A 72,089-nucleotide genomic window follows, 5' to 3' on the forward strand; every position below is an offset into this window, starting at 1 on the left:
AAACCTCAGAGAGTTTAAATAACATGCCTTTGGGCACAGTGTGGAGAAGAGATCTGGACCTCCCCTGGCTCCCCACCCAGGGCTCTGCACTACTCTCTGTTGCCTCTCATGACTAACCTTGTTTTGATGCTTAATGATTGTAGCATTGGCTTTTTTCCCCAAGGTATTATCTAGGAAAGAATACCAGAATTCTGTCCTCTTTTTAAAATTTTCTAATGAATACTCATGCATCAAGTTTCTAATTAAACCTTTTTGTTGTGTCTGACTCTTTATTATTATTATTGTTATTGTTGTTGTTGTTGTTAACGGTGGTGGTGCTTGTCAAACTTACATGGCACTCCTGTTGACAAATTTCTCCAATCTCCAATGCAGATCAGTGATTGTTCTGTGATTTACAGTCCTGGAGAGTTACCTGGGGCAGAGAGAAGTAAAATTACTTGTCTTACTGACATAAATTTGTTAAAGGCAGCTTTGAACCCAGGTCTTCCTGACTTTGAGGCCTACCACCATCTATTATTATTATTATTATTATCAATTTCTTTGATATTTCAATGTATCTGTGACCTTATAGATGTTCATTTTCCATACTCCAGTGTTGGTCTTAATCTTAATCCTTTCATCTCTGGAATTCTTATCCATGACTTCCTGTAAATCTGCCCTAAGAGTTCCACTCAATTGCTAAGGGACTTTGAAATTATTGTTGTTATTCATATGACCATTGTTGTTACTATCATGAACAATTTTTAGCTTCCCCAAAGAAAGTATGTCTAAGTAGGAAAAAGAAATTTATTGTGACTCAAATGAGAAAAATAATAGGTTCTCCCTATTGAGATATTCCAAATGGGGAATATATTCTTTTTTTAAGATTTAAAAGGCTGAAGAATGGAATAAATTAGCTTTGAACTCAGACTATGGATGAAGGCTAATTGTAGCACTAATCAGGACTAGAATTAGACTAGAATCCAATTGTCCTGTTCCTCATTCCTCTAGAGTTTGTAATCTCCAAATTCAAAATTCTCAAAATCAAGGTTTCTTGACTTTTCATGTGTGCTATGGACCCCTTTGGCAGAATTTGAAGCCCTTGGACCCCTTCTTCAGAATTATGTTTTTAAATGCACAAAATAAAATACATAGAATTACAAAGTTATATTTAAATACAGTTATTAAAGTATATTTAAAAGTTCATAATCCCTAAGCTAAGAACTTCTGGTCTCAGTGGTTTTCAGATTCTCCACCCCCCCCCGCCTATTTTCTATAGAGCTGCATGAACCCTGTAAAATTGTTACTTCATTGTTTGAGTCCATAAGGCCAACTTTGATTTTAGAGAATATGGTGAGATCTTGGAAAAAAGAAATTTGTATGAATGGTGAGCACTATTGATACCTTTATGTTTGAAAGTGATATTATTGACAGTGGTCTTTTTTTATATGTGCACGCATGCACACACACACACACACACACACACACACACACACACACACACACACACTTGCATGAAAGCCAGTCATTTGGTTGGTTAGTCACCTAGCATTTATTAAGTACTGCCTATGTTCCAGGCACTGTGTCAAGTCCTAGAGATACAAAGAAAAGCAAAAAACAACCCCTGCTATCAAGGAGCTCACATTCTAATGGAAGAGATAACATTCAAAAAACTTTGTACAAACAAGATATGTAAGGGATAAATTGGGAATAGTCTCTGAGGGAAGGCATTGAAATTCATTAAAGAGGACTGGGACTTTGGGTGAGACTTGAAGAAGCCTGGGAAGGCTGGACGTTGGTGGGGGTGAAGAGAATGATATGCACCTCAAAATCCTCTTTATGGCCTGCCCACATTATTGCTCTGTGATTTCTTCCTGCTGCCCTGGTTGAAACCGTCTCAGAGTCACAGGCTTTTCTCAGGATGTGTTCCGTTCCAGACTGCCCCACCCCATGCACACAACAGACCATCCTGTCTTTCTGCCTATCTGTCTGTTGTCTGTGTGATATTTGTCCATCTGTCTATTGTCTTTCTATAGTCTCTCTGTTTTCTGCCTGCAGTCTCTCTGTTTTCTGTCTGTGATCTTTCTATCTGTTTTCCACCTGTGGTCTATCCATAGTCTTTCTGTTTTCTGCCTGTAGTCTGTCTGATGTCTATCTGTCTGTGATCTGTCTGTTGCTTCTTCATTTCTCCCAGCGGATGGCCCAGTATTTTAAGCTGTGCTTCAAAATGTCCTTAAAGCAAGGATTCTTAACGTTTTGGTGCATCATCGATACCCTTTGGCAGTCCAGCAAAGCCTGTGGACTCCTCAGAATAGCATTTTAAAATACATAAAATAAGATATGTAGGATTAAAAAGAAAGTTAATTATATTAAAATTCAGTTATCAAAATATACATATTTTAAAAATAGGTTCATAGATACTAGATTAAGAACCTTTCCAAAGCATGTCTGTATTCCTCTTATTGATTGTGGGGTCTGGATTTTCAGACATCCTTGATCACCCAGTTGAATTCCTCAGGGTTAGTGCCTTGAGGGTACTCATGTGAGTTCATGGGTCCACATGTAGAAAAAAAAAACTTGGAATGCTGGAAATGTGTATTCGGAATCTAACCCTACTATGGGATATTTTTTTCTTCCCCCTCCACATTGATAAGATTCCAGGTCACTTTTTTTTCACTCTGGGCTACATTGTGAGTTTGCTAGCCTGAGTAATTCCCAGAAAGAAAATGCTTCCCCACAAGTGATTTTGAAGGAACATCGACCATGGCGAGTGGCACCCCAGGAAACCAATAATTCTGAGTAACTGCTAACAATCTGAGTAGGAGGTCTTGGCTTAAGGAGGCTGACAGAGCTTCTCTTCTCACCTAGGTTTTTTATATCTCAGTGTAAACTAAGGCCTGAAGATGGTTGGATTTCTATTTTCAGTGTAGAATTCTGTCTCCTTATATTACCAGGGCATTTTTTATTGCTTAACTAAGATGGAAACTTGTTTTGGGAGGTTGTGTGGCACTGTGGAAAGAATGTCATATAAGAAGTCAGAGGACCTGAATTCAAATCCTAGTTCTACTTTTAATTCTTATGTACCATGGATGAGCAATTTAGCCTCACTGGGCCTCAGTTCCCTCAGCTATAAAATGAGGATTGGGCTATATACATATCCATCCCCTTCTTTTCACCTTAATTTAGGCATTCAACTTCTGTCACTTGGACTATTAGAAGAGCCTTCCAACTTGTCTCCCTGACTTGTTTCTCCCCCCACACCCTCACGTGTCCTCTATGTAGCTTCCAAAGTGATTTTCCTACACGATAGATCTGATCATGTTACCCCCTACTCAGTAATTTCCAGTGGCCCCCTATTACTGCTAACATAAAATATAAACCATATAAATATGAATATAGAATCAAATACAAGCTATATAAATATGATGTTGATATAAATACAAATATAAAATCAAATATAAACTCTGTGGAGTTTGAAATTTAAATTTAATTCCAAATTTGGAATTCAATTTGGAATTCAAAGATCTTCACAAGCAGACTCTAACCTATCCAATTTTTCCAGTCTTCTCACACGTTCCTCTTCTCCATGCACCTTTGGGTCCAGCCTCATAGGTCTATGAGCTGTTTCTTGAACCTGATGCTCCATCTACTGTCTCCATGTATTTGCACTAGTTCTCCCCTATGCCTGGAATGCCCTCTCACCACACCTCTGTCTTCTCTAATTCCTGGCCAGCTCTAAGACTTAGCTCAAATGACAACTCAGACAGGAAATCTACCCCTTTTCCCTTATTGATTAGTGGCTTCATCAATCAGGTTACTTTGTATCTGCCTTATATTTATCAATGTGTATATCTATATATGGACATGTAGTGCCCTCCAAAAGAATGTAAGCTCTTTGAGGGTAGAGATTGTTTTCTTTTTGTATCCCCAGTGATTAGCATTTAGGAAGTGCTTAATCAAAGTGTGTTGATGATTGATTTGCTCAAGGTCACACAGATGTTAAATGTAAGAGCTAGTACCCAAATTCATTTATCCTCAAATCTAGCACTCCTTCTAATGCATCATGCTGAATGAATCCTAGAGAGTGGCCTGAAACAGATAGATGTTAAATGGGCATAATAGGTAGAGCCCTCAACCTGGAGGCAGGAAGACCTAAGTTCATATCCAGGCTCAGACACTGACTAGCTGTGTGACAATAGGCAAGTCACTTAATCTCTCTCATCCTGTTTAATCATCTGTAAAATGGGCATAATGATAATATCTACCTCCCAGAGTTGTTGTGAGGATCATGACATAATATTTATAGGTGCTTTGCAAACATTAAAGCACAATATTAAAACTAGTTGTTGTTGTTGCTGTTGTTGTTATCAATGAATGGGGCAGCTAAGTGGTGCGGTGGATAGAGTGCTGGGCCCGGAGTTAGAAATGCCTGAGTTCAAATCTGGCCTCAAACATTAGCTATACGACTCTGAGTAAGTCACTTAACCCTGTTTGCCTGTTTCCTCATCTGTAAAATGATCTGGAGAGGGAAATGGCAAACCACTCCACTATCTTTGCCAAGAAAACCCCAAATAGGGTCACAAAGAGTCAGACTTGACTGAAAATGGCCAAACATTCCCAGGAGTAATGGCCACCCTCATATGGTTTTGAAACTCTGCCTAATAAAATCTTGAAGAAAAATAAGGACTTACTTAGCTATACGGACTTCAAAAGTTGCCTGAAACATTTAGAGGTTAAATGGCTTACCCAGGGTCACCCCCTTTAGTTACATGTGAGAGCTAAGATTTAAGCACGGGTCTTCCTGATAATCAAACACCCCTATATCACATATCCTTGAAGACAAAGTTGTTTGTGAAGAAAGGAAGAAAACCAGCTATTTCCTTCATTCTTTTAAAAAATATCAGAACCTCTCCCTCCCTCCCATTACAAAACCAACTTTCTTGATCTCAAGGAAATTCTACTGTGTGGCCTTGGGCTCACAGCTGGTACCACACGAGACAATAAGGAATTCGTTTTCTAGTCCTATAGGAGTTTAAGCCATTTCCTTAAGTTCGGCTCTCCTGAGTCAATTTCTCTTCTTCCGTAAGAGTTTCAATTGCAAGGCTCTATTTCTCCCAGTTCTTTAGCTTCATTGCATATTAAATCATTCCCAGAGCATTTCTCTTAAAACCAAGTTCCCGGCCCCAAACTAGATGACCCAACAAAGCCTAACATTATGCTCTCCTTGTAACATAAATGGATGACTTTGTTTCTCCTTCCTGCAAGGACTGTTTGCATCAGCTGGGGGTTTGGATGCCTTCCCAACCACCAACATTGTGGAGGAATTACCACCAGGGCCCAGTCTGTGAACTTTACCACAAATTCTTCAAGCTCATGTCAGACTAATAAGGAGTATGTTGGCATGTGGGAGTGTATGGCTGGGGGAAGTGGGGGAGAGGGAGAGTGGTAGCTCCATTTTAATCCACTGAATTGTTTCATTTTGGAAGTCAAATTAAAAAGAGATTTTGGGTTACAGGCACCAATTAGCTAGTCTGGAAACACCTGACTAATTTGATAAGAAGTCAATTTAATTAATGTTCACACTAATAAGGAAGGAGGAGGGACTGTCCCTGCTGTATCCATGCCCTATTCAAGTAGAATAGCAGGATGTTACCACCTGACTGTCGAAGAGGACTTCCTTTCCCAAGAGTTTTCATTGCTATGATCTCATTTCATGCTCATGAGCTGACATTCTGTGAAATCACTGGGGTAGGGATCCTTATATCTATTTCACTGAATGATTAAAAAGTGTTTGTTAAGCACCTACTATGTGCAAAGCTCTGTGCTAATCCTGGGGATACAAATACAAAATTGAGACCATGCCTGACCTCAAGGAGCTTACATTTGAACCTAAGAGACAAGGTAGTGGAGGTCACTGCAATGTAGTGGAAGGGACTTAGGGTGTGAGAAGTCATAAAGTCATAAAGATCGTTTAGATGAGAAAACTGAGGCATGGAGTGGTTAAGTGACTTGATGAATGCTGGTCACACAGTTTTTGAGAGAATTAGGTCCAGAGGGCAATGCTGGTTTTCTGATGCTCCATTCACCTTTTCCACTTGACAATCCTGAGATGATTGTGCCATTTTAGTGCCTGGTTTTGAGGTCAGTGGATAGAGCACCGGGCCAGGGGTCAGGAAGACCAGAGTTCCAATTTGGCCTCAGATACTTACTAGCTATGTGGCCCTGAGCAAGTCACTCAACCCTGCTTGCCTCAGTTTTTTCATCTGTAAAATGAGCTAGAGAAGGAAATGGCAAGCCACTCCAGGATCTTTACCACATAGACCCCCAAAAAGGGGATCGTGAAGAGTCAGACATAACTGATAATGATTGAACAACAGCAACAGTGCCTGCTGTTCTAGAGTAGGGGCCAATAAAATAGCAAGGAAGTAAAGGGAGTATGGGAGGAAAGGTAACAAAGGGGTTCAATGGGGATGTACCTACCTGCCTACATGACTTCTTATTCTTTTCAAGATCCAGTTCAGTTACCTCATTTGTAGAGGTAAACATGTAAAGGCAGAAGCACAATCAACCCCCTCTCACCGCCCACATACAGTTGGTTTCTAGGCTCTGGGCCCTGACTTGATCTCGTTCCTTTACATCTACCTCAAGCAAGTTGCTTCTATTCTTTGAGCTCGACTTCTTTCAGCTGTAAATAGAGGGGACTGGCCTAGGTGATCTCAGATGTCCCTTTGAGCTTTAAATAAATGGCCCTATGATCTCCCAGGCCCCCCTTTACTCTGAGCCTAGGATTCTTTAATCCAAAAAATGCCAAGGCTGATGTTTTTCCACCAGGTGTCATTTGAGCCATCGCATTTACCTACTATCTCATCTGTTTTCCATTCCAATGTGAAAAGCTAATTTGTCTTTCCGAAAAGGTTCTATTCAAGATTCTTCTTCTTTATATAAGCAAACTGAGCTCCCAACCAATTAGAAGTATGAGCTTGAATATTAAATACTTTCTCTAGTTCCTTGTCACTGTATATGTATTTGCTATAAATTTACCCCAACAAAAATCCCCCACAAACTACAAAGCCGTCATCCAGAACCCTTTAGACATTTATTTTTTATTTGAAAAAAATCACCTATTTTTGCACCTATTACCTGCTTGCTACTTGGGATTATGATAAGCACTGGGGACCCAGAGACAAAAAAATAAAGTTATGTTTACCCTCAAGGAGTTGGCAATCTTTGATATTTTCTACATTTCAGCCGGGGAGACACAGACAGGAACCTTTCCTGGTTGGCTTCTCTGAAGAAGGAGACATTTCCACAATGGCACAAAGTCAGTTGGAAATTTCAATCAAATGTTAATTAAGAAACTAAGTATGAATAGCACGGCTCCTAGGTCAGGTGTGGATGCAATGAACAGCACCTGCTCTCCAGTTTACAATCAAGTCTAGCTATCCTGAAGGCACCAGGAAAGGAATAAAATCCAAATGAGATGGGTTTAATCAAGCAATGATGGGTGGGGATGGAGGAAAAGAACACCTCATGCAATCAAAGATTTGGAGCTAGAAGTGACTTAGAGTACAAATCTTTCATTTTATGGATGAGAGACTGAGGCCTAGAAAGGTTTTGCAACTTGTCCAAGTTCTCTCCAGTTGTCAGGAGCAAAGCCTAGCAAAGCCAGGCCTGGTGACTCCAAATCCAAACAGAATATTCATCTCTGAACTCTGAACATTTTGTGGCTAGAAATGAGCTAATACAGATGAAAATGGACCTGGTAAGAGAATCCGAAAACAGGTACTAGGGTGGAGTGGAAAGGTCACTACCCTGGGAGTTGGAAGACTGGCATTCTAGAGAGGTGGAAAGATAGATAGATTGATAGAGATCAATGGAGAGATAGATGATAAATAGATAATAGAGATGGAGAGATAGAGGAATAGCTATATAGATGATAGATGATAAATGGTTGATCTCCTTAATTCCTGAAGAGGACCAGAATGACATCACTATGTCAGAGTCAAGTTACGATGTGTCTGACTGTGGCTGATCAGAACAATATGAGCTCAGAAGGCTTTACCGTACACCAATAGTCCATGTGAAAATTTGGGGTGGATTATCTAAAAATGTTAAAATTGTATGGGTGATATCTTTAGATATGATAGCGATAAATAGAATATATATGTATATACGTAAATGTATGTGTATGTGTGTGGATGGATAGATACATAGATAGATAAAGGGGCAGGTAGGTAGCTTAGTGGATAGAATAGAAAATTCATCTTTCTGAGTTCAAATTTGGCCTCAGACACTTACTAGCTGTGTGACCCTGGGTAAATCACTTAATTCTGTTTTCCTTAGTTCTTCATCTGTAAAATGAGCCAGAGAAGCAAATAGCAAACCACTCCAGGATCTTTGCCAAGAAAACACCAGATGGGGTCACAAAGAGTTGATAAATGGATTATAAATAAATAGATGCTAGGTAGATAAATATGTAGCGATATATGGTGAGATAGATATATAGATGATCAATTGATGATAGATATAGAGAGCTAGATGGAGAGATAGAGAGATACATAGATGATAAATAGATGATAGAGATGGGAAGATAAATGGGTAGATAGATAGGGTAGGTAGGTAGGTAGATAGGTAGATGGATGGATGAATAGACAGACAGATATGTAAGTAGACAAATTAGATGATAGGTAGATAGATGATAGAGATGAAAAAAAGTAGGGAGAGAGAGAGAGAGAGAGAGAGAGAGAGAGAGAGAGAGAGAGAGAGAGAGAGAGAGAGAATGAGAATCATTTATTAAGCACTTACCACACCAGGCTCTTTGTGAAGTTCTGCAAATACAATATACACAAACGCAACAGTCTCTCCCTCAAGGTGCTTACATTTTAATGGAAGAAGACATACATATAGGAGAGCTAGAATGAGGGGCTGGGTGGAGAGAGTAGGTGATAAGGTGAGGAGGAGAGAGTGAGTCTGGGTCTGGGCCCTTCCTAAAATGGCGGCCCTGGGGAGGGAATAGCTGATCAGGGTAACAGGGCTCATGGCAGATTTTTCTCCAGGGTGTGGTGCTCAGTGGGAGGAGAAGTTCTTTCACATTATAAACTGGATCCACTTGTTTTAATTGTTTCATTTTCTTGATCTTGAGTCTCTGCAGCTTTAAAATGGGGGAGTTAGACTAGATGACCTTTTAAGCCTCTTCTGACTCTGAAAGTCTGTATGGTTTCTGTCCTCGACTCATTGAGATGGATAACACTATTTTCTTCCTGATAATACTAATAATACTTCCTGGAGTTTGGGAGACCTTCAGAGAACCAGGAAGAAATCTTCCTTCTTTTATGAAGTAATAGCTTCAATTCAATAAAGATTTATTAAGCCCCTACTACATGCCAGGCATTGTGTAAAGTACAAAAAGAGGCAAAAAACAGTCCCTACCCTCAAGAAGCTTACAATCTAATGGGTTAATTTAAGAGATTTAGAGCTAGAAGGATCTACAGAGTCCAACCCCCCACATTTTGCAAATGAAGAAACTGAGGCTCAGGAAGAGTAAATTAGCAGCTAATAATTTTCTAAGGTAAAATCTGAACTCAGGACTTCAAGACTCAAAGCCTTGTACTATATTCTCACCATCCTATGGCCCCTTTGGGGGTAGCTTAGACTGCTTGTCCTGATAATTTTCAATCCCTGGATATATTTGCTTATTTACTCGGCAGTTCCCTACAGAGGGTAAGCTCCTTTAGATCAAGGATTCTTAACCTGGGGCCCACAGACATGAAGGGGTCAATGGACAGATATTAGAGGATGGATGAACTTGGAAAAAAAAAACCACATTCTTATTTCAAATATAATTGGTTTGTACTCCAGTTTATTTCATTTCATGCATTTAAAAATATGATTTTGAGAAATCCATAGGCTTCAACAGACTGACTGGGAAAGGCATCTAGAACACGCAAAAAGGTTAATTACACCAAGCCCTAGAACACTTCAGAGCTTCCTGGATTAGAACCATAATTACTTTTACTAGTTAAGTCCAGCTAGCTACACTCCAAAAACCAAGTGGATGAAGAAGCCCTTTGTCCAAATTAAAACATACAGTTAGATATACAACCTGTAGAGCTCATCCATATCCACACATATGTATGCATGTGCATATACATAAATACATATAATGTATATATCCATATACATCTGTAGAATGTAGATGTAGAGCTCATCTATCTACATATCCAGAGCTTGCCTTTTACTGGTAGAACATTTGGGAACCCAAAGTCATCTGTAAGTCATGTTGAGACATCAAAGAAGGACATCAATGTAATCCAAAATAATTTCTATTCCAATATACCAGAAGCATTGAGTATCTCTGTATTACTATAAACATTACATGAGACCTAGTTTCTAGTCAAGCTTAGGCAGATTAATGGTGTGCGATATGACAAACAAGTCTGGTCTACAGATGTCAGCTCCAGATGTCAACTCAATAATATTTATTACAAGTGTGCATTTGGATGGGGCATGGTGCTTGGCACCATCTAGAAGTTAATCTAATAAATGACAGGCTTTTTTCCACTAGAGATTATGATGGAATGTGAAAATATCAGAGACAAAGATAAGTATTTTCTCTAAAAGAAAAGGAACTAATTTTTTCCCTAAAGTTTTACTGGCCCTCTAGGCCAGAATTTTTCCCATTTACACTCCTATCTACTTGGGTATCTGTGCTGTAAGTGAACAACCCTCATAACCAGACCACAGATGATTGACCAATGTATAAGTCACTCACCTCCTCTGTTTTCCTCTCTTGTGGCTAACATGTTAATAATTCAGAAATAAAGGCATTTAATTAGATGGAACATTGACCTTTCACTGTACAAAAACTACTTATCAATCAATTAATAAGCCTATATTAAGTGCTTATTAAGTGCCAGGCACAGCGAGACAGTAGATAATGAGGAATAAAAACAAAACATTCCTCTCCTTAAGGAACTTGCATTGCTGTTCATAAAGTGGTGGGTAAGATCTCTGGAGGGTTCATTCTCAACAAAATGTCCGAGAGGCCCTTCCAAAGGCTGTGCTAGCTTCTGGACTATGAAGAATCAAGGCAGAATGGACCGAAGGGGTAAGCTCTCCCAGGATGCAATATGCAGATGCTGCAGGTGTGCAGGTTAATGAGTTGTTAATTGGGCTGCAATTGCACGTAAAATGAGATGCTCACTGGGCTATGTGAGAGCCTGGGGGAAGGAGATTTCACCAGTCATATCAGTAGGAACAAACTAAAAACAAAAACAGACAACACAGTCTTGTAAAAACAGGTCTATCACCAGGAAAATGAAGAGCTTTCAAGGTGAGTAAATTATTTTAAACAGGCAAAGAAATGAATGTGCTGCCAAGGAAATGTTTCCCTCTCAAAGCCAGCAGAGCATCGTGTTGAAATAGGAGGAATGGAGAATTTTTTTGTCTTCTCGGTAGTTATAGGAGAGTGTCCGGCACATAATAGGTGCTTAATAAATATTTTGATGGAGAGAATGAAACAGAAAATCTTTCTTATCTAGCTTTATTCCTAAGAAAAATGTCAAAGAATTAGTAGATCAGAATGTCACCATGAAAACCTCAGAGAGGCAGAGTTTGGCAGTTTTAACGACCCGAACAGGTTTGCTGACTGAAGTGTTTTGGGAGTAGATCAAAAGGAAAGGTCTGAAGTTTACAGGGGATTATATTCGTTTTTTTTTTTTTTTTCTGAGGCAAGGGCTCAAACTGACAGGAGTCTATAGGTCTGTAGCCCAAAAGAATTTGGACTACAAAGCAAGAATCCTTTATTTATAAAAATAAAAAGTCTAGAAAGTCAATCCTTGCACCAGGCCTGGGGGGTTGGGGAAGGGAGGTAATCCAATCTGAAGCTGGCTCGTGATAGACACTGGAAAATGTACCCTGGTAAAAGTTGTTCCTAACTTATTGTTCGGTCGGTTCATTCCTGTCTGACTCTTGTGACCCTATTTGGGATTTTCTGGGCAAAGATACTAGAGTGGTTTGCCATTTTCTTCTCCTACTTCTAGATGTCTGTAAATCTCTCAGCTTGACCCTGAAGTAGGTCGTATCCTCACCATAACAAATGGCATTTTATATAGCATTTTAAGTTTTGCAAAGCGCTGTATATACCATCTGGCATTTTAGCCTCATGAGAGCATCTAGTTCAATCTCCTTATTTTACAGATAAGACAAACCGAGACACAGAGAATGGTTTGGCCAAGGTCACACGTGTAGTAAGTAACAGAGCAAGCATTTGAACCTGAGTCTGTTGACTCCAAATTCAGTATCTTTTCCACCATATTATGTTGCCTTCCTATGAGGTCATTCCTGAAAACTGTCCCCATTTTGAAGATAAGAACACTGAGACTCAGGGCAGTTGAGTATCACAGGGATTCCATATCTTTGACCTTACACAGAAACCTAAAAATCTAAGGGGGAAGGTGGCTGGAAGGGCCATGACACAGCTCTCAATCTTGAAGTGAAGAAGTAAAGGTCAGAGGTGAGAGAGACACTAGGACAGAGGAGTGGCAGGGTGTCCTTATTGGAGCCTGTCATGGAGTCAGTCTACTCCCTTTGCTCCACAAGTTGGCAGGAGCAAGGCACAGGGAGCAGTCACAGACAGCTATGAACATGGCTCACCAAAAACATGGGTCCCTTGTAACCCACCCCAGGAAGAAGACCCAAGACCTGGGTCCAACATTCTTGCATCTTCAAGGAATAACATTTTGAGCTAAACACCAGCTGGAAACCATCAGATTGTATTGTCTACACTCCTATGGCCACACTCAAGAGCAACAGCCATGGGGATTAAACAAATCGAGTTGTGTACTTTCCAGTAGAGCCTGGATGGAGTATTGTTCCTAGGGCTGCTGGATTCATATCAGCCTTTGGACTGTCTAGGGAGTGTTAGGGATGTATAGCCACAAAACAGTAGCTTTTTAAATTAGGTGTTGTTTTGTTGTTTTTATTGTTTTTATGTTGTAAGTGTATGTCCCTTATGCTAAGATCACATGACTCAGGTTCGATAAAACATAGCATGATCCAGAAAAAGAGTAGGCAAGATTATGGGGACAGAGGGTACAGCACTCAGAGTTAGTTTGACTGGGTAAATACATATTTACCATCCTATACCCCAGATTGATGTCCACTGCTTACCACAGTGCCTGGTACATAGTAGGCTCTTGAAAAATGTTGATTAATTGATTGAGATGAGGCAGGTAAGGGGGATAAAGACCATAACCTTCAGGATGAATGTGCCCAGACCTTTGTAAGAGTTATTCAGTAGGATGAGGTTGATAGCTAGCAGCACCACCAGGTGGTAAAATAAAGGAGTTGCCCGTGGACACATCCAGCTTTGAATGGGTCAGATACCAGAGTTTTTCTGACTCTGGGCAAGGCCTCTATCCAGTATGACACAGTGGAAAAGTGCTAAGTGAATGAATGCCTGCTGCTGATAAAGCAATGTTTGAAAATGAGCCCTGGCAGCTTTTATTTTGGAAATGAATGGTTTCCTTCCTTTTTACCTTGAATAAGGAAAGAGCACTTAATTAGAACCCATCTCCAATTTCCTAGGCCTGGCTATGCCACTAACTAGCTATGTGACATCAAGTCCCTTTCCTTGTGTGTGTCTTTCCTCACCTTTAAGATGAGATTGGATTAATTAGGACTTCCTAAACTTTTTCTACTCACCACCTCTCCAGCACTTCTTAAACTGTGGGTCAACCCACAGGTTAAGAAGCACTGGGTTAGATGACTCATAAGGGCCCTTTTTGACCTTCACTTCTGGTGGTTTTATGGCTTGATATCAAATGAACCCACTTTGGCCTCTTATGAATGTTTCTTTCTCCCTTGTCACATCTCTGTGCCTTCATGTAGGTGTTCCCTGAGATTCTATGTCTTCCTTGTCTTTTCTTCTTTCTTTTATCTCTATTCTCTACCTCATCTATTCCCTGGGCATTAATTTTCCCTGTGTTCCAGCCAAACGGGTTGTCTTACTGTTCTGTTCACACAAAGTTCTGTCTCTTGCCTCCAAGTCTTTGTACAGAATGTCATCTGTGCCTGGAATGTTCTTCCTCTTCACCTCTGCCCCTTGGCATCTCTGGCTCCAATGAGGCTCCATTGTGGTGCCACCTGTCTCCTAAGGTCCTCCTGGTGTCCCCTGCCTCCAATAGCCTACTTGCAGCTCTCTCAGCCTTTAGTTTCTCCCGTCTTACCTAGTCTCAGAATCCTTCAGTGGCTCCCTAATGCATACAGGATTACTTCTTGCCATTTTCTTTCATCTTCTCCCTCTATACAATGAGGGCATTGGACCAGATGCCCTCTAAGGCCTCCTCCAGTTCTAAATTGTTAATCTTATAATCCTATAAATAAGATTTATAAACACTTAAGAGAGTTTTCTCTAACCATTCAGATAGAAAATACCGTATGGATAAAGAATTCTTATTGCTGAGATTTTGACACGTAGTTGTTGCCTAGATGAGCTATCAAGCAGAATCCAAAGACTGGATAACTTTTGGACGGTTGAAAAGTGCCTTTAATTACCTAAGCTTCTCTCTGAAGCAAAGGCCCAACTTTTTAATAACAAAATTCTTCCAATAATGTATGACTTCAAGGAAGGGAATCCTATAGTCTCAAAAGAATTGAAATTGAGGGTCTCCCGAAAGGCAGTGGAGAAGTTCATAGCAGGGATGGGCAAGCTGTAATACATTACCAACACAGACTTACACAAAAGGATCCCAATAAAGGATGTGATGATCAAAAAAGAACAAGATTGGTCATGTGGAAAGAGTAAGGCAGAGCTGATATACAGACAATCTATCGGCACCCTCAAGATGACAGAGGATTGGGAAGAAAGCCCTGAGAACTTCAAGTAATTCCCCCCTCCCAGAGGCAAACCATTAGATGACATGCCTCCACATAGGAGAGGCAGGTTGAGAACTGCATCCTTGAAGGGAATACCAACACTGAGAAGATCCCAGATTCATCAGAGTATTGGAGAGACTAAAGAAATGCATTGTGAGATGGTAGAGCCAGAGGACCTGGTTCAAATACCACTTCTGATTCTACCTGGGCCTTAGTTTTCTCATCTGTATAACAAGAGAGCTGGACTAAAGGGCCTTTAAAGTAACTTCCAGCCCCAAATTTATGATCTGCTGGATAATACAGGCTGCCCTTTGGTTACGAGTTTCTGGAAAAGATAGCAAGTACATTCCTGTGGAATCATGATAGTTACAACTTTGTCACAGTTTCTCGAAATTCTTGTAAAACAGTACTCCTTAAATAGGCTAAATTAATTCTAAGTTGTAAATAAATCAACCTCACTGTTAACACATTTGAAAAAGTAGGACGTTTTAAAACATCAACAAAATGAATGCCAATTTAGTAAACCATATGCCAACCCTTCACACAAAAGCATCAGCCAACACAGATATATTTTACTATATTACATAAGTCCTCCCACTTCCCTCCTCCTTCATCTCTTCCCTCCAGCCTTCAGCTCAAGCTGAATAGAAGGTAACATGTTACATCTTTTCTCCTTAACTCAGATTCATGTTATTTCTCTGTGAGTACCTTCCATCGAGACAGAAAAACAGAATAGGCTTTGAGGAATACCTTAAAGATTATGTATTACATGGATCTTTTCTGCTATAGGGTGTGCATTTTGCAGTTCTTAACATAATTGAAGATGTCCCCACCCCTTTCATTGAATTCATCAACATTGTTGTTGTTCAGTTGTTCATGACTCTCCATGACCCCTTTTGGGGTTTTCTTTTCAAAGATACTGGAACATTTTGCCATTTCCTTCTCCTGCTTGATTTACAGATGAGGAAACTGAGGGAAACAGGATTAAGATGACTCTTACTGATTCCAAGTCCAGTGATCTATCCACAGATCCACCTAGCTGTCTTTCATCAATGAGCATCTACTACAAGACCTACAATTGGTGGGGAATTGTGTTAGGTGCTGGGAAAGATCCAAAGTTTAGATTCAACATGATCTCTGCTTTCAGAGAGCTTATAGCCTAGTTGGGGGAGAGATGACACTGAGAGAAGGGGCAGTGTGGGGTAGGGGGTAGAACATTGGACTTGGATTCAGGAAGATTTACAGTAAAATCCTGCCACAGATCTTTGCTAGCTGTATGTCCCCGGACAAGTCACTTTCGCTTCTCTCATTTTCAGTTTCTGTGACATGATCACGATATTAGAGAGGTGTAGAATAGAACGCTAGACTCCTGGGCCTGTTTCTGGCTTCTGGACTTTCACATGTCTCGTCCTGGAACTTCCCTCATAAAAGTGCCTTTTATAATCTTGGTCATCCATTATTTGGGCACAAATTCTACCAACAATCCCTGCAGCCTTCTAGGTCCTGTAGGCCCACCCCCTTCTAGGTCCTGTAGGCCCACCCCCTTCTCCCATTGATGAATTTCTCCTGGAGCTTCCATATTGTAGAAGGGCCCAGGAAATCCCTCATTCCTCTCCTGGCCATGTCCTTGGACTGTTCATTTCCCCACTGCCCGCCTCCCTGCCAGCTTTATGAACCCTAATCTTAAGTGTGTATTGTCTCCTCCCCTCAGAATGTAAACATCTCAAGGGCTGGGTTTGCCTTTCTTTTTGCTTGTATCTGTATCCCTAGGGTTTAGCACAGTACTTAGCACAGGTAAGAAAAGGATAAACTAATGTTTCCTTCCTATTTAGCAGAATAGAAACTCCTTGAGAGCAGGAATTATCTTGTGTCCCGAATGCCCAGCACAAAGGTTGGCCATAATAAGACCTTAAGGAATGCTTGTTGATTGATATTTGAGGTCTGAGAGAGACGGTGTAGTATAAGGGACAGTGCACTGGACCAAGAGACTAAGGGAAAGATATTTAATCTCTCTGAGCTCCAGGGAGAATTCTCTAGGGAGAGATAATTTCTATATGAAGGAAATGTGAGTTCCTTGATATATGTGAGGTCTGAAAGTGGTCATTAGCAGCGGGAAATTCTTTTCTCTTCTCTCTCCTTTTCTCCTCTTTAACGAGGGAATAGTCCCAAGAAATGAAGAAATCAACATGTCAGATTATATTGCTTGTATGTGACATGTTCTATGTTGCAATCCCTTACACTCAGCTCAGGATCCTCAGGGACCAAACTGGATTAGGTGCATATTGCATTTCTTACAAGATTAGGAACAAGGCCTCTAAGAAATCCTCTTAATCCTTGCTCAGGGTATAAATAGACTATTGCCAAGATTTCCTCTAGATCATTTGGTATATTCTCCTCTTTTAATTTTTCTTCAGATAGGGTTTGCTAATTGAAGTACCTACCATGACACCTTAAATTATGAAAGTGATAATGCCAGGCTAAGGGGGAAATAATGAGCTTTAGACAAAGAGCTAAGAGAGTAAGAGGTGGTCAGATCAGGAACGCTCCTGCTTACTCCAAACACATGGAACAATTTGCAGGAATGGATTTTTAAGTTTTTTTGATTCAAAGAAACCTTTCTCCCCCTGGGAAGGGAAGGCAGAATAATAAAAGGCAAATATCTCTAGATGATGTCCCATGGGACTGACTGTGATCAGTTAGAAAGCATTATAATACAGCTGTGCATATTTTAGCATGGCCATTCTCCAAACTTTCTTTGATGACTCTGACTTGAACATCCTCCTAAAAAACAACTTGAAATGAGCAGATTTATGATCAGATAAAAGATAATAAAGTAATTAAAACCCCCCTTAGTTACACTATCATTTGAAAAAGAAATGATTCCCAGATGAAAAAGCTGAGAGTCGATGTCCTACCAGCATTGTTTAGCAATTCCAATTGAGTAATGAGATAATAAAAAATACCAGGCCCCAAAGGTCTTACAACCTATCAGATGTGCTCAATGTATTATGTACGTATTCTTTTTAAAACTCTCTCCAATGGTATCTCCATAATATAGAACATTTCTACCAGAGGCAATGTAACATAGGGGAAAGATCATGGAATAAGAACCAGAAGACTTAGCTTTCCTGCACTAAGGCACTAAGGAATTGGGACTTTGAACAAGTCCCTCACCTTTTGAGCAGAGCTAAGATTAGTAATTTTGGTATGCTAAAGGCATGCTCAGAATGGATAGGATTGTGAGGTCTCAAAGAAACATTTCAGATCTTCAAACATAGGCCTTCATGGTGCAGGGAAAAAACAAAAACAAAACAAAACTAAGCCACCACCCATGGGGGAGCATAAAGTCCCATGGATAGAAACCCAGGTAATGGCAGAGACACTTGGAAGCTAGGGGTGCTTACCCCCTGGGAGAGGACAGGGTGAGGTAAGCCTGGAGAGAAGCTCACCTGGGGTAGCTATTGGTGGTTGGAGGTGGAGGTGGAGTAGAAACCAGGGAGAAAGCAAACCTCGTACTAATTTCCTATTTTAGTTAATTACTCTTGATACTTAGACTTTCTACCTGCTGAAGGAATACCTGTTGTCGATCTCCTCTAAATTCTAATTATTTGGAACAGAAACATCATGACTCTGCCCAAGTTAAGACTCTATCGGAGGTAAAGAGGTCTGAATCTCAGTTTCCTTATCTGAAAAATGAATGGACTAGATCTCTAAGGACTCTTTCAACTCTAAAATTTGGAAAATCTAAGTGCTCACCTATTCAAAGAGAAAGTTATGATAAAGTGTTACCCCTAAGGCTAGCTTTGAAAGCCTACCTCTGGGTTTGATTTCAGGGGTTCTCAAGAGCTTTCCCACAAATACCTCACTTGCCACTGCAGATGCTGAGAATTTGTTTACTGAAGAAAAAAAAAAAAAGGTTATCATTCCCTAATTTGAGGTGAGGCTGAAAACAGAGCTACAACCTAGGAGAAGTAAGAGTGATTTAAATGCAGGCCAAGATAAACACACATGTATAGGTGTGTCTGTATTTACATGCTGAGTGTGTATTTAATCTCAGTTAATTTCCTGAATAAATTTCGATAGGGAAAAGGGCGCTGGGTCTGTCTCCAGAGTGGGGAAAGAACGCACCAGGAGGATTGTGGGAAAATAAAGACCAATTTCATCATACTTCACAATTTGATCAGGCTCCATTCCTAATTATGATTTGTGATAAAATCACTGATCTTCCCAAGAATAAATTCCATGTTAGGAAGGATTCCTTTTCCTCAGGTTTTTCTTAGACTGGGCTTGGGGTGGAGACTGTTCTGGGATTTGCTGATGTAGGGAACCCCTGAAAGAAGAAATTCTCTCTATCAATGCAGGTCAGCACCTTCTCTGCACCCTGTAGTCCTAGAGTTACCTAGTCCAAGGAGAGTGGCTTGTCTAGGGTCATTTAGTCAGTATGTGTCACAGAGGCCAGCCAACCTCAAGTTTTCCCAGCTCCAATACAACTCTCCATTCATTAAGTCATGCTGTTTCTCCAAGTTTTAACTATCTTATTTGTTATTTATTTGTTTATGTTTATATGTATATATTTATCAGCCTCATATGACATAAGATATTTGACTGCTTGGAAAGAACAGGTTTAAGCAATCCCAACAGTACAATCCTTTTCATAATTGCATTATTGAAATTGAAGTGCAGTGCTGAAAAGTCATACGTGAAACCAATTCTGTAGATGTCAACCCCAGTTGAGGGAAGAAAGTGATGCCTTATAAACTCAAAACAAGAGAATTGTCTTTAGGCAAGACTCTTGAAATCTCATATGTAGAGGAGGTAGCCTTGTGCTTTGGGGGAGGGATTATTCATTCCTTAATTTATTTAATAACCTTTTATTAAATGTTTTCTCTATGGCAGGCACTGTGCTGGCCACTAAGGTCACATAGATAAAATTGAAACTATCCTCAAGGAGTTTACAGTTTACTGGGTGGGGTATGGGGTAGGGTGGGTTGGGGAGATAAAACTTGAGTCTCTGTTCAAGTAAGCAAATACAAAGTCATTCCAGGAGGGAGGCGTTCAATATTAGGAATTTAAGGAATCAGCAATAATCCTGTGAGGGGAGAAGGCTTCTTATTATGAGACATTAGAGGCTATATATAAATCATCACTGATTCCTTAAATTCTACTAGAAATCCATTTCCTTTGTTAAGTGTCATCTTAGATTCCAAAGGAAGTGCCTGTGTACACATAACTGGTGCTGGATATTTGTGAATGTGTTGGCAAATAGCACATTAAACCTCAGTAAGCATAGTTGTGAGGAACCCCTAGGAAAGGCAGCCAAACATTTTTGAGAATGGGACAGTAGATTTGTGAGAAGGTAGAACCTACATAGACATAATAGGGAGCCAGAAGCAACTCAGGAGGCATACTGGGTACATGAGTAGAAAGAGTCAGAGAGAGTGATAGGAAATCCAAAATTCTAATCTATTCAAAATTTTGTTTTGAGCCAGTCCGGGTACGTTTTCATGAAAAGACAAAGGTAGTAGTAGTGAAAATAAGAGTAATGGTAATGATAAGAACACTGTTGACCCTGTTTTTGGAAAATCTCCTTTCTCTTGGCTAGAGAAGCTAGGTAGAACAGTGGAAAGAGCACTGGGTTTGGAATCAGGAAGACTCATCTTCATGAGTTCAAATCCAACCTCAGACACTTACTAGCTGTGTAACCCTGGGCAAGTCACTTAATCCTGTTTACATGAGTTTCCTCATATTCCTTGTAAAATGAGCTGGAGAAGGAAATGCAAACCACTCCAATATCTTTGCCAAGAAAACCCCAAACGAGGTCATGAAGAGTTGGAAACCATGCCAGAATCTGGCATGACTGAAATGACAGAACAATAACAACAGCAACGAGAACAAACACATCCCTTTGCTCCAGTGACATAGTACTGCCATGGACACTTTCCTCCCAGAGCTCCTGCACTAGTTCCCTTATTCTTCCTGTTCCTGAAATGTGGTTGCTTGCTTCTAACACTTTAATCCTCAATCCTCTGCCCTTCTGTCTCCTCACACTTTCCTTTAAATGCTTTACCAATTTCCAGGGCTTTTGCTACCACCTTTATGTAGATGACTCCCACATTCACATTGTTATCTCTTAGCCCTCTCCTGGCCTCAAATTCTGCATTTCTACCAGCTTCTTGGATATCTCTACTTTTGTGTACCTCAAAACTCCATGTGTCTACTCACTGAGGTCTTAACTGTATCTTCCCCCAAACCCTTAATAGATTGGGGACCATGAATTTGACCAGCCTCAGGGGATAGCCTAGTAACTAAGGAAATGTCATGTCTTGACCTAACCCTTCTCTAAAATCTCAATAGATTAGGGCTCATGAATTTGACCAGCCCCAAAGGACATCCTAAAAAAATTAGGAAATTTGGTGACTATGGAGTAGGGAGAGGCCCAGAAGTGAAAATTCTATAACTTGGACAGTAGCCATGTCAGAGAAATGTCAGGAAATTGAAATATTTTCATTTGAATTGTCTTAGGAAGATTATGTCAAAGATTGAAATGTCCTTGAGGGCAGTCATAGATTCATTTTTGTCTCTGAGTCCCCAATGTTCGACATAATGCCAAGCATTCAAACTACTACAGAAAGTGAGATTCTGATGGTCTCGACACATTGTTCAAATGTCAAACGTATGTTTGCCTAAAAGACTATTTTATAAAGAACATACACAAGGCTAGTGCTCACATGGAGGTAAAGAAGTGATACAAGGATACTCTCAAGATCTTGCAGAAGAACTTTGATATTAATTATGAGACATGGGAAACACTGGCATAGCACTGTCTAACATGGTATGCCTGCATCAAAGAAGACATTGTGCTCTATGAGCAAAGCAGAATCATAGTAGCACAAACGAAGCATGAGATGTGCAAATCTAGAGACATCTCTATCTCAAATGTTCTCATGTGGACTATTTGTGCCCGACCTGTGGCAGAACCTTCTGAGCTTATACTGGTCTGATCAGCCATCTTGATTATTAATGTGAAATGAAAATAGATATTATGTTAAAGATATTGAAGAGATATTAGTAGAGATGATTTTCATCAGTAATTAATAAAATACGTAATCAGAGATATTAAAGAATTTCAGATCTGGAGAGGAACTTAGAAAGTCTTAGTGTTGGAAATGATCTTAAAAAAATATAAACTATTAGACTGTTAGAAGGAGAAGGGCCTTTAGACTAATTTGGTCTAATGATCTCATTTTAGAGATGAGGAATCTGTTATCCAGAGAGGCTATGGGACCTGCTTAAAGCCTCACACTTTGTGAATGACAGAGTTGGGTACAAAATTCAGGTCTGCTCCTCACATCCCACCACCCCCTCACATAGTGCTTTGTGTGTGTGTAAGGGGGAAGGTGATGCCTCTTATCCCCCTCCTCTTGATTCTTGTGGATGAATCACTTTTTTTTTAATTTGGTGAGAATCTGTTAAGCAAAATTATTTAGGGAATGATTCAGTTCAGTGGTATTAAATTCAAATAGCAAATGGGGCCAATAAGCCATACATAAGGATCCCCATAGGTTGCATGTTATCTAAGAAATGCATTTATTGGCATTATCTATGCTTTATTGTATTTTCATTTATTTTGTGAAATATTTCTACTTTACATTTTAATCTGGTTCAGCCCTATTGGAGTGTTGAGGGCTGTACACCTCTAATTTAGTTGATCTGATTATATTTGATAAGATTATGTGCTGACAGTTCAAACTTTCCTTTTTTCTCCCATTTTAGACCACAGAGACTTTGACAATATGGAAACATATGGAACTGCTTCATGATGCAGTATGGTCATTTTTATGAAGATTTTTTAAAAGAAAGAACTTGAAATTGCCCATGATAACATTACTTCGTAAGCTCATGAAGATTTATACAAAGAAAGATCACTCGGATGACAGACACAGTGGCCTCTCTTCTGAGTCATCAGGAGGGTTGAGTATGAAGTAAGACTCTGACACTATTTCTCTGTGTGACCTTAGGTAAGTCATTTAACTTCTCTGGGTCTCAATTTTTTTCAACCTGGAAATAAAGGAACTTTACTAAATGATCACCATGGTCACTTACATTTCTAAAATCTGGCAGCTCTGTAGGATTACACAATGTGATCCTTGGTATTTCAATGATTTAATGGTCAATGAAGATCACAATCTCTATATAACCTTGCAGAGAATGTAGTGATGTCACTCTTGGAGGATGGAAGAGAAAGATTGCCTGCCATCTCCATTCTTTTCACCCCACCTCTGTGATCTGCATGGACCAAGACTGGGAACATTATAGTGGAAAGGACTTGCAATTAATTTTTCCACTTCTAAGTCAAGAAGATTTTTTGACTGAGACCCCAACAAGATGCAACAGATACAATGGGGTTCAAAAGATAGACATATGACCAAAGGCTTTTCTAACTTTCCCAGTGGGTGTAATTGACTGAGGTCAGCATCTCAAAAGATCTGAAATAACCTGAGTCTATCAGCTTTCCAGATTCAAGGTCATACCAACTGTAGGTGCTAGGTCCCAATTGAGTATCAGCAAATGGGAGCAGAGAGTAGAAACTCAGAGTTCTATAAATATCTCTTCCATCATGCCTAAAATGTCTTGGGTTCCAGAAATCTGTGAATTTTTCTCTTTGTCTTGACTATCTGGGCAAGCAAGAGCCTTCCCTACTGAACCTCCAGAGATGAGTTTTAGGACTTTTTACTCTGAGTTGTTAGTAATGTCTTCAGTGACCCTACGCTTCCATTAGATTTGAGTGGTACCAGCCCTTGGAAGGTTAAACTAATCCTTCACCTATTGATTTTTGCTATTTTGATTATTTTTCCTGAAGCAAATTCACTGGTCACTTAACACAGGTCTTTTCATTTAGGTGAAAGTTAATTCCATTAATTCATATACCCCTCTGGTCAAGCCCTCATTTCATCTAGCCTAGACTATTACAACTGGTCTGCCAGTCACCATTCAATCTCCTTTCCAATGCATCTGCTACTCACATGTCAAAATGATTTCCTTAAAGCTCAGATCTAATTATGTCACTCCACTACTTCAGCTCCTCAGTATCTCTTGATCACTTCTAGGATCATAGATTTTGAGCTGGAAAGGACCTTAGAAGCCATGGACTCCAACCCTCTTAGAGATCAAATAGAAATCCTCTGATTGGTATTCGAATTACTTCCCAAGATGGTCCCAATTTACCTTTTCAGACTTTTTGTACTTTAGTTCCTTTCACAGACACTCCTCATACTCTATGTTCCATCTCCATGCTTTTGCCCCAGCTGTTTCCCATGCTTAGAATGTCCTCCCTCCTCTCCAGTGCCTCCTAGAATCCTTAGTTTTCTTTTGATATTCACCTCAAGCACCATCTTCTACACAAAGAATTTCCTGTTAACCTTCTCTCAGCTGCTAATGCCATCTACCTCCCAAATTACTTTGTATACAGTTTGTACATAGATACATGTGAACGTGTTTGTCTCTCCTGAGACTATGTAAGTCCTTTGATGGTAGGAACAGCTTTGTTTTTGTCTTTTTGTCTCCATTGCCAAGCAGAGTGCTTGGCATATTAGTTGGTGATTAATCGGTGCTTGTTTTTTAAATAGTATTTTTTTCCAATTACCTGTAAAGACAATTTTTAACATTCATTTAAAAAATTGAGTTCCAAATTTTTCTCCCTCCCTCCTTTCATTCCTTCCCTCCTCCTTAAGATGGTAAGCAAATTGATATGTTATATATTGCAATTACATAAAACATATTTCCATATTACTCATGTTATAAAATAGGAAACAGACTGTAAGGAAAAAAAATGCAATAAAAATAGAGAAAGTGAAAATAGTATGCTTTGATCTGCATTTAGTCTCCATTAGTTATTTCTCTGTATGTGGATACCGTTGTGGTCTAGGGAGTGTTAAGATCCCCAAAATGACAAGGTAAAAGGGCATAGGTCTGCCTCAAAAGAATTCAACCATTCAAGCCTTCTTTCAGTCAGAGACAAGATGTATCATCAATGGAAGGAGGTGAGGTTTTAAGAATCTGTGCAATTTAATGGGGGCAACATGGACACTTTTATACAGAAACTATGGAAGGATCTGGATGGGATTAAGAAGTGGTGAATAGCCTGGGGGTGGGGCCAGGTGCAGACAATGAGGGCCACAATGGAAAGGCAGTTAAAAGAATTATTGACTGGAAAGGGCCAGGTGCCTCAGGCAAATGCCAGAGATCTGGGTTCAGGGGCTTTGGGGCCCAGGTCCCAAAGACATGGTCTTTTCCTTTTAGGGTTCCAGCATGAATCCAATCCTTCATCAGATACCATTTTCCATCATGAATTCTTCTGAATTTCTTGTATCACTGTATTGTTGAGAAAAGCTGAGTCATTCATAGATGATCATTGTACAATATTGCTGTTACTGTGTGTAATGTTCTTCTGGTTCTGCTTACTTCACTTTGCATCAATTCACTTAAGCCATTCCATGCTTTTCTGAAATCTACCTGCTCATCATTTCTTATAGCACAGTAGTATTCCATTATATTCCTATACCACAACTTGTTCAGACATTCCCCAATTGAGATGGGTATCCTCTCAATTTCTAATTCTTAGTCACCACAAAAAGGGCTGCTATAAATATTTTCGTACATGTAGGTGTTTTTCCCTTTAATCAATGCTTGCTGATTGATTAGTTAACTGATTGATTCCTTCATGTCTTATTTTAGATAAGCAGTTAAGTTTCATACTTTTTGAAGTTTGTATGTGGCCTGGAGTCATACCTGGTGCCTATCTTCTTGAGCCTTCTTTCTCCATACAGAGCATCCTGCTAACTGAACTCCTTTTCATCTTCAATGTCTCCTTGCTCCTATTGGACCTCCCACCCAATTCCCAATTCTCAGAACTCATGGAGTTCCAACTCATTGGCAGAGTGGGCATAAGAGATACTCCTTGAGACAAAACTACAATTCCTATCTTTCCCTGGTTCTGATGGGGTATCATTCAGTTTCAGAAGCCGAGACCTTTGCCCCTTTTTGCCAAAAGGAATTTGGCTCCCATTTGTTTACAGACCCAGGAAGACCCTTAAACTTTTAGATTCCTTATAGACTCCCCTTATCTCCCTTTGAAAGCCCTAGCCCCACCTTCTGATCCTTTCAAACTTCTACCTTCCAGTTCCCATTGTTTATTCAATCCCTCAGACCTTTCAATCAGAATTCTCACCTAGACCCTTTTCCCAACCACCCCCCCACCTTCCTCTGGCCACCCAAAGTTACTTTAGTGTATATAACATCCACCCTGGCCCCCATTCAAACGTTGAGATTTTCTTATGCCCAAAAGGCTGAGACTCTCGTGCCCGCTCATCCCCACAGGCATTACTAATGTTCAGATTCCTTAAGAGTCTGGCCTATATGATTTATCTCTAATAAACTTTTTCTCTGGCTGGAAGAAGATTTGAGTTGAATTCATTCAGGCAGGGCCTGGCATCGCAATCTTGGGGTCTGAGCACCCCAAAACTTCTAGACCTCTTCAGTTCCTTTGACAAGTTCACCCATTTCTTCTTCTTCTCAGATAGATGACTCATTCTTAAATTCTGTTCTACCCACACATGTTTACAATAGAAATATATTTGTCATGGACAATAATAGTAGAACAATCCCTCCCTCCATCAATAAGAGAAGATACTATCAGTGATGGGTATGGGATCTGGACCCCAAAAAGGAAAAACCCCTGACTTTCCCACAGGTCCAAATCTCTGGAGTTGCCCGAGGCTATAATCCTATCAACTGGCCTTTCATTATCACCTGAGCCCAATCTCTCAATTCTGTTACCAAGCCCTCCATTGTCTATTACCTCCAGATGGCCCCTGGCCACTTCCCACCCTTAATCATATCTAGACTCCATTCTCCCTTGACCATGTGGTTCAGGTCACAAGCCTTCTGTTCACCCCCTGTTTATTGGCCAATCCTATCCATATTTTCCTGAGACCCCTTCTCCAGTCACCCCAAACTACTTGACCATTCCTAGATCCCTCCCACAGTCTTTCTGTATATGAGCTCCATCTTGTCTCCATTGAAATGCTCAGATTCTTATAATCTAGTAACTGGCTCAGTAATGTTCAGATTCCTTAGGAGTCTGCCCAATATGATGGATGTTCTAATACAACTTGTCTTAGGCTGAAAGAAGGCTTGGGCCATTCATTCACAAGACTCACTTGTGATTTTGGGGTCCCAGCACCCCTAAATCCTTAAACCTCAACATCAGGACAAAACACAAGATACTTGCCTAGAACACAAGTGATGGATTCTATTCCATTTAGAAAAAAGAATGAGAAGGGACAAAGTAGGCACTTAATAGAATAATGAATGAAATTAGGTTGTATTAGACCATGAAAGTTTTGAAAAGCCATAGGCTAAACTTGTAGTTTCACCAAAAAAGATAATGAGGAACTTTTGGGAAGCTGAGAATAGAAGTATACAACATGGGAGACATGTACAAAGAAAATTTAATAGCAATTTAATAAAGAATGTTGACTGAGACCCCATAAGTAAAAGCAGCCAGAAAATATCACAGTTAACATAGAATGAAGAAAGGATAGGGGATGGACCATCGTTAAAAGGGTAAAAGGGCTAAAATTCTTTGATTTGTTAGGCGTTTTTGTCCTAAGATTACTCCAACAAAAATATACAATATAAATAGACCAAGATGGCCGTGCTGATCATCCAGTTGCAGGGTATCAAGAACAATGTCCTGTGGGGAAGAAGCCAATACCACTTTGGATTACTTAAATGTATATTATTTAGAGGCCTGTGTTTTACATTTCCCTTATAGGATGTGCTTATGGTTAAAAATGGAAAGAAAAGCTTTTGGTTCAAAAAGTATTTGGGTTTTGTGGAATTTAAAAAATTTGAAAAATTGTCTGGAGGGGTTGGTAGCATTTGGCCACACATTTCTGCCAAGAAATATATCTTGTCAGCTCTTTCTAAGTCCTTTTTGACCCCAGCTACCCTTTTGGTCCCTTCTGTCTTATGGAGTCATTCAATCTTCAATGTAAGAAAAGATTCAAGGTTTAACTGGTACACAACAGTACACCAGTACACAATAAGAGGAGCTGTGAATTGGTCTCTCATTCTGGAAAGTGTTTGAGAATAGTGCTGAGAAGGGGATGAAAATGTCCTTATTCTTTAGCCCTGCGATACTACTGGAAGATGTATTTCATGATGAGGTCAAACACAAGAAGGTAGGTCCAGGGGCAACTGGGTGGTGCAGTGGATAGAGCACTGGCCCGGAGTCAGGAGGACCTGAGTTCACATCTGACCTCAGACACAACATGTACTAGCTGTGTGACCCTGGGCAAGTCACTTAACCCCAATTGCCTCACCAAAAAAAAAAAAAGATCCAGAATACCTGATAATATTTATAGCAGAACTTTTTGTAGTAGGAAAGAACTGGGAACAAAATAAATGTTCAGTGATTGGACAATAGCTAAATAGCTTTTGGTGTAGGGGTATAATAGAATTTTAGTGCTCTATAAAAAGAATAAATATGAAAAACATAGAGAATTATATGAACTGAGGTCAGGTAAAATAAGTAGAATTAGGAAAACTCTATACATAATGACTACAACAATATGAATGGGAGCAACAGTCACAAAATGGAAATTAAACTGTGTAATTATAATGACCAACCTTGGCCCTGAAAAAGAGATTGGAGAATATATATCCTCTCTCTTCTTTGCAGAGGTGGGGAACTGTGGATTTGGAACACTACATGTAATGTTGGATTTGATTTATGTTTTGAATAGTTTTATTGAACTGCCTTTTATCTCTCCTCTTTCCTTTTTATCTTTGTTATAAGAGATGCCTTTCAGGGTTGAAAAGAGGGAAGGACATATTTGAAAATGGAGGTGATATAAAAGGTAAAAAGATTATTAAAAAAATTAATTGGTGACACCATTAAGGAACTAGTCTCCTGCCCTCCTTGTCATGCACCCCACCTCCCATCAGAAGGTTTTTAACTCTGAATGCTCAGACTCTTTTTTTCCCTTTGTACCCCCAGTAACTACTGAAGTGCCTCGAATATAGTTGGCACTAATATATGCTTATTAAATTGTTTTGATAAGTCAAGTTAGAAATTATATTCTGATTGGTCAGTCATAATTATTGGGTCTACATTTAATAAGCTTTTTTTTTTCTGTCAATAATCCTGCCAAAGGTTAATCAACTTGTTTGAAACCTAGTTGTAATGCAAATCACCAAGTTCCACAAAGACCCAGTGAAATTTACATGCTTGTGACTCTGAATCTCAATTCACATTATTTTTAGCAGATACATCAACAAACTCATCTCATTTACAGACGTGAAGGGCAAAGAAAGAAAGAATGGCAAATTGTTCTTGGTGGTTTTGTTTTTACTCTGTTGTTCCTCATTTCAAAGGCTTGTAACTAGTTTTTAATTTAGAGCACAATCTTTGACTGCAGCTGGTTCCCTATTCTGAGTTGCTAAACTAAATAATAATCAAAGATCACTTCAGTTGTCCAATATTGGCTATCATATTTGTAATTTTATCTTGATCACAATAAGAACAGCTGAACAAAAATTGACTTAGTATTTCTTTTGTTTTTAATATTAAATTTGACAGTAATGGCAGATTCTGGACATGTCTTCCTTCACCTCTCACCCTCTAAAGATGATGAAAACAACTTCTTGTGCCTTAGGAAATAACAGAATGAAGAAAGAAAAGAGTTAGGATGCAGACAGAGTCAGGGTAATCTATTGAATTTTCCACTGGTGGATTTCAAAAAGAATAATTTCACACAGTGTGAGAAAAGGTTTGCCTGTTAAATCATCCCCACACCTAGTTAAATATGCTTTCTTTACCTAATGAGGTTTTATTGCGAAGCAGTCTTCTGCTTCTGAGATAAGGGGAGAAGATGCTGCTTCATCATGTGAGTCTCTAGCTGAATCTCCTGCCTGGTCTTTAGCCTCCCAGGAAGAGGAGAAACATCATTCTATTACCCCACTCCACTGAGTACTAGGATCTTCTCAGGGAAGAGGGGAAAGGCCATTCCAGTAAGTCTCCACCCAGGCCTCTTGTTTGGGGGAATGGGAAATTACACTATTCTTCTAAGTACCTGTTCCTTTGCCTGAATTCCTAACACCCTTAGAGGACTCCACCCCAAGGAAACCAAATCCCTATGGACAAGGAAAACCTAAACTCTTTCTTCAATGATTGACAAACTCCCCATGTCATATCTTTCCTATCCCAGTGATTCTGAATCCCCAGCAGGTGGTCATCATTCAAACCTCATTCTCCACTTCCATTCCAATCCACCCTCCAATCCACTGTGCCCTCTGGAATGCCTGCTTCATGGGCAACACAGTTGCTTTCATCCTAAATCTTTACCTCTCCCACTCCATCTATCTTCTGACTCTCACTGAGACCTGACTCCCTCCTGATGACACAGTTTCCCTTGCTGTCCTTTACAGTGTTGGCTGCACTTTTCTCTCACCTCCCCCAAATCAATGGTCAAAGTGGTGGAGTTGGAATACTCCTTGCTCCTCAATGCCACTTTCAGGTTCTCCTCCTGCCACCATTACTCAGTAACTTCTTCTCCTTTGAGGTTCACTCAATCCATGTCTACCATCCAGAATGAATTCTGATAGCTGTTGTTTACCATCCTCTAGGACCCTCACCTTCTTTCCTTAATGAAGTCAGTGCCGGGCTCACCCTTTCCTCCCCAGATTCTGCCCTCATGCTATAGACTTAAGCATATATTGATACTTCTTCAAGAGTTCCACAACTTATTTGTTCACAACAGATGGTCCAGCCCTTGAGCTTTCCATTACCTACAAATGCTTGACTTCCATGTTCATAAACTCTGGAGTTCTCTTACCTGATCACAATCCATTGTCATTCCAATTCTCTTTCTACTTTTCAAACCCAAACCTGGTTCTTCATTCACACTTTGACCTCCAGTCCCTGATCCCTCAGATTTTTCCAATGCTATCACCCTTATACTAGCTATGCTCTCCTCCCTTTCCCACCTTGATCCTTTGGTCAACCAGTTCAACTCTACACTACCACCTTTTCTTGAATCTCTGGCCCCCTTATTGTATCACTGATCTTCCCCTACCAAGTTTCAGCCCTCTATCATTTCCACCATCTGTTGATTTCACTCCTACACACATGTTGCTGAAAAAAACTGGAGAAAATAGTGAAACTGTGCTGACTGGATCCCCTATTAATTTGTTATGTAACTCAACAGAGCCTTCACTGCTTAAATACAATACATTTTAGGACTCCTTATTTTATATAATATAATATATACATCTATATTATAAAATTTATATAAATATGTATAATATGTATAACTCACTCTTTTACTTGCCACAACAGGTCTTCCAAACAGTTTCATCCCTCCTCAAATCTCCCATGGCTCCCTTTTTCCCAACCCACTCAGCTGAGAATGTTGCCTCTTACTTTACTGAAAAAAAAATGAAGCCATTCATTAAGAGCTCCCTCTTTCCCCCTCTTTATCTCGTATCACTCAGATGCCTTCTGACATTGTTTCCAACTTCACCCACCTCACTCCAGTATCTTTGCCAAGAAAATACCATGGACATTATTAAAATGATAAAAGAGATGACATCAGAAGGTCCAAAGGTGTTCAGTATGATATTGGAGAAGAATAGAGGACAAGTATTTCCAGTATTAATGAAGCAGTTAGGCCACAGCTGGGAAGGAAGTAGGGAAAACTATCAGACCATATAAGTATGACCTAAACATCCCTTATGCATATGATGTGCAGGTTAAGAATAGACTTAAGAGATTAGAGCTGGTGGATAAAGTACCTGAAGAACTGTGGACAGAGGTTCACAATATTGCATGGAAGGCAGCAACAAAAAAAGAATCACAAAGAAAATGGAGAGCAAGAAAGCAAAATTGTTGTTTGATGAGGATTTACAAATAGGTGAAGAAAGAAGGAAAGCAAAAGATAAAGAAGACATGAAAAGATAGAACCAATTGAATACAGAATTCCAGAGAATAACAAGAAGAGATAAGGTTTTCTTAAATAAGCAATGCAAAGAAAGAGAAAACAATAGAATGGGAAACGTGAGATCTCTTCAAGAAAATTAGAGATATCAAGGGAATGTTTCATGTAAAAAATGGGCATGATAAAAATGGTAGGGACTTAGCAGAAGTAGAAGAGATTAAGAGGAGGTGGCAAAAATATACAGATCTATACAAGAAAGATTTAAACATCATCAATAACCATGATGGTGTGGTTACTGATCTAAAGCCAGACATCATGGAGAATAGCATTGCTAACAATAAGTCTAATGGAGGTAATGAAACTCCAGCTGAGCTATTAAAAATTCTAAAAGATGATGCTGTTGAAGTGCTGCATTCAATTTGTCAGCAAATTTGGAAAACTCAACAGTGGCCACTGGATTGGAAAATATCAGCTTATTTCCCAATCCTAAAGAAGGGCAATGCCAAGGAATATTCAAATTACCAAACAGCTGGACTCATTTCATATTTCATCGGGATTACACATAAGATTCTGCAAGCTAGGCTTCAGTAAAAGTGAACCAAGAATTATCAGAAAAGCAGGTTGGTTTTTGAAGAGGCAGAGGAAGTAGAAACCAAACAGACATTTGCAGGATTATGGAGAAGGTAAGGCAGGTCCAGAAAAACATGTACTTCTGCTTCATTGACTACATTAAAGCCTTTGACTGTGTGAACCACAACAAAATGTGACAAATACTCAAAAAGGTGGAAGTATCAGATCATCTTACTTTTCTCTGAGGAACCAATGAGATTTAAGATAGTAAAGGAGTATGACAAGGCTGTGTATCATCACCTTATTTATTTAACTTATATGCACAGTACATCATGTGAAATGTCAGGCTGAATGAATCAAAAGCTGGAATAAAGGTTGTCCAGGAGAAATATCAACAATCTCAAGTATGCAGACAATACCACTCTGCTGGCAGAAGGTGAAGAAGAATTAAGAAGCCTGTTAGTGAAGATGAAAGAGGAGAAAGTAAAAGCTAGCTTGCTGCTTAACATCAAAACAAACAAGCAGAAAAAGGTGCTGGCAACTGGTCTCATCCCTTCTTGGCAAATAGAAGGAGAAGAAATGGAAGTGTCAGACTTGATATTCTTAGGCTCAAAGACCACTGCAGACAAAGACTACACCATGAAAATAAATGACACTTGTTCCTTGGAAGAAAAAGCTACAGCAAATCTGGACAGCATGAAAAAAGAGAAAGAGAGAGACATCCCCTTGCCAACAAAGGTCCATATAGTCAAAGCGATGTTTGTTTGTTTGTTTTTTTCCCACTAGCAACGTATGGCTGTGAGAGTTGGACTATGAGCAAAGCTGAGTGCTGCAGAATGGACACTTTCTAATTGTGGTGCAAGAGAAGACTTTGGATAGTCCCTTGGACAGCAAGGGGATCAAATCAATCAATACTTAAAGAAACTAATTCAGACTATTCATTGGAAGGGCAAATACTGAAGCTGAAGTGTAAATACTGTGGCCACATAATGAGAAGGCAATACTCATTGGAAAAGATCTTGATGTTGGGGAAGATTGAAGGCAAGAGGAAAAGGGGATGGAAAAAGATGAGATGGATAGATGTTGTCATGGAAACAATGAACGTGAACTTGGACAGACCTCAAGAGATAGTGGGAGGTAGAAGGGTCTGGTGTGCTATGATCCATAGGGTCGCAGAGTTGGCCACAACTAAATGATTGGACAGCAAACAAAAATCTCACTATGTCCAAAACTAAACTCGTTTTCTTCCTCACTCCCCCAAATCATCTTCTTAACTTCTCTAGTGTCATGATCCCCACCCCCAGTCACTGAGTCTCAGAGTCTAGATGTCATTCTCAACTGATTAATCTTTCTCACTCCTCTCATATCCAATCTGTTGCCAAAGCCTGCCAATTTTGCCTTTGTGACACTTCTCATATAGATCCCCTTCTCTCTTCTTCCACTACTAACACTCCTTTGCAGACTCTCATATCCTCACTCCTGGATTATTGCAATAGCCTACTGGTTGGTCTGCCTCCCATATGTCTCTCTCCATGGTAGTCCATCCTTCACTCAGCTATCAAAGCATACATCTGATTATGTCATCCCTGTACTCAATACACTCCAGTGCATTCTTATCACTTTCATGCTCAAATATAAAATCCTCTGTTTGGCACTCAAACCTTTCATAGTATGTCTCCCTGCCCCTCTTCCTAGCCCACTTTCAGTCTTCTTACAACTTACACCCACTCATATACTCTGCCAGGGCCTCAGTGACTGTCCTTTTCGCTGCTCTTTCCACAAGCCATCCTATCTCTTTATGTGGTATATTTTCACTGGCTGTCACCATGTCAGGAATCCTTTCCTTCCTTGTGTCCTCTGTCTGACTTCCTTCAAGTCCCAGCTAAAATCCCACCTGCTATGACGAGCTTTTCCCAATCCCTCTTAAATCCAATGCCTTCACTCTTGCTTGTTTTTTCCGATTTATCCTGTATATAGCTTCTTTGTACATAATCATCTTCATTTTGTCTGCCCCATTAGCCTGTGAACTTGTAGAGATCAATGACTTTTTTTTTCAATCCTTTGTATCTCCAGAACTTGGCAAAATACCTGGCACATAGTAGGCATTTAATAAATGTTTATTATTGACTGGCTGATGTGTGCCTGCCTTGAAGAGTTTTCTAAAGCCTATGAGTTATCGCTGTTGCAGAAAAGGTATAGGGAACAGTCATAGCTTATAATTTTAGCACTTGATAAGCAGCTGGAATTCTGCCTTCAGAAAGGCTAGGGATGTGTGATTTCATTGGTATAGGGAGCTCTTGGGTGAGGAAATTCCCTCAGCCAATGCAGGTTGGCATCTTCTCTGCAAAGTCATCAGAAGGTAGTTGCCTAGAACACTGCCTTATTAAATGGGTTTCTCAGAGTCTCATAGCTAATATGTATTAGAGTTGAAACTTGAACCTAGGTCTTTCTGATTTCCAGGTGAGTTTTCTATTCACTACACCTTGCTGCCTGTCATATTTCCAAATACACAGTATAATTCATGCTGTGAAAATGATACAAGAAGTAATTTTGACAAATTCAGAAGAAATTAGTTGCTATGCAGTGACTGTTAAATGAAGAACAGAAAAATTGACATTGACTATACTACTTTGATCCAGAAGTCTAACCAATGTAAATTAATTGCCAAAATGAAGTGACCAAAGCATGCTACAAAACATCTGAGACAATACAACTGACATGCTTGCAAAATAGAGAGAGATCATTGACAAAGTAGCACTGGGTTAGAACAACTGTAAAATCTCACAAAGAGTGATGATGAACAATTTTGAAAGTATGATCTTATAAAGGGGGGAAAGGCAGTGGAGGGTAAAACGAGTTTAAAGAAAGCTTGGGGAAATATCCAGCCAGGCAATGGGATTCCAAGGACATTCAAAGATGAAGATGGAGAGAAGATTACACAGCAGAGAAGTGAAAAGGGAAGTCAAAATGCCACTAAAAAGAACAAAGAAGGAAAAAATGTTGGATTGAATGAAGTATATATAGAGATATGTGCTTGAAGTGACACAATTGTAAAGGTGTTGAGGAATTGGCATAACAGATAGCTGACAGAGGTGAAGAGATTAAAGACATGGAAAAAATGTCAGACTTTAGTAATAGCAAAACCCAAAGTGAACAACTACTGACCTATATCTCTACTCTTTCATCTATAAAAAAAAAATGTTGGGGCAGCTAGGTGGCACAGTGGATAGAGCACTGGCCCTGGAGTCAGGAGGACCTGAGTTCAAATCCGGCCTCAGACACTTAACACTTACTAGCTGTGTGACCTTGGGCAAGTAACTTAACCCCATTGCCTAGCCAATATATATACACACACACATATATATGTGTGTATAGATCTATATCTATATATATCTATACCTATATCTATATCTATATCTATATATATATATATAATGTTTGTGAGTCAACTCTATATGATGAGGATATAAGTAGGGACCCAGCAGGATTTTGCAAATGACATTGACTTATGCACCACATCTTTATAATTTCATAATTAACTGAAAGATATAGAAAATATAAGACCCTGTTTTACTGGTTGTTTACTGGTAATGGAAATGTATTTGATTTAGAAGAGTGTAATACTCACATGCTCTTTCAATCAAATTGACTCTCATCCATACAATAAAATCATTTAAGATTCCTTTAAAGACCTTGTTCAATGACCTACTCATCACAAGAATCAGGAAAGGAATAAAACAGGCTGCTTCATGCTTATGAAAAGCCTTTGCCACCACGACAGAGGATCCAACACAGAATCCAGATTAAAGAGGAATTCCCTGTTGATGATGAGGTCCTCCAGATGCTTCTCTTTGCAGATGGCATTGTACTGATTGCATTGAGCTCTAGCACACTGCAGAGCATGACATTTACTCACAGGATTTTGGCCTGTCTCTCCATGTAAGAAAGAGCAAGATGAAGAATGTTTATTACCCAGATTTCAACATGCATTTAGATGAACATCGTATAGAACTTGTCCATTAGAATATATAATGGGACAGACAATGAAGACAAAGTGGGACCAGAGTAGAAGAGAAAAATGTGTTGGATTGTCTTTGGAAAACCGTAAAGCCTTTTTTACTTCAGTTTCTTCCATAGTTCTTTCCTGGAAGACATATCTTCACAATCTAGACTGTGGTACTAACCCCAAATTTTCCATGGAATCCAAGGTAGTAGCCGAGGCTATCATTCTTCTGATATTGCTGCATAGTGGTAAGCCAAGGAAACTGCTTGTAAAATTTAAAAATGAGTATCACAGAGCAGATTTGGAGAGGCATATGAGAATGCTGTATAATATTTAGCCGATAAGTAACTCCAAAGAACAGGAGTACATCAAGGAATGTTATAATAGGAAAAGAATATGAGCTGATCTTGGGGTAAAAATGAAAGATGACAGGCAAAAAGTCAGAATGTTTGACTAACACTCTCACAATGTCGAGAGAGAGAGAGAGAAGAAGACCTCTAGCATGTTGGGTAGACTTCCTGTGGCAAATTTTTGGAAGGACATGGAAAAGAATTGCCTAGGATGGGTAAGCATGAACAGGCTGTGATCTGCATCATTGGAAATAATTAATGAATTGTTGAAATTGTAGTTATATTTGAAGATTTTTAGTTTAGGGTTGGTTTTTTGAGTGCTAAAAGAATGCATGTGTTAAATTATCATACCATAAACATTTTGGTATTCTGGAACAAAGTCCCAGTTGCCTTACCCTCATTGTGCCTCTATAAAGAGGTAGACTAACTCTTCTTCTGACTTACAATATGACATTGCACAAATTATATCCTCTTTCCATTTGAAAAAAAAATAAAAACAAAAACAAAACAAGCTCATCCTTTTACTCAAAGGAACATTGTCAGTTCAACTTGAAAGTACTACACTGAGGTGTTTTGGACCTTTGAGTTGTTACAGGGAAATGACATATGTGAAATATCTTTTACCTTTGTGGCAAACATCCCTGTGTAATTCTGTGGGGGAATGGTGAAAGATGACAATGTAAAGATGCCATTTTCCATTTCCATCAATGTGTATAATCTATACTTATCCCTGGTGTGATCCACAATTAGAAGTGGCATTCCTTGAAAGCAGGGACTCTCTTGCTTTTTATTTATAACATCAGTCCTTAGCCCAATGCCTGACATGTATTAGGAATATAATAGCTGATTGTTGGTTGATTGGGCTAGGGAAGGATCAAATGGCTATGTTAAGCATGCTGCAACATTTATAATCATATAGCCTTATCCTTAATTCAATAAGAATTTATTAATTGTCTTCTAGGATCAAAGCACAATTCTAGATTATGGGTGGAATACAAAGTTATATAAGTCTGAAACCTTGACATCTAGGAGTAGAGAAGATAAGTCAAAGGTATAGCCTGGCTTTTGGCCACTCCTCATCTGTAAGGTTATCAGTAATCTTTTATGAAATACATGTATATTTAATCTTAGTAAATATTCGCATTAAGTGAAAGCAGTCAAGCGTCATTATCATTTTCCTAATTATAATGAGTTATTTAACCAATGAGACCTAGATGCAAAGATCTGTCTCTTTCACACATCCTTTTTCCTCTGCCATTAGAAGCCATTCATTTCTTCTATTATTCTATTTTTTGAATCAATCAGTTGTTAAAGAGAATATTTAACTATTTGTGCTGTCTGTAATGGAATGAGAGGCAGTGAAATTTCTGTCACTACAGCTATTTATATAGAAGTTGGTCTTGCTACCTGTTTGGGGTTTTGTACATGGGATTCCTGTCTGGATGAAGAAATGAAAAGAATGAAAAAGAATTTTTCCAGTGATTACTACATGCCAGGCTCTGAGAACACAAAGAGAAAAGTAATATCCTTGATCTCAAGAAGTTTATACTGTAATTCAAGGACAAATAGAAAACCTCCAGGGTCCTAAAGATGCAGCATCATCACTGATGGAAAGAACTATTGGTCATTAGGAAAAAAAGGAAGGAAGGAAGGAAATAAGGAAGGAAAAAAAAGAGAGAGGAAAGGAAGAGAGGAAGGAAACAAGCATTTATTGAGGGCTTATTATATGCCGGGCACTGTGCTAAGTGTTTTACAAATATCTTATTTGATCTTCATAATCACCCTTGGAAATAGGTGCTAATATCATTACCATTTTACAATTGAGGAAACTGAGGCAGACAGTGGTTAAGTGACTTGCCCAGGATGAGACAGCTAGTAAATCTCTGAGGCAGGATTTGAACTCAGGTCTTCCTGCCTGAAAAAATCTAGAAGGTATAACAAAACGACAGATGATAAGGTCTGGAGGCCCTGAGGATTCATTGGCAGGCACATAGTAAGACCCAGAGTCCTCCATTTTATCAGAACGATTGAAGCTGGCAAGTTCCAGCTTGTCAAAATGATATGAATAGTCATATATATTTCACTTGGCGGGGCCCCTCTCATGACTATTGGGAAAGGGTGGAAATGTTTGTGGATTCCGGTGGATTTTGGGTTCCCTCCCACAAGGATGGGAATAAGGGACCAGGTTAATGTAAGGTTGGGGGAGGAGGGCATGGTAAATCATTTATTCTACCAGAGCTGGCTTGGAGAGGAGGAGGGCGGGAGAAGTCAGTCAGTCAGTAACCATTTATTAAGCACTTACTGTGTGCCAGGAACTGTGCGGAATGTTGGACTAAATGATCCCTAAGTCTTCACCTCCAGAGGTTTTTCTAAAACCATTTCCTTCTGTTCCTATCCCTTCATCCTCTTATTTCATATTAATCTTTAGGTATGCAGATACCCTGCCTTCTCCCCAATAGAATCTAAATACTTCAAGAATGAGGATTTTCTCACTTTTTTACCTTTTATCCCTAGGCCTAACTCACTGATTTGCATGTAGTAGGCATTTAATAATTGCTTGATGGCACTGTTCCACCTCTTAATACTTTTGGGTTTCTGATTATAATTCTATATTCTATACCCACAGTTCTTGCCAGCATTTAAGAAGTAGTAACAACACATAAGTGGTATTGAGCAGACATCTGCTCCAGAGTTGTACAAAAATGCCAAGATCAAAGAGATTGACAGTAAACTAAATTTGAAGAAAGAAAAGCAAGAGGAACCTTCCATGGCCTTGGCTAAATAACCCATATGTATTTTGTTAAATGTATTTTTGTGCATCTTGTTCCTTCCCTCTTGCCTGCAGTAGAATATAAGCTTCCTAGGGCAGGGCTTGGTTAATTTCTGTCTTCATATCCCAGTACCTAACATAGCACCTTGCATACATTAGATGCTTAGTAAGTGCTTGTTGAAGATACAGTTGCTTAAACTCTCTAAGCCTCCATTTTACCATCTGTACTAAAAATGAGGAAATTAAACAGATTATCTCAGAGAAAATTTAAAAAAAGAAATTGTGAATATACATACATATACACATATATGTATGTATATACAGTTACAAGGATACATGTATATATACATCTACATATACACATATACATGCATATAAGCAATAATGTAAATGTATGGACATATGTATTTGTTTTATTTGAATACGTATATATACTATTTGTCAGATAACATCCTTTAAGAGAAGAAGAAAATATTTTGAAATGGAATTTTCATGTGATTTAGAGAGATCACAAGTTTACTTTTCTTCCCTTTTATACAGCAGGTTTCTCTAATTTTATGTAAAACCAGCTCCCTCTAGTGATGACTGCAATGCTTTTCACCTTTCATTAAGATGGGATTCAGTCAAGAGGGTTTCTTTGCTGATATAAGTAAGTTTCCATTTTCATTGTGAAAAAAATATATCTGAAATCAGTAGATGCATGGTAGAAGAAATAACATCATATTGACTTTTTTGGTTCATTTTTATGATTCTATTTTGTTAGGTTGAGAGATATTTTAAATTTGTATTATTTAAGATAATATGTATCTCTTTAATAAAAATTCTTTTGAGAGAACTATTTTTAATGTAAAAAAGTGGGAAATTAAAAAAAAATAAAAAAATAACCAAAAAAAACAAAACTAGGATTTTCTTTTGATTTACCAGCATCCTTTGATGTCACTTAGCCTAAAAAGAAATAGTTACTGCTTTTTGCAAAGTAATGCCACATTTAGCAAAGGAGGCTACATGGTGAAGTGGAAGCAAGGGAGGAAAAAGAATGAAGTGAGTATTTATTAAGTGCTTTACTATATGCCAGCCACTATGCTGGACATTTTGAAAATTTTATCTCAGTTGATCCTCACAACACTGGGAAGTAGGTACTGTTGATAAAACAAAACGAATGTGATGGAAAACATATTAGTGGCATACAGAATATACGCATAAAATAGATTCAAAGGGCAAAAGTGAGAAGCTGGATTAAAAATCTTTATATTTCAGTTGGATATATAAAAATCAAGAATGTAATCAGGATTTTAAATGAAGCAATATGAAAATGCTATGCATCCAGAGAGAGAACTAATGAATTCTGAGTGAAGACTGAAACATATTTTCTCATTTACTTTATTTTTCTTGCTTTTTCTTTTTCCCTTTTTTTTTGTGTGCAACATAGTTAGGAAATATATTTTGCATGATTCACATGTATATGTGACATCATTACTGCTTGCCTTCTCAATGGGTAAGGGAAGGGCTCCAAGAAGGGAGAGAATTTGGAATTTAAATTTTAACAAAATGAAAGTTAAATAAAGTATATTTAAAAAGTAAAAAGCATAAAGGAATAGTAAAAAAAAAACTTACCATCAAAAGATTAAAAGAAGATAACTTTACACTTAAAGGAACCATAGATAGTGAAATAATAACTTTAACTACATGTAACTCCCATCTCTGGCCTATTGGGGCAGCTAGGTGGGGCACTGGACTTGGAATCAGGAAGACTTATTTTCCTGAGTTCAAATCTGGCCTCATACACTTAGTAGCTGTGTGATCCTGGGCAAGTCACTCAACTCTGTTTGCATCAGTTTCCTCATTTTAAAATGAGCTAGACAAGAAAAAGGCAAAACACCAGTATCTTTGCCACAAAAACTCCAAATGAGATCGCCAAGAGTTGGACACAACTGAAACAACTCAACAACGACTCTGGATTTTACCCCACATTTATACTCTCATTCCCATTTTGAAATCCTAGAAGGTATTTGCTAATTTGATGTCTAGGGTTTAGGGGTAACCTTGTGTATGACTACTCTTAATCCTATAGCTCACAACTCTCTACTATAATGCTTTCCATTAACAACCCTCCAATACACTCATTTAGCTCTTAGAAAAAAACATTTACTTAAATGCTATTTGAAGGAAGAACAATTACTACGAACCGTTTCCCCCCAAAACAATTGTCTAGAAATACATGTTGAGTCTACACAAATATACAAATGAATGATTAGGGTAAAAGTAGCAAAGTTGTGAACCTCAAGATGGAGTTAGAGGAATTCATTGAGTCTGTGGGAGGTGGGAGTGAGAAGATTGGGCACAATCTTTAAAGAACAATGGTAGTTACACACACATGTAGGGATACATTTGGCCAAGGCAACTCAATATTCAGAACTGCATAACCATCATGTCCTTTCTCCATATAAACTTTACAAGGCTCATGGCATCATTGATGGATGGGTCAACCCACTACTTAGGCTGGACTGTCTCCCTAAAGAGCAGGTCATTTTCACTGGCTGAGTGGTTCAGCAGGGCTTGACCCTCACAAGGTGTGTCATCTCTGCTGAATAGATTGATTCACTGAATTCCCTGAGCTCATTCATAGATGGGCAACTACAATTTCCTCTACCTCCAGCCTTAGGCTCATCTGAGTCCTCTTTCTACTAAAGTGCTATTTGGTTCCTCCAGAAACAGATGAGATTCATAGTCTCAGATTGTCAGAATCCTCTCTGATTTTGCTCCCTCAGTCACTTAGTGCTGAGATCTATAATCTCCTAGGCCAATGAATGGGAAAGGGATCACTTCTCCAATTCATCAACTGTGCCTGATCCAGATCTAGGTTCCTCCCGTAAGGGATATAATTTCCCTAAATCCTGCTGGTTGGTTTATGCCACAGGTGGGAACTTTGCAGCCTTGAGGCTACATGCAGCCCTCTAGGTCCTCAAGTGCAGCCCTTTGACTGAATCCAAACTTCATGGAACAAATTGTCTTAATAAAAGGATTTGTTCTGTAAAACTTGGACTCAGTCAAAAGGGCACACCCAAGTATCAAGAAGGCCACATGTGGCCTTGAGGCTGCAGGTTCTCCACCAGTGGTCTGTGCAAATGAATATTTGGGGAAAAGTGAAATTAGTGAATCTGAGGGCAGGAATCAGGGGAATTCAATGATTTTTACATCCGTTTCATCTGCAATTGATCTTTTCAAAAACCCAGATCATTTATAAGGTGCTTTATTTACACCTGGAAGCAGCTCACCTTTGGTCACCATCTGTTTCTTTTTTTCCTTGCAACCTTACACTTTGCCAAAGACTAAAGGGAACATGTCCTAACATATGCTCAATGAGTGACAAGCATCTAATCTTGGGTTTTTTAACTTGGGGTCTATGAACTTAAAAAAATTAATAATTCTATTTTTATATATTTTCTTTCTTTTGCAAATCCTATATATTTTATTTTGTGCTTTTAAAAAATATTATTCTATAAAGGTTTCCATTGTTCCACTAGATTGCCAAAGCAGTACATGATAGAAAAATTGTCAAGAATTACAGGTCTAAACGCAATAGAGAGGCTAACTGAAATGTACAAAGACATAGATAGTGAGACAATGGTTGTAAATGACATGTCTTTAATGTGACAATTCTGACAGAAAATTAATGATAAAGAAATAATGTGTATAAAAAGACTAAGAAACACTACATTTCATGGACTATGATGATTGAGGATTTTAGAGTAAATCTATTTTTCAGCATGACATGACACCTTTATAAATGTAATATTATAGGGCATAAAGAATTCAAATGTAGGAAGGTAGAAAATATTGAACACATGCCTAATAGGCTGTAACATACCACAATTATAATTAGTAAAGGAAAAATGAACAAAATGTGAAGACTCAATTGAAATCTAAATAATGATATTCTGAATGAGTGCTTCAAAGATTAATAATAAAAAATGAATTATATTGAAGAGATTCTGTGATTAAATTTTGTAGAAGCAACTAAAGCAAACTTTAGAGGAAAATGCATACCTTAAAACACATTACCAAATGAGAAAATGAGAAGACTGATAAATTGGCATCTACTTAATAAAATTAGAGAACCAACAAATTAAACAAAAACAATTTAAATGAACATTAAAGAAGATAATTAGAAAATCAAAGGAGATATAAATATATTTGTTGGCAAAAAGCCTATTGATCTGTTAAGCATAGTAAAGAGTTATTTTTTTAAGACTAAAAAATGAATAGCTATTAACTAATTTAATTTTTAAAGGACAAGGAAAGCCAAATTTCCATGATTAAAAATGAGAAAAGGGAAGTTATAACTAAGAAGAAATTTTAAAGATAATATACCAAACTATATTCTAATAAAAAGTTAAAAGAATAAAAGGTAGGATGCATAGTTTTAGAAATATAAAATATGCCTACTAACAGTTTAGGAAAGAGTGAGTATAAGTAATCTCTGAAAGAGAAATTAAGGAAGTCATAAATTAATATCTAAGGGGATGCGGGTGAAGGTAAGTAGGGTCTTGTCCAGATGAATTTACAAGGGAATACTATTAAATATTTAAAGAAAGGTAACTCCTATAATAAACCAATTTCAAAACAAATAAATGAGTACATAAATACATGAATGAATAAGTAAACAAAGTAACAAATAAATAAGAAAGTCATCTTGCTGAACTTTTCTGAAAGTAATCTGGTGTAGATATCCAAACCTGAGAGAGATAAAGCAGAGAATAAGAGTCATATTCTATTATCATTAATGGATATTAAGGCAAAAATTTGCATCAACTCATTTTTATAGTTTACCATCTGTTTTATTGCAGAGACTATAGAAATTCATGAACTTATGATTATTACTAAATTGGATTTGTTAGGAATGAAAGTATGTTTTGTTCTATGCTAGGAAAACAATGTTCAAAATTAATAAAAATAACAAAGCAATACAAAATTACATGATAACAATAGATGCAGAAACAAAATACAATACTCACTTGTATGAAAAACACTTTAACTAGCACAGAAATGAAAGAACCTTTGCATGAGATAATACATTCATTTATCTAAAATTATGACAGAGTAGAAAATACTAAAAGTGTTCCCAGGAAGTCAGGGGTAAATCAAGTGTGCCCATTATTCACACAATTGTTTGACATATTAGAAGTGATAGTTATACCAATTAAACAAGAAAAGACATACTAAGGGAATAGAGATAGACAGGAGACAATACTATTTCTATTTGTAAAACATGATGGTTTACAGAGAGAACCCTAGAAATGAACCAAAAAACTAATTTAGAAATTTTATTGCTTAAACAATGTGGCAAAATAGAAGATTGATCCACAAAAATCACGAACAACTAAGAATGTTACTAATAAAAATTAGGAATGAGAAAGGAAAAGAAATTTCACTTCAAATAACTTCTAAAATATGTATGAAATGTCTCTGTATTAATCTACAAAGACTCATGCAGGACTAATAAAAAAAAATCATAAGATAAAGCTTCATAGAAAAAGAAGACATGAATAAAGCCGAGCTATTGACTAGTCATGACAAAGAAGTGCCAAGAAAGTAAACATGGGGATATTACTCAACTTGATCTACATTTTACTGCTATGACATTCAAATTACCAAAAGGATATTTTATATTGTTAGACAAAATTAAAACAAAATTAATATGAAAGAGATAAAGGTCCAAGATATTAAAAGAAATAGTGACAACAATATGAAGAAAGAGCATTTTATATTACCAGATCTTAAATTTTATTGCAAAAGAGCAATTACCAAAATTGTATGGTACTAGATAAAATGATATAAAAGTAGATCATTGAAATAGGATAGCAAGACCTAAATGTCAAGGTGTAAAATTAAAAAAAAATTAAACTCTTTGCAATGGGACTTTTATTTGAAGGAAGCTGAGTTTAGATGAGAATTTAGATGAGAAAGATATGGATATAAAGAGCATAGCTAAAAATTTAGAAGACAAAAGACCATATCTCTTACAGTTATGGCTTGAGGGAGATAAATAGAAATGGGATAAATGAGATTATAAAAGGCAAAACCATATTGATCATATAAAATCAAATAACTTTTACACAAATAAAATCAGTTTAACTAGAATAAAAACAAACATGAATTGGGAAAAAATAACCTTTGTTAATAATCTCTTTTTTTAAAGTCTGACATCCAAAATGTATAAGCACTAGACACAAATCTTAAAAATTTGGAGACTTTCCCTAATAAATAGTCAAAGAATTAGAACAATTTCTGAAAGAAAACAAATATAAACTCTTAGCAATCATCCAAAAAAGTTGAAAATCATTAATCATTAGAGAAATACAAATAAAAATAACTCTGAATTATTTCCTCTCACCTGCCAAATTCTCAATTTTTGAAAAAATGGAATTTTTAAATGCTTAAGAGACTAAAGAAATGAAGGCATACTAATTTGTTTATGATGGTTTCCTAGGCTTATAACCTAGGTATTATCCTTGGCTCTTCACTATTGCTTAACCCCTCTAATCCAATCTCTTGCTAAGGCCTATTGATTTCATGTTTGCAACATCTTTCAAGCATGCTTTCTTTTTTTCTAATATTGCCACCACTGTGGTGCAGTCCCTTATCTCCTAATGCCTAGATTATTGCAATAGCCTTCTGGTTAGTCTACCTGCCACAAATTTCTTCCCCACTTCAGTCCATCCTCCAGTCAGCTGCCAAAATGATCTTCCTAAAGCACACATTTCACTCAATAAACTCTAGTGGCCGCCTATCATCTTCAGGATCAAAACCCAAATCCTCTAATTGTCATTCAAGGCCCTTCAAAACCTGTCCTCCTTCCCCTACACCTACCTTTTCAGTCTTCTTATAACTTATACCCTCTCTACCTGCCTCCAGAAGCAACTAGATAGTACAGTGGATTGATCTCAGAGAGTCTGGAAGATCTGAGTTTGAATTTAGCCTCAGAAATTTACTAGCTAGACTAGCTAAACTAGCTAGACTAGGAAGTCACTTCACCTCAGTTTACCTCAGTTTTCTCAACTGTAAAATTAGGATAACAATGCCTACCTAGCAGGGTTATTGTGAGGATCAAATGAAATATATCAAGCACTTAACACAGTACTTAGCATGTAGTAGGTGCTATGCAAATGCTTATTCTCCTTTTCCCACATTCTTTTTCAATCCAGTGACACTGGCCCCCTATAAACAAGATACTCCAGCTCTTGGCTCTGGGCATTTTCTCTGGTTGCACTCCATCCCTGTACTGCTCTCCCTCTTCATCTGTCTCCTGTTTCCCTGCTCCCTTCAAGCCCCAGTTAAAATACCACTTTCTCTAGGCAGCCTATCCTAATCCCTTTTATGTTTTCCTTTTATTACTTCCTATTTATCTTGTATAGGTCATGTGTGTACATATTTGTCTGCATGTTATCTTCCCCATTAGATTGTGAACTCCTTAAGAGCGTGGACTTTCTTTTGCCTTTATTTTTTTGTATTTACAGTGTTTAGCACAATGCCTAGCACGTGGCAAGTACTTATAAATGTTTACTGACTGATTTTGATTTGGTCCTAGCACCACGGAAAACAATTTTGAAGCATGCCAGGCAAGTTGCTTAGTTATTCATGCCATTTAGTGCAACATTCCCACACTAATTTTATACTCTAAGGAAGTCAATGACAGCAAGGCTAGCAATGTACACAATTATTCATGGTAGCAATATTTATAGTAGAAAAGTTGGAAACAAATTATATACCCAGTGAATGAAGACTGACTGAACAAAATGGGAAAGGAATGGAATATTCAGTGCATCAGAAGAAGCAATGAATATAAAGAATTCAGTAAAACATGGGATGATATATCAGGTGATGCAGAGAGAAGACCTCCAAAACCAAAAGAACAGTAGACACACTATTGACTGTACACGAGGACGATACTAGAAGGTAACAAGACAAGACAAAGATGGACAGTGTTGCATATGAAATCATTGAAGTAAAACCACACGTTGTTTCTTTCTATTATCAAGTCATAAACCATTGAAATAGAAAGTGACCTACTATCAGCCATAATCACTTTGTTAGGCAGTTTTTCTTTACTGTCTTAAAAAAAAGTGTACCTTGGGGCAGCTAGGTGATGCACTAGATAGAGCTCTGGCCTTGGAGTCAGGAGGACCTGAGTTCAAATCTGGCCTCAGACACTTGACATTTACTAGCTGTGTGACCCTGGGCAAGTCAATTAACCCCAAATGCCTCACCAAAAAGCAAAAAAAATGTACCTTGATGAGGTTTATTTGTTATTTGTTGGGAAGAAGCATCATTATGTAGTGAGGCTAGAGTATTAAACTTGGGATCAGGAGGACTTGAGTTCAAAACTCAACTCAGACACTTCTAGTTGTATGACCTTGGGGGAAGTCAATTTATCTGTGCCTCAGTTTTCTTATCCATAGATAAGATATCAGACTTAATGGATTCTTAATGGATTCCCTTCAAGCTCCAAATTTATAATCCTATGATTCAATGACCATATCAAAGTAACCTCAAAGTCTTGCTTTATAAGCATGAACATTATTCATACATTTACCAAAAGCCTATTTTTCAGAGTCCCTATAGGCTTTTCAAAGAATATTTTAAAGCTAGGAAAACCATAATAAGATCATATTTATATAATGTTTTAAAGTTTGTAAACACTTCCTTTATAATAACTCTAACAGATATTATTGCCCCTGTTTTACAGATGAGGTAACAGAGGAACAGAGTGGGGTAAGTGACTTGCTTAAAGCCTTACAGAACATTAGGCAGAGAGACAGGAATTAGTGGGTCAGGAGAATGTTCACACTTCACAAAATGTACTGTTTCTGTGAATTTGAGTATTCTGGAGAAGGCATAGGATAAAAGACAAAGAAGTTTGGACAGGAAGACAGGAAAAAATGCAAGGAAAAAACACTCTCAGGACAGATGCGTTCTTTGAATTCCTTCCCCAACATGTCTTCAAGTTGCCTCGTCTTGTGATTATCCTCTTCTTTATTGAGACTTATAGAAAACATTTTTGGCAGGTTATTCTTTCCCAAAGGAGAGTCATCCATCTGCAGAAGGAAATTCAAAACACCTGAAGTGTTGTCTCACTTAGACTAAGATTAGATGGAACTTAGTGGAAGGCAGCGGGTACTCTCCAATAAGGTGACATGAGGATGGTATCAGCTTCCTGTATCTGAAACTCCAGCCTGCAATGACTATTGCTCCAGCACTTTGGTGATCACCTTTGTTCTGGACTTTCCCAATCTCTTTCTGTTAGTTTTTATTCAGTTATGATTAAGTGTATCCACAATGTTTTCCTCTTTACTTCAATTGGAAGTTTAAGAACAATTTAGAATTCAGCAACCATCATGAGCATTGCAGCAACTTCACTGCTTCAACCCTGTTAGAAAGCATGCAAGTCCTATTTCTATAGATCCTTAAAAAATAATTAATTACTTTTTCTTTGAAGTCTTCCAGTCTCTTTAAAGTCTTTCCTTTAACATGGTATCCAAAGTTGGGCCTCATTGTTTTAAGGGCTGGGAAAACTCTTGCTGATTTGACATATAATCTTTACCACAGAGATGCTTCTCTCTATCTAAAAGAATTGCTGTGCAATGATTTTGTTTGGAAACATTGAAAATGGATCAGTGTGATACTGCTAAAGGTCATCAGAGAGAAATTTTTAAAGGGTCTGTTTAAAAGGTAATGTCACTGAGAAACACACTGCGGAAGCCTGGACTTCAGAGAACGTACCTTCTGAGTTGGGAGCTTGGTTCATTGGATGCATGACTTTTATCTGTAGTGGCATGGGAACATTCACTTTGGAGGAATAGCCATTCCCATGAATTGTATAAAAAGGTAGAGTGATGAATGGGTAGAAGGTCAGATTTAGAGTCAGGAAAGTTATTGTTGTTCAGTCAATTCAGTTATGTCTGACTTTTCATGACCCCATTTGGGATTTTCTTTGCAAAGATACTGGAGGGATTTTGCCATTTCCTTCTCCAGCTCATTTTACAATTGAGGAAACTAAGGCAAACAGGGTTAAGTGATTTGCTCAGTGTCACAAAGCTAATAAGTGTCTGAGGACAGATTTGAATTAAAAAAAAAATGAATTTTCTTGACTCCAGGCCTGGCACCACCTAACTGCCCAGAGTCCAGAAAACCTGGATTCAAATCCTGTTTTTGACCAATACAAGCTATGTAATAATGTATATAACATTCAACTTTTCAGTGTCTTAGGAAACTGTCTCAGACTATAAATTACAGATATATTGTTAAATTTTTGGAACAACTTTCCACACCAAGAGTTCTTTACTTTTATTAAATTACAATTCTAGACAAACATGGTGAGGATCAAGGAGAAAGGAGAAACAAAGTGACAAAATGTTTTCCTAATTCGGATTTTCATTTCACTTAGGAAAGCTTATGCCAAATTTCTGAAATTGACTTGAAATTGCTACTAATCTGGTGCAGAATTTCAATGGACAAGGGAGTTTTGGAATGTCAGACTCGGAAGATTGAGACTTCAAAAGGGTAGGGTATGGAAAAGTTCAGCAGAGAAGGGATTTGGGTCATTAGTTCACTATCTTGTCTCACTCCTTCATCCTAGTTTCTTCACTTCCTACTGCATTCTGGCTGAAGTGTTTTTTAAATGCCTAATAAAATGACCTTTATGAGAATATTACATTTTAAGTGGCATATCTATGCTGATTTTTATAAATTATATCCATGAATCATCAATTCTATGATCATGGAATCTTAGAGTTGGAAGGAATCTTAGCAATCATCCAATTCAGAGGATCTATACTTTTTTGTGTCCTGGTTCCTTTAGCAATCTGGATCCCTTATTAGAATAATGGTTTTAAATGATTAAAATTCAGAGGATTGAACAGTAAACCAGTCATATTGGAATATAGTTCATATATCTATCTTGTTAAAAATTTCACAGATGTCAAGTTAAGAACCCTAGATATTATTGTCTTCATTTTACAGATGAGGAAACTGGCACTGGAAAGTTAAGTGATTTGTCCAGGGTCACATAGCTAGTCAGTGTCTAAGGCAGATCTTTCTGACTCCAGGCCTATTCACCCAGCTGTACCACATCTTGAAAAAAAATAGCCATTCCCCCACCAATGTACATCAATTTTATGTCTCATTTTGTGCTACTTTGGACCTTTCATTTTTATCATTGATCTTCTCAAGATTTATCCTGGGAATAGAATCTCTGATTCAAAGCATATGGACATTTTTAAAATGAACAGGCAAATTAACAGTTCCAATAGTAACATTTTACTAGGTCATTTTTCCACAGATTCCCCAACATTGATCTTTTATTTTCTCCTGGGAGAGTTTTCAGGGAGGGAGGTTATGGCTTGTTCTTAATGAATCCATTACTGACTTTTAGTAATTACTTCCTTTCTAAATGACTTTCTAAACCGACTATTTCACAATTAAATCTAGAATTTTGCCACAAAAGTTGTCAAATTTCCTGTTCTGTTCTTTATTGTATCAACATTCTTTATTCAACATTCAAGGGAAAGCCTAATCTAAGGATTGCCTAATCTAAGTAATCTAAGCCAATAAGAACACTTTCTACTCACCACGTATATCTATCCCTATGTGAACTGGAAATACTACAGTATTTAGTGCTTGGGATTTCCAAGAGAATACAACAAACTTGTAAAATTCTACAGAGGAAGGAAGTGAAAAATCATTAGCATAATCTGTTCATAAGATAGTGAAAATCATTAGGAAGGAAAACAAGCCCAGAGAAAGCTTGGCAAGTAACTCAACTGATCCAAGTTGATGGGAAGATTCCTTAAATAAATCATCAAGAGGAAGCTAGTAACTGCTGACCCATGGGGCTGCTTTTTCTCTTTTATATAATTTTATGAGAATTACATAATAGCTACATATTGTGACTATTCTTAGAAAAATATAAGTAGGGAACAGGTACACCATGTAAACTAGTTTTTGCTGCACACACATATACATACATGTATGTGTGCATGTGTGCATGTATGTGCATGCACATCTATATACATACATAGATATGCATACACACAAATACCTATATACATACATAGAGAGGAAGAGAGGGAGAGAGAGAGATGGAGAGGAGACACACAAATGCATACACACATCCATGCACACACATACCATGTCTCAAAAGTCATAGTACTTTTAAATCTTTAGTAGTTTGAAACTGTCCAAAGGAATACATAAAGAACTAAGGTTTAGAACTATTAAGTGACTTTCCTAGAGTCACAGAGATGGTTGTGAATAGGAAAGATCTGAGTCCAAGTTCGGGTCTGCCCCTTATTACTCAAATGATTCCTCCATTCTGGGCCTCATCTCCTTTATCTGTGTAATGGTGGTGTTGGTGGGGCAGGAAAGGTTAGATCTGATAATTTCTAATGTCCCTTCCAACTCTAAATCTATGCTATGATGGTCCTATGATCTACTAAGTCACAGACTGGTTGTGTTCTGCATTGACAGAGGGAGTTACCAATGTAGAAGAAATCATGGCTCCTTCTTGGAGTCATGACCAGAAATTGGTTGATCCTGCCATTAAGACCAAAGAGAAGAGTAAGGTGACTGCAATGGTGTCACCCAGACTTGGAAGCATTGAAATGCCTTCTTGTGCTTCATTTAGTCAATTTCTTGCTTTCTGTCTCAGAGGTCACCATTGTACAGTGCATTTTCTCTCCATTAAAGCACCCCATCTCTGGTGCAATTCTCACTACTAATGGTGTCATGGTGTCTATTTATTTGTTTGTTTTACACTCAATCCTTAAGAACAAGGATCCCATTTTTTTTTTTTTGGTGAGGCATTTGGGGTTAAGTGACTTGCCTAGGGTCACATATCTAGTGTCAAGTATCTGAGGCTGGATTTGAACTTAGGTCCTCCTGGCTCCAGGGCTGGTGCCACCTAGATTCCCCTTTCTTTTTTTAAAAGTTGTTTTATATTCATTCCCTTTCCAGCACAGAATTAGCATACTCATTTCAAGTCTGAGCACAATTTGATAATTACATTTTTTTAACCTTGGTAAATAAGGGCCTCCACCACAAACGTGTTCACACAATTTCAATAATGTGAAACAGTGAGCCTGAAATAATGTTATTGTAGCTGTCCAATCTGTCCAATCTAAGGTGAATAGGTGTTTTTTTTTTAATCAAATACATAGGCTGAGGTAAGAATTACAGGATGTGTGGTTTCTTAAGGGCTTGGATAACATCCAAATTTCTTTCAGGGTCAGATTAACTTCCTCATGCATCTTCCTAAGGAAAAGCAATTATTTTGATAACACCTTTTTTTCTTTTCTTGATAATGTTAGCATAGTATCTTTAGCTATCCTCACTCTTGCAGTCTCATTTTACATTTTGTCTATTGATCATTTTTAACTAATTAAGAGAAGAAAATCAATTTTTCTCAAGAGCATGTAATAAACCAGGAGAGTTTACTTAGAAATTTTGCAAAGAAATTACACTTCTTACCAGGAGCTCAAATAAAAATCAATAACGAAATAATGAGGAAAAGGCAAGATTTTTCTGAACAATATGATAAAATAAAGTATTTTTATTTCCTAAGTTTTCCTACCACAGTTGTAAATTATATGGAATAAAACACACTTCCAAGCAATGCATGATGTAATTTAAAATACAATCCAATATCATTGTTCTTCAGATTGTATTCCACTATAAAGAAAATTTGATACTATGATTATGGGATTATAGGCAGGACCTCAGGGGCCCTGGAGTCTAAACCCATCACTTTACAGATGAGTATACAGATTCACAGAGAAGCTAAATAATTCACTCAGTCACATAGATATGAACCCACATCTTCCGACGTCAACATCTATGACGTCTTCTCTGTACCACACTGCATTCCTATTCAAATAATTCTTAGTTCGGCAAATTTTTTTCCTCAAAAAAGTCTCACAAAAGAATAGAGGAATTATTCAATCAAGCTATTTAACACCATTTGCAGTCCTTTTCCAAGAGCATTTCGCAGAGCCCCTCAAACCAGGCACACAGGATCAAAGGCTGAGAGATAAATGGGACAATGGGGGCCTACCCCATCATTTTACAGATGGGCAAATGAAGGCTTTGACTTCTAGGGAGCATACAGTGTTAGATGTCAAGTCAGGAAGATCTAAGTTCAAATCCATCTTTAGACAATGACTTTCACAGTGTGACACTGGGAAAGTCACTTTAACTTCTGTCTGACTCAGTTTTCTCATCTATAAAATAGGATAATAATATCACACACTTCTCAGGGTTGTGAGGATCAAATGAGATAATGTCTGTAAGGCACTTTGCAAATATTAATGCTATATACAAACTATTGTTATTATTAACTCAAAAGACCATAGAACAACAACAATCATAAAGACTTGTCCAATGTCACAGAGTCTATCCTTTGCTCAAGGCAATTCATTGTGAGCTTCCTCTTCCTTCTTCTTTCTCATCTCATCTCACTCATAAGCCTTCTGCCACTACCTCTTCCTTCACCCGTCTTACAAAAAGAGGTGGCCATACTGCTTTCCAAGGAAAAGTCCAACTGCACAAGAGAGCCCATCCCATCCTGTCTCCTCCAATAGACTGTTTCCTCTGCCATCCCCATTCTGTAATGTTCAATCTGTTGTTATCTACTGACGCCTTTCAAAGAAGTTAGGTGTTATAGTGGATAGAACACACAGCCTGGAGACAGGAAGAACTGAGTTCAAATATGGCCTTGACACTTAAATAGCTAGGTGACCCTGGGAAAGTCACTTACTCCTGTTTGCCTTAGTTTCCTCATGTGTAAAAAAAATGAGATGGAGAAGGGAATGGCAAACCACTCCAATATCTTTGCCAAGAAACCCCAAATAGGGTCCCAAAGAGGCCAACACAACTGAAATGACCAAACCACAACAGCAAACTCATTCCTCATTGCCTACAAACATGCTTCTACCTCCTCAAAAATGCTCATTTGCTCTTTCTATCCCCACTGACCATTGCCCTGTATCTCTTCTGCCCTTTGTTATGAAACTTGAAAAAGCATTCTATGAGAGATGCCTCTGCTTTCTCTCCTCTCACTCTCTTCTTCACTTCCTACATTCTGGCAATCTCATCATTCCACCAAAACTAATGTCTCCTAAGTTACTAGTGGTTTCCTAATTGTAAACCCAATGAGCTTTTCTCTGTTTTCATTCTCCTTGACCCCTCTGAAGCCTTTGGCATTGCTAATCACTCTCTCCTCCTTGATACTGTCTTCTCTCTAGGTTTTCAGAACATCCCCCCCTCCTGGCTCTCCTTCCTAACTGACAGCTTCTTCTCAGTTTCCTTTGCTGGATCCTCTTCCAAATCATATCCTCTAAACATAGGCATCCCTCAGTGTTCCATTCTGGGCCCCCTTCTAGCCTCCCTCTATATTATATAGTGATGTCATCAGCTCCCATCTATTTCTATGTTGAAGATTCTCAAATCTACTTATCTTGTCCCAACTTTTCTGCCATCCTCATCACCTCCAAGATCAAATATAAAATGCTCTGTTTGGTGTCCAAAGCTCTTTATAAGCCAGCTGCTCCCCTCTCCCCAGACCTTTACTATCTTTTTACATTTTATTCCCTATCATGTACCCCATGATGCTGACCTCCCTGCTGTTCCATGAATAAGACACTTTACCTTTGGCTCCAGGAATTCTCTCTGGCTGTCCCCCATACCTGGAATGCTCTCACTCCTCATTTCTTTCTCCTGGCTTTCTTGGCTTTCCTCGAGTCCCAATTAAAATTCCACCTTCTACTGGAAATGTTCCCCAATCCTTCCTAGATACAGTGGCTTCCTTCTTTTGATTATTTGCTATTTATTCTCTACGTAGATTATCTGTACATATATGTTTGATTGTCATATCCCCTTTTAATTGTGAGCTCCTTGAAGGCAGGGATTATCTTTTGCCTCTTTTTGAATACCCCAACTATACCCCACTTCCTGGCACATAATAGGCACTTAATAAATGCCTATTAACTGAGACAGACTGACTGAAATAATTTCATTCTAAATTCAGTATCAGGTAGACAACTAGTCATCTGTTATGTTGGAAAAAAGGAGCTTTTGCAAATTTCCCCCTTTATTTTGGTATCTGAAAAGGGGAAGAACAAAATCCAGCTATGTACATAATAACTGCATAAATAATGACTACATCTATTTCAGAGGGTGAAGAATTATAGAAATTCTATGAATAACTTAATAGGATACATTAAACTCAATCAACATATGCTGAAATATTTGGCGGTATCAATGTAAAGGTGGGCCAGAGAAAGCAGTAAGGAATATTTTGAAATACATGACTCATGATTAGGAAACGAGAGAGACCAAAGGTTTGTAAATTACTCAGAAGACTGGTATCTTCATATCATGAATAGTTTTTTTTTCCAAAAAGATGATTGTAAGGGGATGAATAAAGCAAACACAGAAAATCACTAAAAAAGAGAAATTGATTATATCTTAGATAGGAAATTACTAGTTGACAACATGCAACTCATTTTAGAACTGGTTTTCCATAACCATATCATCACTAGTTGGTTAGAGCAAGGGTCAAAGTAAGACCAAATTAAAATAAAAAATAAAGATGAGAAGAAAACATATGCAATTATAATTGCTCCAATCCAACTGACTCTAGAAAGTGGAAAATGAATAAAAGTTGGAATAAAGATTTTAATGACCACTATTTCTTAGAGTTAGATCTCTAGAATGAGAGTTAGCATGGTGTGGGGGATAGTGAGCTGGCCTCAGAACCAAGAAGACCTGGGTTCAAAGTCTTTCTCTGACACTTACTGGCTGAGTGACCTCGTATAAGCCCTCAGTGATCTAGGCAATCCACTAAGACTCTATGTTGTAGAGAAGGTGGATTGATAGAGGGTGTTTCCAAGGCATGTAGGAGTTTCGTATACCAATTGAAATCCCAAGTTCATGCATATCCTATGAAGAGGAAGGCAGCAGTGCCCAGAAAGATTCTTAGTCAGGAAACATTTGATCTCATTGACAAAAGAAGAAATGTAGAAGACAAAGGTGACATCGAGGGGCAGCTAGGTGATGCAGAGCACTGGCCCTGAAGTCAGGAGGACCTGAATTCAAATCAGGCCTCAGACCAGACACTTGACACTTACTAGCTGTGTGACCCTGGGCAAGTTGCTTAACCCCAAATGCCTTAAAAAAAAAAGTGACATCGATTTGGGGTCTAAGCCTACTTGAGAATGTAACATTGAGAAAGTAAGAAAAGGATTTTGAGTGGGATTATCTTACAAAATATTAAAAAAAAAACAGTAAAGTCAATAGTCAGTAAAGTAAGCACTTAGCATGAGCCAGGAACTAAATGGTTAGTGTGTCTCCAGCATTTAACATATTAAAGATTCAAAAGAGGCAAAAGCATGGCTCCTGACCTCAAGAAGCATACATTCTAATGGGGAAGGCAACACGCAAACAACTATATGTACAAGATATTTTAAATGGTAAATGGAAGAAATCTCAGAGGGAAGACACTGGTTGGGAGTGGATAATGAGGAGCATACAAAAAACATTCGCAGGGTTTTTTAATATAGGGCACATGAACTTTAAATACATGTGAAAATAAATATATAAAATAAATTTGTATAAAATGTAAATATGCATTATTGATAATTATTTCAAAGTAATTGGTTTCCTTTATGATCCTATATATTGAAGCTGAAGATTAAATACTTTGGCCACATAATAAGAAGAAGGACTCATTGGAAAAGACTGTGCTGTCATGGAAGATTGAAGGCAAAAGGAGAAGGGGGCAGCAGAGAAAGAGAGGAATAGATAGTGTCATGGAAGCAATGAACATGAGCTTGGACAGACGTGAGGAAATAGAGGAAGACAGAAAGGCCTCACTCGCTATGTTCTGTGAGGTCATGAGGAGTTGGACACTACTGAACCACTAGACAAAGACAAAAACATAATTCTATATGTTTTACTGTATGCATTTAAAAACATTCTGAGAAAAATCCATGGACCTCTTCTTCAGCATTCTTGGGTCTAACAAAAGGGTCCATGAAAAAAAGATTCTCGTGGTACAAATTGGATAAGTCAGTCAGAAAATACTCAGGAAATGTATAGCTGAAATTAGGAGGAAGATAATAAATGTTTCACTATGAAAAATGGATTTGAGTCAATAGTTGGTGAGGGAGGAAAGCTGAGCATGCTGACAGGCAGTCATGGCCAGAGGAAGCCTCCATGTTACCTAATATCTGGGTAATGGAGAAACCTAATGAAAAGAGAGCATTTGAGAGGTGAGGGAAAGTGATAGTTGGTCTGAGCAGTGTACAAACTCAGGATTAAGACTGTAGGCCAATGGTTCTGGATATCCTGACAGCAGCCTGGCTATCCACAAACTCAAGGGGATCCATTGGAAGTGCTAGACCAAGGTCATAGATGATGCTTTAGGAAAAATGGAAGAAGCAATTCCCCATGTAGCCAAATGACACAGTTTTTACAGGGCAGGCATTAAGGGCTTTGTGCATGACTCCATCATGTGACACTATGGGCTACAAATGACTACTGTGTTTGCTGGGTTAAGCATCAATGCTATGGATGCTTTCCTGCAATGTTATACATGCACTATGATGAATGTTGTATGTTTCCACATGGGATCTATATACAAGACTAATTAATTCAAATGCTACATAATAATAAGGATAACAGCTAACATCTATACGGTGAGGTAAAGTTTGTAAAGTACTTTAATCTACATTTGATCCTCACAAGAACCAGAAAGGTAGGTGCTATTATTATTTCCATTTTATAGGTGAAGATGTCAAGGGCCAGAAAGGTTAAGTGTCTTGCCCGATGTCACAGTTAACAAGGGGCAGAGATGGGATTCAAACTCAGTTCATCCTCACCTCAAATGCAGTGCTCTATACACTGCACCACCCAGCTGCCACTATCTCCTGTTGTGTTTTCCACTTCACTGAGATCTGTGTCTTTGATTAAACATATGCCATGCAAGCACATGTGCTATTCATTGTATGCTTTATATTACATGTATTCATTATATGTATGAATAGTAGCTATTGACAGGATGCCATGTAGAAGGTGTCAACATGAATTTTCTACTATGTAGTTGGATATTAACTGTAAAATTTTGTTGCTTATGATATAAGTTCATAATATTGATGAATTGGACATAAATTGGACAGGCTGACTGGTGCAGTGGCTACAGTACTGCATCTGTAGTCAGGGAGACCTGAGTTCCAATCCTGCCTCAGAGGCTTACTATGTGACTCTGAGCAAGTCACTTGACCTTTGTCTGCCTCAGTTTTCTCAACTATAAAATGTGGATAATAATAGGATCCACCCCTCGGGGTTGTTGTAAGGATCAAATGAGATAACTGTAAAATGCTTAGTGTAGTTCCTGGCACATAGTAGGTGCAATATAAATCCTTCCCCCTACTTGACAGAAAATGTAGGAAACTTCAGGTTTTCTATTTGGCCAAAACATGGCAGCCAAGCAATCGGTTTTTGCTTCAGTCAGATATACGCTAATTAAAACATACTTGTGGACTATAAACAATAACCTTCCCATCTTGGTTTACTTTTTGCTCTGGCACATGTTCATTTACATGAAGTCTAACACAAGACTGGAAGTCTTTAACCCTGCTTTACATAATTATCTGTAAGAAAGGGCTTTGATCTCCATCCAGACCTGAGAAGTTGGAAAGAGAAGACAAGAATAACCTGGGCATTCTTTGTCTGGTTCTTTTTTTTTTTCATTTATCACAGCTTATTTTCTCCCTTCAGCCACGATAATATGGTACCCAAATTTGGTTTTCACTGGAGGATTTGTGTACACAGGCTTGTCCAGGTCACTGACAGGCAAGGCAAATGCTGCTCCTTGGAACAGGCCTAACACGAACCCTCTTATCATCCATCCCAAATCTCCCCCCTGCCAAGCTTTATCTTCACTGTACTGTGAAGCAACTTCATTGAATCTCACTCCAGACTTCAGTCTTTCCATGGCCTCCATGATTCTGCCATGCTTTTCACATGGAATATGTCAGACCTTTCCTGCATTTCCACCACCTTTGGGATTCTGAGTCTTCCTATCTGCACCCTCACTTGCAGAACCTGCTCCTCTTTTCCCCCCTTTCCTATAGCTGCTCTTTTCCTTGGGCGTCATCTTCCCTTTGTCTGGTTCTTTTGGCAGGAAGTGGTGGCTATGACTAAAGGACTATGAGCCTTCACTTATTAGAGAGAGGTTCCCCATCCCTGTTCTAGGCACTAGAAGTCTAAAGCTGGGTTAATGTGGGTGGCTTTCAACGGATGAACCCAAAATACAATAGCAGAAAACAAAGGACAGACAGCCATTTGCTACTAGATCAACTCTAAGCTGGAACCAATACTGACCAGCAAAGCAATGTACCCAACTGAGGCACCTCAGGAAAGGGAGAACAAGACACAAAGGAGATTCAGAACATCAGCCACCATGAGAGCAGCAGAGGCTGTTGGAATAGGATGCCTAGCACCAACCCTGAATCAAGCAGGCAGCAGGCCACCAGAAGAAATATATGGTCCTATGTGTCAGAGAAGTGAGTTGATATTCCACATGTGTGCACTAGCCACATGTGGTCTCCTATCTGTGCTTTTATCTATGATGTCTAGTCATGTTTGTTTTCCTACACAAGGGGAATACAATTTGTCCAATAATTTTTTGGGGAAGGGCATATTTTATTGCAAAAATTCCTTCTATTTCTTTAAATTTCTTACTTTGCGAACTAGTTGTCCTCTGGTTGATGAAAAAAAAAATAAGCATACCAGTAGGGGCTTATGAGTTTTGGTTTCCAATGGATATGACCTTATAAAATACTTTGAATTTGAGCTATTTTGGGGCAGATAGGAGAAGAGAATATCTCTAGAATTGTTTTATAAACAATTCAATGAAATGTTGAGTATAGAATTTAATTAAAATATAATCTTTAATAAGATATCCCTAATGACCTATTGAATCTGGGGAAATCTGGGCACTTGAGTTCTCCATGCTTCAGTTTCCTCATGTCCTAAATGTTAAAAAAAAAAAAATCCAGGTGGCTGGATTCCATCTCAGTTCACTTCTAGTTTGGATATTCTACAACTTTGTTCTGCAAAATGAATACAAAGACATAATTTTTAAAAATTTAAAAAAAAAACTGAGTGAATCAGGAAAATAAGAACAAAGCAATTCATCTGACACTTCTCAAACAGAGTTGTTCTAAAAAAACATTTCAGGTAATATCCCAATAAGTCTGACAAACACAATGCAGTATACAATAGAAAGACATTGCCTTTTAAAGGAAAATTTGCCATTAGATTTTGCTCAAGAAAACTCTGACTGAATTATCTCTGTTTTGATATATCTCTCCTACTTATATTAAAGCAGAGAAATACATTTCATATCATTTCAAGCCCTTTCATAATTAATTTCCAAACAGATAGGACCTTGACACTCAGACATTGTTCCAGGCAGCTTGATCAGTGACAAAAGCAATTTGAAGAGGAAATGGCAAATCAACATCATTAGTACATGGGATAGAACAGAAGGGAAAAAGGCTTCAGTGGGGGGGGTAGCTTTTTGTTCCAAGGTAAACCCTCTATTCACATCTCATAGCCAGCTTAGGAAGGTTTTTCTATTGCCACATTGAAGGAGGAAGAGGAATATTTGCTTTGTTTAAAAGAAAAAAAATGTTCTCTTCAGGGAAAAATGAAATGAACTAAGAACCATGAATCCAACTCCACTGACGTTTTAGAAGTCATTGTAGCCACACCACAGTTTAGAAGGATTTTGGTGTTGGGATGAAACCCGCAGGCATGCTGGGCTCCATTCCTGTTCTTATCTTAATCATTGCTCATAGCAAGATAACAGATAAGTAACCACAGTTAACAAGAAATGGAAACTCCAGGGTCAACCATTGCTTCTTGGGCCAGGATGGCCTCCTCTTCAGAACACATGGACACATGGGTTATCAGCACAGGGCAGAAACAATTCTGGACACATACTTTTGAATACTTTGAGACTTGCATGTTAACTACAGCTAGCATTTACTGTTTCTCTTGAGTTAAATAAAATGAAAAGAAAAGTTTAGAAGAAAAAAAGTGTTGATGAAAGTCATCTTCATTGTCAGTGGGAGTATGGTCTGAAAGTAGTAAATTTCTATCCCAGTACAATGTATGCTGCTTGATGTCAAGAGTAATTTCATTCTTGTCTTTCTATCCCCCAAAGCTAGCATAGTGACTTGTACAGAGTAGACACAAAGTTGAATCCTACTGACCTCCTATCTCCATGGCATTACACAGACTCTTCCCCCAGGCCTGCAATGCTCTCCCTCCTCATCTCTCCATTTTAGAATCCTTTCTTCCTCCAATTCTTAGCACAAACCTTTTCCTGGAGGCCTTCTAGCAGCATCCCCAACCATATCCATGGTAGTGCCTCTGTCTCTAAGATCATCCTTTACCTACTACGTATGTCTAAGGTTGCTTATGTACATATTGTTAAAATGTGATCTACTTGAGGATAGTGACTGTTTTTGTCTTTCATTGGTCTCCTGACACTTAGAAAAGTGCCTAACACATAGTGAGATCCACCTTCTCAGACCCTGCTTTTCTCCTCTTGTTTTGGGAACAGTAATTCAACCAATTCTACCATTGACTCAGAACAGAGCATATCAATGGTCTAAGTTCAGATCTGGCCTCAGGCACATTGGTTGTGTGACCTTGAGCAAATCACTTAACCTTTGTTTGCCTCAGTTTCTTAAATTCTAAAATGGAGATAATAATAGCAACTACCTCTCAGGCTTTTTGTGAAAATTAAATAAGATACTATTTATAAAGCATTTAGCACAGTGTCTAATATGTAGTAGATGTTATATAAATGATAGAAACAATAATGCTATTTAGTAATGTTATGTTCTTTCTCTCCTTTGCATTTGTATCACCATCACATCACAGAATGACTGGTGTACAGAAAGCATATAATAAATATTTTCTTTATTTTCTCTTCTAATATTTTCATTCATAGGATTTAGGACTGAAAAAGACCTTGGAAGTCATCTAGTCCAATGCTTTTAATTTACAGATAAAGAACTGAGTCTCAAAGAATCCAAGTGACTTGTCTATGGTCATATAGGTAAAGAGTGGGGGAATTAGGCAAAGACCTTTGATTTTAAACAATAGACAGGTGATTCAGTATATAGAATGCCTGACTTACAATCAGGAAGATCTGAGTTCAAATCTAGCCTCAGACATTTACTAGCTATTTGACCATGGGAAAATCACTTACCCTCTGCCTGAATTTTCTCAGCTTTAAAATGGTGATAATAATATCCCTACCTACTAGGGTTTTTCTAAGTATTAAATGAGCTAATATTTGTAAATCACTTATCATAGTACCTAGCACATAGCAAGTGCTCAATAAATCCTTTCTTTCTTCCTTCCTTAACTCTTTCCTCTCTTTCTTCTATCCAAATCTGATGCTATTGATTAGCTGAGATTTGAATTGGAATAGTGAAAGCATCATAGGGAGGAAGGTGAATGTAGATTATGCAAGTAAAGATACAGAGATAGAAATAAGCAAGATTAGAATGGTGATGGAACGATGAAGAATATGGCCTCGCTGGAGCCTACAGTTTATGTTGGAGGAGTGGTGGAAAATGAGAAATGGCAAAAATTGGTGACCTTCTATTTTCTGAGTTGAAAAGAAATTGATTATCGTCATAAGCCTGCTTATTTCTGTCAGTGTTTATTAGACTCCAGCAGATTTCACTGAGGTAGGAAAATACCATCTTTATGATTTTATGACCAGAGATACCAGCCCAGGGAGAGCCTAATGGAGTTGCCCAAAGAAGCTCTCTGAGTCAGTGGTAGTGCTAGGAATAGAATTCAATCCCTTCCTCCATTTTTTTCTAGCCAACAGACCATGTTCCCTTCAATCGTAAGAAAGGCGCCCCAGACTATGATTCATTGTAGCATCATAATTCTAAGATGGAAAATTTTGAACTTTTCCTTGAAACTAAAATACTCATCCAGAAAGAAAGTTCTCAAAGAAACCATTGACTTGCACCCCTGGGTGATGTTCCATAGCAACAACAACCAATAAAGGCTTTTGATGTTCTTGTTTTATTTTTAGGAAAATTCCTTTTGTCCTAGGCACCAGTGTGCTAGAAATAGGACCCAGTCTCATTCAGATTTATTAGTCAGAAAGAACCACGTTAAAAATGACCCAGGGAGATACAGAATGGGAATTGGCATAGATTCTAAGCAATTGCCTCTCCTACCTCTCACAGCTTCTCTGAAAGAATTTTGACACTTATACAAAGAAGAAATATACATTCTTTTAAAAAGTTAACTGACATCCTCCTTACATCCTAACTCATTTTCCTGCCTCAAGTCTCTCTCTTTTTCAATATATTCTTCATATAACTACTCTGTCACTCTCCTATTCAATAAACTTGAGCAGTGCCCTATCAATTCTAGGATTAAATGTCACTCTGGCATTCCGACTCTTCCCAACTACATTATTTGTTCTTCATACACTTTACACTCCAGACAAACTGATCTTATAATTCCTCATACACCTGCTATTTCTACATCTTTGTACAAAGTTGTCCTCCATGCCTGAAATACATTGAAGGAAAACAACAACAGCAATTACTACTACTACTAATACTACTACTACTCCTCCTACTCCTCCTCCTCCTCCTCCTCCTCCTCCTCCTACTACTACTACTATCACCATTACTAAATGAGGAAAAGAAAAAAAATCATGTAAATAAAATCCTATAGGGAACCCAGAAGTGTGATCACAGAATTGATTGAACAAAAAAGAGCTCTTAATACAATGAAGAAACACAATGGAATAAAAGAGAGTAAGAAGTAAGGTAAGAAACCTAGGAAGTTGTATTTCAATAACAACAACTAAACTGCAAAAAATGTGAATGAGCCATTGTAAGCAAAGTTCAGTCTTATGAAATCCACAGGACACTGATAGAGAGGAATAACAAATTTAATAAACCTGGAAATATAATTACCAAATTGCCTAGATTCAGGATAAGAGAGAGTCTTGAAAATTTGCAAGAGTTAATGATTTGTGTAACCAAGATGATCAGTTCAAATTGCCCAGGACAACTAATTGACAATGGAAAGGGGAGAAAGAAGGGAAGTGCTGAATTTGGTATCAGGAGTCCTGATATCAAATTCCACCTTCGTTACTTAATATATATTAGGTAAATGCCTTAATAACCTTCAATTAAGTTAGTTAGCTCTTCTAAAATAAATGAGAGATAGATGATTTTGAAATCTCTTTCTAGTCCAAAATCTATGAAAAATTTACAATATAATAAAAAACAGGAAGTAATACATGATTATACCATCTTGCAAAACTAAGCATATTCTCCTAGGAAAAAAGGTAAACTTTTAACAAAATCAATGAGTCATAGCATATTATTTGAAACATAAACATAGCAGACAAAATGAAATGGAGGTAAACCAACTCATATACTATAGAAAGTCCAGAGAATGACTTGTTTTTAGAGTGGAAGGAAGAGATAAGAATACTATCACTTGGAGGTACCATCATATTTAAGTATCCTTGAGGAAGCAAGGAGAGATGGAAATAGGCTGACATTATGGAGAGGATCAGAACTAATTGTCCTAGAGCAGGGATTTTTTAAATTTCTTTTTGTACATTTATGTCCTTTTCCTCTTTTTTTATTTTTAGGCAATTGGGGTTAAGTGACTTGCCCAGGATCACACAGCTAGTAAGTGTTGAGAGTTTGGTCTGAGGCTAGATTTGAACTGAGGTCCTCCTGATTTCATGGCCAGTGCTCTATCCACTGCGCCACCTAGCTGCCCCCTAGAGCAGGGATTTTTGATCAAGGATCCATGTACTTGTTTTTTCTTTTTCTCTTTTTTGTAATATTTTGATAAGTACATTTCAATATAATTGGACTCCTTTGTAATTCTATGCATTTAAAACCATTATTTTGAGAAATGATCTATAAGCTTGCCCAGACTGCCAATGATTTGTCACAAAAAGGTAAGAGCCCTTGTCTTAGAGGAAGGAAAGAGAAAGGAGAGGGTGAGGTAGTTTAGTATTCCTTGCAAATAGGGCACTACAGATGAAGAATTTTCAAACAAATAATGGTAAAATGATTTTTGCGGGGATTCTTAAATGGGCTTGTCAAAGTAAGTATGAAAAAAGAAGCTACAAATAAGAATAGAAACAGGGGATCTGAGGTTGTACTGAGAAAGAAAACAGGGGCACCTCTATATCTGAGAATGGAAACATGGGATGATTGTTTGAAGAAAACAAATTGGACCTACCTGGTCTATTTTTTTAAATGAAACTATATAACAGGATATGATGGAGGAATGAACACACCCCGATTATACACTTAAATGTAATTTTTGGTAAGAAAACATAAAGTGGTATCTTAGATTACATTCAAGAGAATAGGTTCCACTGCTCATTAGACCACTTCTGGAGAACTGAGCTTACTTCTGAGCCCTACTTCTTAGGAAGCTGGAGAGAAGTTGGAGAACATCCCAAGAAGAGAATCCAAAATGCTAAAAGGCATCAAGTCCATATCATATGAAGATCACCTGAAAAACCTGACAAAGAGAAGACTTGGGTGGGGGCAGTATTTGAGTGCTTGAAAAGCTGCAATGGAAGAGGGAATAGAAATATTCTTTTAGGCCCAGATGGCAGAACTTCTGGCAATGGGTGAAAACCTCAAAGAAATAAACTTAGGTTGGATGTTAGTTTTTTAAGGGAAAACAAATGAAACTTCTATGAAATTAGTGCTATCCAAAAGAAGACTATTGCTTTGTGAGCTACTGACTTCTCCCTTATCTGCCATCTTTAAGCAAAGATCAGAAGGCCACTTGTTGGGTGAGGTGTAGTGGGCATTCTTTTCAAGGTGGGGGTTGAACTCTATGATGACTGAGACCCCTTCCAGTTCTTCAATTCTCTGTTTTAGGAAATACCAATGGGTTCCAACATGTAAAATCTATATGCAACTAATGTAAGCCTAGATTAAAAAACATTTCCCAATAGACAGATGCCAAAGGAAATGAATAGTTTTCTAAGCAAAGAAATGCAAACTATTAATGACCATTTGAAAAATTATTCAACTCTCCTAATGATCAGAGAAATGCAAATTTGCATTAATCAAAGGAAAAAAAAGTATAGTAAAAGTTGTAAAATTCACCATTGAAGGGACCGTAGGATGATAGGCATGCTTATTCACTGCTGTTACAACTGAGAATTAGCCCATTCCTCTGAAAAACAATTTGCAATCATGCAAGAAAAGTTATTTAATCACTATATCTTTTGCCTGAGTGATGACGTTACTTTACTTATACCCTAAGGATGTTATTAACCACAATAAAAATGCCAGATGGTTTATTCAATTGTTGAATTCAATTTAATTCGAGAAGCATTTCTTAAGTACCTGTAATATGTAAAACATTGCCCTACATAGGAGTTGGAGAGACAAAGATGAAAATAAAATCGTCCCTTGATCCCAAGGAAATTGCATTTCACTGGAGAGTTAGTGTAGGATCATCAGCTAAGAGCTGGGAGGAAGCTTAGAGTTCAGGAAGCCCAACTCTTTGACTTTTGAAATGTGTCCCAGAGAGTTTTAGCAACTTGTTCAAGATCCCAAAGGTCTGAAGAGGTAGGGCTGGGATTTTTGACCCAGGTCCTCTGACTCCAAATTCAACAATGTTTCCACTGCACCATGCTGCTTCTTAAGTACCTAAGCAAATGCAAAATACATATATATGTGTGCATATATGTATATACATATGTGTATATAGCCAGTGATCAGAACCCCAGTTTCATTTAGCCAGTTTACATCAATTAGCTTTTACAAGACAACATTTATTGATAAGATTTAGCAAGAATATAAGTACAAACATTTCACTCCAACACGCAGGAAATACATTCTCTCTCATGCTACCTTAGTCCTGAGCTAAAGAAGGCTCAAACTTAAAGCAGTTCCCCTGAAGCATTTGCCCCACCCAGTTCACTTATGATTTCAATATAACTGATAAGAGTTTTTTTTGTTGTTGTTGTTGCTTGTAGGACTTAGTATGTTAACTGTAGGGGATCAGTCCACTGCTGCTCTGGATCCCAGTCATTCCTTGTGTGGTTGGCCACAAATGCTGGTCCCTAGACCTTTAATGTCTTGCTATTCCAACCTTTGAAGATCACAATTTTCTAACTATTTCCAGAACTCCTTCAGACAGCAAGCTGGTGTAGTGGATAGAGTACTAGGGTTGGAATCAAAAAGATCTGAGTTAAAATCTAACCTTAGTCCCTTATTAGTTGCATGATCCTGGACCAGACACTAAACCTCTGTCTTCCTTAATTTCTTCAACTGTAAAATAGGGATAATAATAACACCTATCTCTCAGGGTTGCTGTAAGAATCAAATGAGATAATATTTATAAAATGTTTAACACAGTACCTGATATATTGTAGTTACTTAGTAAGTTCTCCCTCCCTCCCTCCCTTCCTTCCTTCCTTCCTTCTTTCCTCCCAAAGGTAAGAAATAAAAAAAAAATCAAAGAGGCAAAGGGGTCCTTAGTAGATCCTAAGTGATGACAGACCTAGACCTGTCCCAATTCAGAGAATTGCAACATGTTATTCTCACTTACATGTAGTCAGACAGGAGAGAATCCCTGGGAATGTTAGTGCTTTTCACAAGTGTGCTTGGTTCCAATTCATCAGCCAAACAAAAGACTCCTTGTATTGCGTAGATTGGAAAAAAAAAATCTGAGCATACGCAAGTCTACGTGTCTCATTGAAGGACTAGGCTTTCATTGGTTAATTCCAGTCCCCTGTTACAGACATGTTTCTTGTATTGGATTGTCGGAGCACCACGGATTCCTTGAAGACTATAATATAGGACTGTACTCAGAAGTTGATGATCTGTGTGACTTTGGGCAAATCACTTCCCTTCTCTGGGCCTCAGTTTCTTTATCTGTAAAGTGAAGGTAGACCAGATATTTTAAGGTCTCAAAATGCTTTAGATCTATGAACCTGGAGAACTATGAACATTAATGGAAGCAAGGATGCCTGCAAATTAAGCACCAATATTAGCCAACAGAAGTCCTCATTTTCATTATTGGCTCATATTTATTTGATCTAAAACCCTAACATTCTTCATTTTGCCAGCCTTTCTCTATAGACTAAATGGGCTGATGGATGTTTGAGAGCATACATTCGGCACTTTGATGTCATATACAAGAGTCCTTTGATAGAACGTACTTGCAAACAGACTAGACTTGTCCACCAGACCCTTTTTATTCCCAAGTGGGGAGAGGGGAAGAGTGGACAGCAACAACATAGGATTTTCTTTGTAGATTAACGTCATTAGGCCCATTTAAAAGAGACCAATATGGAAAGCTTGGCAGTGCTGTGCTGAGCTGGACACCGGAGAGTGCTAGTGAGCTGTACAATTATCCAGTCTAAGCCTGCTCAAGCAAACTGTTGGCTGAAGAATGATTGTGTGCTTTTATGAGCTCTACCTAATAATGTTGATCAAACGAAACAACGCATGCTGGTAGAATTGTTGAGTAAGAATACCAAGTTGACTTTCTGGTGATTGTAGATGTTAGGAATAAACCAAGAGAGTGAGTTTCAACTTCCTTGTAGCAGAAAAATTTTAAGGTGAAAAATATTTTTCTTTAATCAATTAAGCCATCCTTTATTATAACCCTACTATGTGCAAACTTTCAAGTCTTTAAATTGCAGAGCAGCCTCTAATCTGCATTGGAAATGGGAGATTTCATACCGAGGAAATTCTAGATTTGGTTAAAAAATAAACAAAGCAAAACAAACAAGCAAAAACAACAGTGAATTCTAGCCCCCTGCATTGATATGGAGTGTGGAGATGAAATTCCTTCTGGAGAACAGCTAATAGATTGACTTCACTGGAACAGAATCCAGTGAAGGGGACTAATAAGTCACAAGACAGGAAAGGCATGTGGAAGCCAGATTCTGGAGGAAATTCAATCCTAGGTTGAGGTTTTGCCTATTTTCCTAGAGGTAACAGGGAGCTAATGAAGTACTGAAGACTTCTGAGCATGGGAGTGGCATGATGACATCTATGTTTTAGGCATCTAGATTTGACACCTTGTTAGGAGTTTGATGTGATAATCTAAGCAAGAGGGGATAAGGTACCAACTATGGTGGTGGCCATGTTAAGCAGAGAGGCCATACCTGTGAGAGGTGTCTAATTCCAACTGGACATTTTGCTTTCACATTGATACACAATTTGGATTTTGTCCAATAGCCATCAGCATTTTCCCTTCTCTTTAGACCAATTAATTATTCTCCCCTCTCAAAATGGACTATAGTACATCCTGGGAAAAGCCTTAAGAGGGAACTGTAGCATCCCCTTGGAAAACATGATGAATTCCATATGTCTCTGGGCTCTCTGCAGAGACAAATGTGTGTTTTCAATGATCTGTGCTCGTATTCTTAAGGAAAAACAAGGCCATAAATTTGCTCACAACTCTCCCAAGGAGTCCTCGGAGTTATGTGAGGTCTTTATGCAAAGGATCAGAGACTCAGAGATTGAGATTTGTTAGAAGTCTCAGAAATCAGTTAGTCTAACATCCTCATTTTGCTGATGAGGGAACTGAAGCCAAGAGATGTCAGTGTCTTGGAAAGGGTTGCACAGGTAAGAGGTGGCTAGGTGGCTTATTGGAAAGAGTCCAAGGCCTGGAGTCAGGAAGACAAGTTCAAATATGGCTTCAGACATTTATTAGCTATATGATAATGGGGAGATCACTTAACCCCTCTCTGTCTGCTTCAGTTTCCTCACCTGTAAAATGAGATAATAATAGCATCTACCTTCTAAAGCTGTCATAGGGATCAAATGAGATAATATTTGTAAAGTGCTCAGCACATAGGAGGCACTTTATAAATACTTGTTCCTTTCTTCCTTCTAGTAAGGAACAGAGAAAGGATTTGAACCAAGACCTTCTAACTTCAAATCAAGTGCTCTTTATTGTTCTGCCTTTTTAGTCTAGACCCCTCATCCTTCCAATGATGACACTGAAGACAAGAGAAATTCTGATACTTGCCCAAAGTCACACGGGTGCTAAGACGTAGAACTGAGATTCCAACTCCAGTCTTCTGACTCTCAATCTAGTGCTCTTGGTTGTGCCATCTTTCCTCCTTCCCTCTATGGAGTAGTAGAAAAGTCACTGCCCTAGGAATCAGAGGGTCTGACTAGAGGTTCGAGCTCTGGCTCTTTTCCTTCCTAGTTATGTGTTGGCAGCCAATCATTGTGTGGTGCCCCACCCTCTATGAGTCTCCATTTGGCCCTCTCTACTTCAGGGAGCTGGTATGAGGAAAGTGTTTTGTAAACCACAAAGTGCTAGTGTATAACCAGGCCTTCATCAATGCTCCACAGACCCCAGAGTCCTTTGCACGTGCTGTCTCATTCACATCATTTCTGTGATCTAGAGGGTACACAAAAACAAAAACAAAGCCCCTTCTTCAAGGGGGATAAGAGGAGAAAAGTGTTGGTGAAACCAAAATAAAGGGAAATTTGGAACAGAGCCCAAGCCACTCTGTAGATTTCCTGACCTCTCAGCTCTATTAGCTCTTACCAGCAAGAGCAGCACCCCTGCCCCCAAGTAATTATCCATTTTATGAGGAACACTTTAGGGCAATAAATTCACACTAATTTTTTCCTGCATAGCCCAGATGGTTCGCCATGAATCATTAAGTACAAGAGAAACGGAAAGGCCTAGAAGTGGGTTATGGTTACACAGGGACCTTTTACATGGATTGTCCCTAGGACACATTTAGTTATAGTGTATCAGTTCAGAGTGTTTAGCTTCAGATTTCTGAGTAGCCAGTTAGGCAGAAGCTTCCTTGCCATTGCCTTTGGGATAAGACACAATACCTGCCCCCCTTTTTTGATATTTGAAGTCGAGAACAAATGGAGGAAGTCACAGAATCTTGTTCCGTGGGGTCCCTAAAAATTCTTTCTGCCTGACCTTGGTTGGGTCTTTACCACTGCTTTCTTTAGCAGAACATCAGCTCCTTAAACATAGGATTTTACCCAGTTGTGGGTTCCAAACTTCCTTTCTAGGCTGATTATACATCCTCTTGCCCACTGTATAGTGACACTCTATAATATGAACTAGACTGCGTGCTATTTCCCACGCAGGACATTGCATCTTCCAGGTCTGTACATTTGTATAGGCTATTCATTGTGTCTGGAATGCTATCCCTTATTTCCTCCACCTGTTGGTATCTCTAGGTCTTTTTAAGGCTCTGCTCAGTGTCACTTTTTTTGTCTTTTCATGATCCCCCCAGATGCCGGTCTACTGACTTTTTGGAACTAATCTAGATTTACAGCATATTGTCCAAATACCCAATGTGTCAATGATTTTTATGGTATCAAGTAATTTTAAAACACTTGACACTGTTGACTTCTCTTTTTGCCTTCTCC

This window comes from Vombatus ursinus, unplaced genomic scaffold (assembly GCF_900497805.2).
Source record: "Vombatus ursinus unplaced genomic scaffold, bare-nosed wombat genome assembly UNPS02014810.1, whole genome shotgun sequence".
Lineage (NCBI taxonomy): Eukaryota > Metazoa > Chordata > Mammalia > Diprotodontia > Vombatidae > Vombatus > Vombatus ursinus.